This window comes from Paramisgurnus dabryanus, chromosome 15, assembly GCF_030506205.2.
Source record: "Paramisgurnus dabryanus chromosome 15, PD_genome_1.1, whole genome shotgun sequence".
NCBI classification, from domain to species: Eukaryota; Metazoa; Chordata; class Actinopteri; order Cypriniformes; family Cobitidae; genus Paramisgurnus; species Paramisgurnus dabryanus.
In genome coordinates, this window is record NC_133351.1 from 34,861,107 (window position 1) to 34,933,195 (window position 72,089).

At 36.1% G+C, this 72,089-nt stretch overlaps 1 protein-coding gene across 1 annotated transcript; it reads left to right on the forward strand.

Annotated features, from left to right (window-relative positions):
• The first annotated feature begins 8,020 nt into the window (after positions 1 to 8,020).
• Positions 8,021 to 38,990, forward strand: hat1 (histone acetyltransferase 1). Its single transcript, XM_065293235.1, has 11 exons — positions 8,021 to 8,096; positions 9,273 to 9,344; positions 9,525 to 9,600; positions 9,728 to 9,848; positions 16,252 to 16,431; positions 17,739 to 17,860; positions 18,817 to 18,921; positions 19,739 to 19,845; positions 25,853 to 26,004; positions 30,001 to 30,117; positions 38,442 to 38,990. Exons 1-11 carry the CDS (start codon positions 8,090 to 8,092, stop codon positions 38,607 to 38,609), a joined length of 1,227 nt encoding a protein of 408 aa, XP_065149307.1. The 5' UTR covers positions 8,021 to 8,089; the 3' UTR covers positions 38,610 to 38,990.
• Positions 38,991 to 72,089: the final 33,099 nt, after the last annotated feature.

The window sequence follows — 72,089 nt, forward strand, 5'->3', positions numbered from 1 at the left end:
ACAGCAATAGTATTTTATACCATTTACACCAATTCACGTCAATAGTATAAGCATTATTTGGAAAGGACACTGCCATTACCAGCGAAAGTTTCATCCCTGAATCACTCTGAAGGCTGAAATTGAAGCAAGGCTGTATTTTCAGTCATAGGTGGCACTAATACAGTAGCAAAGGCAAATGATAACATTTGGATAAACATGTGTAATAAACAAGGATAGACATTTGTTTGCTCGAAACTCTTCTGAGAAGAATCAGAAGCAATCATTTCTTTGTATCATTGTTCTCACAGCGATCAGAAGTCCGTCTTATTTCTCTGAGCTAAAGCTTATTTTCAAGATGTCTTTATTCTGCCTGTGAAAAGACCAAAGTCATTGATTCCGACGTCTCAGCAAATTCAGAATCGGATCGATAATTTTCCGCTCTTTTCATGGATTCCATTGATGGATGACAATAAAGTATACAGTACAGTTTGAGATTTCTGGAGTCACTCTACTGAATAGCGGCGTTTGATGGCTGCTCTTTATTCTCAACGCAGCACTTTTGAATTTTGATTGACTATAGAAGGATTGGAAAAGTCATTTGTGTTTTAGACTTAGATGGCCTTTTACCAAACTTTCTTGGTGCTTTGAGGAAAACACATTTTGAATGTCTGTGAAATACAGCCTTGATGGCACTATAAAACACAGAAAGACTTAGAAACAAACAAAAAAGAAATTCCCAAAGTTTATTTTGGTATTTATCCTGAAAGGAAAACATGTTACATGTAATTTTTGTTCATCAGTGACAAACTATCCATGAGGTATTTTACTATTTTATTGTATTCATTTGTTGTAATTGCAGTATTTAACATAACGTTCAGCTAAATCAATATTTGTAAATGATAAGAGCAGACAGAAAGAATATGCATTGTTTTAAATTTGGTATAACAACATGCATAATTATTCTTACCAAAAAAGTAAGAACATGTATTAAGAAAACAAATGTATGTTGATTTTTTGCAATGCTACAGTATATTTATTTAAATAGTAACTCCTGCTGTAGTGCTTTAAAAGATATTTTCAGTTAACATACACTAACAGAAATAAAGCAAAAATTCAGTGTCAAAGTTAGTAGATATGAGCCAATATAAAGCAGATTGGTGTGTGAGCAGGGGTGTCAAATAAAATGTTTAAAAAAATATTGCATACAAAATTGAATTTCTGATTTAACGAAATAATCTCAAAATGCCGTGATTATAGTAGTAAAAGTCTTTTACACATTAAATAAATACAAGCAGTTCCTGCATTTAAAGTGACAGTACACCCATTTGTATAAACCTGATGCTGTTTTTAATATTAATCAAACCATAGACAAAGAAAATCATAATTTCCTTGTCTTGACTAAATAACTTTTGTAACTTTTAATTAGAATTATTCCAATATACACAGTAAAGACTATGCAGTATTATCTGATTACTTTATTTAGTTTCTGTACTTTACCTGAAAATGACAGACCAGCCTGAAAACATGAACAGCACCGTTTATTTCATTTGTATGTTTGTTCTATTTATTTGTGCTATTGCTCATAATCAGATTTTTTATTTCTGACCATTTACTTGTCTTTTACAATATTTAAAATTTATATGAGTTAGCAGACATTTATAAAAGTTACATGTGTTAAAACAATAACCAGACATATTTTATTTTATATACATCATCGTCTTGTTTAAACCAAAGTAATATGGTTAATAGAGAAGTCAGGAGATTAATGATGTTGCCAGCATGTAGGATGTGGGCGCTATGAATAGTGTGAGTACCAAGCAACATCTCCAGGTGCTCCTTTGAGAACCAGGACAAAAAAGTTATGTGCACACCTGTGGATATACTATTAGCATAAATACAAAATAGTATTAATTGACCTAAACAAGATGCCAGACAGGCCATCATGGGAAAACTGATACACTCATGAACATCATTACAGCCTCTTCTGTTTCACATGATTTCCAGATTTAACCCGAGGGCCCTTTTTTATCTAAAACACAGCTATTTGCCTGATCTTCTCTATTTCGTGTGAAAATCGTTTGATTTTTGCAACCCAGTCTCATATAAAAATGTACCCTGTATACTTTGGTCCAAAGTGCAAAACATAGAGGGGTTACAATAATGGCCCTTGAATTGTATTTTTGGCTATTCTCTTGCAACTGATTTTTTTCTAGCGTTATGTTTATGTCCACTCTGTGAAGACCAACAGCATTAGTATTATTTGGGGTCTCTTCTGTAATAGACACAGCGTTTAATTCTCAATACAATCTCATAATTTATTGGATGGGTGGCAAGCCTGTGTTTAAGTGACATAAGGATATTAAAATAAAAAAAGGTAAGCTAAATACAGTTTGAAGTGAAAATGCACACTGAAATTGTATTTATACTAAATGATTTCTTTTCACTTCATTTACACCTGGCAATATAAACGTATCTTTGTCTGATTGCCTTCATTTGCTTTTCCTGCATCACATGCAAATCCAGAGCGATTAATCTTCTGCTGTCTTTCTGCAATCAAGCACTTCATATAATAGAAGAATTTAGGTAGGGGAGAGTGGGGCAAATTGTCACAAGGCCTACCTACAGTGTGTGCTTTATCTATTAGTAGTTTTATGTTAGTTTGAGTTCAAAATAATACAAACACTGTGATTACCAGAAAGATTAAATGTGTTTTCTGGTTTTGTCATCAAGTTGTTGCAGTACATTAATATCTTTTCTCATATCATATAATCTTTCTTCTTTGTGCTTTTTTTTATCATTTTTGCTTGCAAATTGTGTTTACAATGTACAAGAGATGTTTTGATATTTTTGTTATAAACATCAATTTCCCATTGTGAGAACATGTATAATTTGACAACATGCCCCAAGTCAATGTTTATTCAATGAACAGCATAATTTCTTTCCTTAGCAATGAAGATGCACATTTTTGTCTATAATAACCCCCCCCCCCCACACACACACACACACAAAAACATGTCCCATCTTTCTTACTTCTTCAGTGCTGTTTGCATCATTCAAGACAGCAGGAGCTTTTGTACGTCATTTTCAAATTCTGTTCATATTCATATTTAATCCTAAGACTTGGGTGATGATCAGTAAGACACGCGTCTATCACTTTACAGAACGCTCTAATTCCAAACAGTTTATTAAAAGCAATCAAGTTCAACCTTGGTACTGCATGCCGACAGTACTTCATCACTAAAGCAAGCACGTAGCCGCCAGCGGCGTGAAATTCAGCCAGCAGTGGCTCCTTTACACATTAAAGCAGTCTTAATTTCAGAGAGCTACTTAATTATTACATGTGACAAGGGGGGTATTAAAATCATAACTCAGTCAATTATAGATTCGATCACTTACAGGCGAGGTTAACTATGCGGTGATGTGTGTTGAGAGAGGGGCTTTTATAATGGAACTGGGTTCAGATGAAAGGCGCACTGTTGAGCGTAATGTACTGTGACAAGTGCCTTCAATGGCCACTGCTGCTGCCAACAATATAATTCAACAATACTTACTTAATACTTATTTTCTTCATAGACAACTAAAATAATATTAAATAAAGCATAATGTAGCCCTAGCTGTTAGGTATACTTAAACATATTGAGCATGGAGCTCAGTGTCCCATAGCACACATGTGTAATTCATTCTTCTATAGAATGCTTATAATGTATCTTATATTATATGTTATATGCATATACAGACAGCAGAAGACAGAGGTTTAAAAAAGACGTTCCAAACTGAACAAGACTAAGTGTGTAAATGATGTAAAGTAGGCCGACAAAAACTTTCAATTCATTTCAGTTGCTTTCTATTCATTTACTTTAAGAATATGATTTAGGATGGTGAATTGCTTTCTTATGAATAAATTATGAGGATGAAGATCTTTGAAAGATATTATGGAGATGTGCGACAGTTTACTTTTCAAGGAAAAGTGAGAAGAAGTGGGCTTTCCCAGGTGTCTAGCTTAGGGGTCACAGTCCAGTCAACATGTTTTACTCTTAGATAGATCAAAGGTCACAAAAGCGCTTTTGGTAAACCGATAATCCAGTCCTGTTAGTGAATCAGATGGGATATTACATGAGCAGTTTCAGGAGATTGTCCGGCACAGCTCAAAATCACAGTGGCAAGGATAATGACACTGAATTTCCCAGGGTCAGTCTGCACAGTTATTCCATCCTCTGATCTGTAAAGGTCATGTGTTTTATTGAGCTCCCACACTGTCATCCCCATTTGAAGGAATTTTTCCTGTGTATCTAATCTATGAGTGAACTGACATAATGGCCCACTTCATAAAGGTCCAATTTAGTGTTTGACAACATATTACATCTCACCAGTCTCTCTCTCTCTCTCTCTCTCTCAGAGAACAGTCTAGTATGTATTTTGTTAGATTAAAGAGACTTTTATATAATATATTAGCTTGTTTGATTTCATTTAAATGTATGTCTAATACATTTGAAGGATGTCAAGTTTAACAAAGTATGTCAAGTTTATCTTTAGGGATCACTTTTATATTTTAAAATAAAATTCACACCAATGTCAGTCAGTTATACAATTGCAACAAAATTTGTACTGTTTTGCAAAATACACTGAAAAAAAGATTACTTGTAAAATGAACTTAATAAAATCCTTGTAACAATTTGCACAAACTTTTTTTAAGTAAAATGTAAAATGCTTTAATTTCAGGCACAACTTACCTACTAAAATCAAATAAAATCTACTTAATAATACATGAAACATTTGTTAAATAGAATTAAGTAAATTTCACTTAATTATTTTTATTTAAAGGTGCCCTTCCTCTGTCGTTTTTTTTTTGCTTTATACTGTTGTCTGAGGTCTACTCATGACGTTTGCATGGTTTTTACATCCAAAAACATCAAAAGCAATAAGTAATAGGCCATTTTGTACCCTGATTTTGAGGCTGGTTAGAGAAATGATCCGTTTTAATGGGCGGGCTGCATTGACGACTTGGAAGTAAACGCCCACTGCTATGATTGGATAACAGTTTTTCGTTCAAACTAACTTTCAATTTAATCTCATGTGTAATCAGTTTAATGTTAAGTGAGTGTCTTAAGACACAGTTTTATGTGGAAGGGCCTCTTTAAGTAGTTAGATTTATTTTATTCGTTTAGGCAAAGTCTATTTCCTAAAAATATTAAATAAATCTTTTTACTATTGTAGGGTAGGTTGTATTTACTGTTTGATATTTTCTTTTACATAGTTGAGTGCACTGTAAACCCAGGCAAGTTTAATTCATTTATAAAATTGGAGGAAAGTTGTTGCATTAAAATAATTAAGAAATGTGGTTAACCGACTCTTAGTGTTATTAATAACATTATAACACAAAATTCATGACTGATTACAAGTCAGTCATTACATGATTACATTAACTTAATTTTTTCGACATATGATATGAATGATATAATGATAGTGAATATTTTTGAAGCTTGATTTTGAAGCTATTTTTTTTTTTACATTTTTAGGGCTATGTGCAGTGACTATAAAACAGTTAAATAATACAAAAAAATATATAATGCGACTTACTATTCCCACATTTTGTACATGAATTAATTGGGTACTTATTTATAATTTTACTTAGGAAAATCTAGTTCTCAATAAATGTTAATATTACTTTTTAGAAATTATGAGGGTTAATATAATATATTTTACTAAACCAAAAATATTGCTTTTTCAGTGTATGTTTTTTATTACAAAATTAATCAAAATAAAATAAAAACGTAATTAAATAAGATTATATAAAAAGAGAAAAGAAAACACTTTTTTTAAAAATCCGTAGAAATTACAGTATTAGTACTGGCAGCTGTTTGCCAGTAACAGAAACCTCATTCACACACCACTTTGGTCCCAGCTTCAGTGAGAGCACAAACACGATCATTCAATTTTCTGGGATCGCTCTGGAAAGAGGACCTAGTAACATTGCCATAAGATACCCGGAAAGCCCTCAGATGCTCATATGAGCTTATAATAATAAACAAAAATGCACGTTTAGCTCTTGCACATTAACATTCATGATGAGAGATCAAATCCACTCTGAAGCTGAGATCATTCAACAGTACCTCATGGGCTCCTTTATAATCTTATCATAAACAAAAATGCACGCGAGTGGTTTCTGAAGAGAGAAGTCACGGATAAATAGCAAAATTCACACACTGCAGAGAAAGAAAAACTACCAAGTGCCGGACTATAAACAGGGGCGTCATGCACCAATTTTTTTAAGGGGGCAAAGTGTCAACAGCCCACAGAAATTTGTGCATACACAGACATCAAACGAAATATTATAGAGCTTTCAGTCTTTTCCATGGCACTTACATTTCTAACAATCTGAAAACCCCTGCTTTCATGCAAAAACCTCCAAAATAAGAGTGATGACTAACTTTAATATCAAATACTATTCAATCGGAATAAGGACACATTTGCATCATATTTACATCTGAAACGGCATGTTTTATTTAAGTCTTAATGGCTTGTTTAATTGTGTCATTAATGCATTTTGCACAACAACATTATCATATAAAATTAATGTAATTTTAAATCCATAAAGTATATAAACAACGAAAATGACATAAGCTATAGCCACGTGATTGATTTTAATGTTCAATAATGATTTTAAAAAATATGTTTAGATAAAATTATTAGAGGAACGGATTTTTGCATTAAATTTTACCTCATGTGAGCATGTGAGATTCCGCACCCGCGTGAACTCTGGCGAACTTTGGCGTTGTGCCAAGAAGATGAATCTCTACTAATATAACGTTGAGACGGTCACATTTAAAACCATACATTTTCTACACAGAGGAGGTTAACTGCACATTACCGTACTGGGGTTTGGAAATGTTGTGAGCGTTTCTAACACGTTTTAATTCCTCAGATAGCCAAATGCAGCAGCAAGCCAGCAACAGCAGAGAGCTCGTGAGCGCGCCCAGAGACGCTAATGACGTCTGCGACTGCGCTCTGACTGGAGCGCCAGCTGCCGCCAGAATAAAAGTAATGTAACATGATCAAAACACTATCAAAACAGCGAAAATCTCTGAAAAGTGACAAGGATGCAGCACAGAATGTATAATAATGTGCATATTAAACAGATTAAAGGTCAAATAACAGATTAATGGACGCTTATTTGATTTTGAGGTTGGATGCAAAATCCATTGGCTCAAAAAAACCAAGGGGGCAGGTGCCCCCTCAGTTTGAATGGGCATGACGCCTCTGACTTTAAACATGTCACGTGTCTTCTGTGTACAGCACAGATTCCGGCAAATCAGTGTGAATGAACCAAAAATCAAACGATTCCTGACAAATCTTGGATGCATTTTTTGTGTATTTCCCGTATTACTGAAGATTTAAATGTATGTTATTTACTGGCAACAATCATCATTAAACATTAACAAGTCTTTATCTTTATAGAATAAAACTATAAAATAACAGACTCATGCAAAGCATTCTGGGAACCAAAATCTGAAGTAAAAAAACTGAAAAAGGTTGAAGGGGATTTTTGGTTCCCAGGATGCTTTGCATGAGGCTGTTATTTTATATTTTTATTCAGTAAAGATAAAGACTTGTTAATGCATGTTCATTTAACTTTGAACAAGCTGTTGCCAATAAATTAGATAAATATAAATCTACAGTAAGTAACTGGCAAACAGCTGTATAAAACAATGTTTTATAGTTAACTATTAGAACAATGCTTTGGGATTTCATTTACATTCTCATTAGAAGAACAAGAAAAAAAGACGCATGCTATCAAGCCTGGTTTATTTCAGTTGAATGATCTTTAAATTCGCAAGTCATCATCATTTTACAACAATCAACTAAGAATAATAATCAACTTTATAATTGTGAATATTCTAAAATACGACATTCTTAATGGCGTATGCAGCCTAAATATGCGATCTCCAGAGGATGCAGCCTTCCGTTTGAGAAACGGCCAGAGAATTTGAGGCCGCCGCGATGAGAAAAAAAACTTCAGATTTCCTCCAATGGCGTGAGCGAACGGAAGCACGTGGGGTAAACAGGAAGTAGTTTTGGCATTTGGCGGGTTGAGCCGTGAAGACGTGCAGAAATGGCGGGTGAGTGTGAAATGCCTTCTATAATCGCGTTTATGTGTCATTATTGTTATTTCGATAATGGATATGTGCTTATGGGATGTTACTATGAAGTGATACCGACCGCTGATATCTGAGAGAGAACGGTTTAGTAAAATACTGCGTATTAGCTGCGGCTAAATGCTAACCACCACAGATGCATTGTGCAGTACACATGTTTGTTTAAAATGTTTTGCGACTATTTTGTATTTAATACATTAACGTACACAAAGAATACTTTACGGTCGTATAGGTTATGGTGAACAGGCTAGTTAAACACACACGTGTGTTCAGACAACTGTCAATGTAAACACGTGCGGATGACATCGCGATAGATAGATAGATAGATAGATAGATAGATAGATAGATAGATAGATAGATAGATAGATAGATAGATAGATAGATAGATAGATAGATAGATACATAGATAGATAGATAGATAGATAGATAGTTTTATTGGTAGTGAATGTGTTAGTATGAATGAGAGTGAGATCATTTAAGCTAAGCATTCATACTGTATACTACACAAGATGTGCACTGAATGTTTATAAGATTGTAGTGCACACTAGCATGCACTGTTTATTGTATTGTTGGTATACTGTTGATTGTAGGGCATTGTCTATGAGTACTTTATATTATGTAAACATGGACTCAGGTATGTCCTCTACATGAACTAACTAGTTCATCTATGACTGTTGATTTATCTTAAGTAATTTCTTTGACATGTAAGTTATGATTCCTGTTTGTGGCAAACCTTGACAGTGTTGCCAGATTAGAAATGTCCAAGCATTGTAACAGCAACAGCCAAAATCACGTGAAATCTCACTGTCTCGTGTAGCCAGACCTTCAATAATGAAGGTTCAGCCAACAGTTTGTGGGCGTGACGTCTGAGAGACTACCCCAAACCTAACCCTAAACCCAATGTTTTACAGGGTTTAGACCATAGCTGTATCCCTTCTAGACAAAACCAAGAGATAGAAGACATACATTATAGGCATTTGTGTCTCGTCGCGATTTTGAGTGTAGACGTATAATCCACAGCTAGATCCATGAGTATAGAAGCCCTATGATAATTATCATATGTGTGGCAACACTGAACTCCGATGACAGAAATGTGTTTGCTGTGGAATGAGTAACTTTACCTCCGTTTCTTTCTTACAGCTATGAATGACATGGAGAAGAAATTTGCGGAGTATAAATGTGACACCAATGAAGCTTTATGTCTGAAATTAGGTAAATCATCACCAGAAAACTAAGCTTTGTCTGTGAGTGGATGTTTTGTGTTCAGGATGGATTTGCATGCATGCAAAAGAAGATCTGTTTCTGATTTTTTTCTAACCCCATTATTAGTGAAAGGCATTGTGTTATTTTGTTTAAGTGCTCTTTATGTAAATGTCTTATTATTTGATGCAGTGAGGTTTCCAGAGGATATCGATGATGAAAGCACAACATTTCACCCTGAGTACAGTCATCAGCTCTTTGGAGATGAGTATGTATCAGCTACTGTTGCTTGTCATATACTGAACTAGATTTATTCTGCATGCAGTTGGTAAAAGCATATCAGCTATGCTTACATTTACAGAAATGTCTCACTCTTGTGTTTTGTTTTTGTACAGTGAAGTGGCATTTGGCTACAAAGGTCTTCAAATCCAGCTGTTCCACAGCGCCGGGAACCTGAGCACTCTATTTAAAGTCAAATACAATTCCAGGGTCACAGACCAGTTTGACTGTGTGGAGGTACTGCTTTCAAAGTACAATACTTTATGAATCTACTTACTGTTAGACTTCTTTAGGTATCTAAAAGTAGGAACACATGAAACGGATGCCAACGATGTAATACGGTCTGTGGGGTTGGCTCACATTGGGCACGTGCCGGTGGCGTCTGTGTCCAAAGTTGTGTCGTGATGGTGCAAACTTTCCATACTAGCAGGTGGCAGTAGTCGGTATTCATTAATCAAAACAGGAAACGGACGAGCTAATGACTGGCCGGATACATAACATAAACAAAGCAGCGGTCACTTACCTGTCTCTAACACATCCCATTTACCACAGATATATCTGTATTGTCTTATAAGCTTTATCTTTTAAAATATTCACATATTGGAATGAGAGATAAAAAAAGTATAATAAATTAGACAAGCGCTCTGTTGGTTCCCTCCTGAATCTTTTCAAATAAAAATGATTCAACATGCATTCAACATGCTGAATCATCCAAAAAGGTGACAGTGCCAGAGTGACTTGTAGTATCATAAATGCAAATAAAAAATTACCATTATATACTTCCACTACCAACAGTTTGCAGGAAGTGTTGAGACCAAAAGATGATCCAACATAGAATCTAAATATGTTGTTCTACTTTTCTCACAGCTGTCTTATTCTTGTAGCTTTTTCATTTTTTTCTAAATCAGAAATTATGAAAATCGTTTATTCAAGTTAGTTTTTAGAGTCATAAAAGTGTGTTTTAGTTAAGTCTGTTATGTCAATCTAAACTTTAATATAATTTTTTGTTAAAGTGACACTTCACTGATTTGCATTAAGCTTTGTATAGTTAGAACCCCAGTCATGTTTTTGAATGGTCGTGCATCATTTTCTCAGTTGTCGCTGAGACAGGAGAAATACAGATTTCAGTGTTGCACTTCCTTCTTTCAATGATGTAAAAATCATCATTTTGCATCATTGAAAGCAGGAAGTCCTATATCTTTGTTTAGGGGGTGAGACTACAAACACCCCTTTTCTTGGTCATATAGGCCCCAAATTCTAAATGTATGTTACATTTCAACTACAAATATGACACACTTTCATTAAAGATTAATGTTTTTACGGATGAAATGCTCCTTTAAAGGATTACTCCACTTTCATAAAAAATCAAGAAAATGTACTCACTCTTTCATCCAAGAGGCTGTTTACACTTGGCATTAACATGCGTTTTCATCGATCGGATCACAAGTGGACGACTTTAATGCCAGGTGTAAACGGTGTTCAAAACGTTTTGAGCTCGTCCACTTTCAACCACATTCAGAGGTAGTCGAAACCACTTTCGATCGGATTGCTTGGGTAGTGTAAACGCAAATGTGTTTGAACAGCCCCACGCGACCGCCTTCTCTCCGCCCATTTATCTAATCTGATGTACTGAACACAATGTTTTACATCTTTTCTGACTTCTGGCGCGAACACACGGTGAACAGTGCTATTTTTGCTTTTCTTTGATAAAGGCAAAAGCGGCTGATCTCCGCAGTTTCATTTTGAAAGCGCGTGAAAGTTGCGCAATCTTATTTCATCAACTGCGCGGAAATATCAGAGAAAGCTCTAACATATACACGTACAAAAAACTGTGCAGCATGTTTACTTGCTAAACAAGCAGCGGACTCCGACATAATATTAGTTTGTGTCCATATAAACTCATCATTACTCCTGCTCGCTTTTGAATGACAGCAAAGAGACTCGCCCCCCGTCTCACAGATCACCCCCTCACAGTATTCAGGACAGAAGCGGTCGAAAATGGACAAAAGAGACAGATTTAAATACCAGGTGTAAACGTAATGTGTCTCTCTCGTCCACTTGTGATCCGATCGATGAAAACGCATCTTAATACCAAGTGTAAACCAAGATGTTTATGTCTTTATTTGTTAAATTAAAAAGAAATCAAGTTTTTTGAGGAAAACATTCCAGGATTTTCTCCATATAGTGAACTTAAGTGGACCTCAACAGTTTACAGTTTTAATGCAGCTTCAAAGAGCTCTAAACAATTCCAACCGAGGCATAATCTGGCAAAACGATCATCATTTTTGCAATAAAAAACACGTAACTTCTCGTCTTGCACTAGCCGTGTGATGCGCCAGTGCGACCTTAAGTTTTACATAATCGCGTCGAAAGATCACGCGTTTCATTTGTGAAAAGCACACGTGCGGACCATTTTAAAGGGCCCATGTCACAGGACTTTTTTAAGATGTCAAATACATCTTTGGTGTCCCCAGAGCACATGTGTGAAGTTTTAGCTCAAAATACCATATAAATAATTTATTATAGCATGTTAAAATTGCCACTTTGTAGGTGTGTGCAAAAATGTGCCGTTTTGGGTGTGTCCTCTAAAATGCACATGTGCAGATCAAGTGCAAACACTGATCACAATGATGGTGGTTTGTTGAAATTGAAACTCAATTGTTCTGTGAATTATTTTCTCTCTGCACTAAATGGCAGTGCTGTGGTTGGATTAAGGGGTTGGATTATTATAATAAGAGCTCCTTATGACATCATAAGGAGAGCCAAATTTCAATGACCTATTTTTTCATGTGCTTGTAGAGAATGGTTTACCAAAACTAAGTTACTGGGTTGATCTTTTTCAAATTTTCTAGGTTGATAGCATCACTAGGGACCCAATCATAGCACTTAAACATGGAAAAAGATTTTCATGTCATGGCCCCTTTAAACAATAAACTGACACAAAGACATTAATTAGCATCATTCAACATACAACAACATCAGAACACTCCTCTTTCTCCACACTTGTCAACACTGGAGCGTAGTTTTGCATACTTCATGTGTGACCTTTCGATGTGATTATGTAATATGTTAGGTCACGCTGGTGCATCACATGGCTAGTGCAAGACAAAAAGTTGTGTTTTTTTTTTTGTGTGGGACAATGCTGATTGTTTCGCTAGATAAGACCCTTACGCCTCGTTTAAGATCATTTAGTCCTGCATCAAACTGCATTAAACCACTAAAGTCCACTATATGGAGAAAAATCTTGGAATATTTTCCTAAAAAAATGTAATTTCTTCAAAATCTCGGAAGACACGGGTGAGTTAGTTATCAGATTTTTTTTATGAAAGTGGAGTAATCCTTTAACAAAATGGAGTTTGAGAATGAGAATGAGAATGAACTTTTTTTATGGCAGTGTGGCATAACAAAGGACACCTGCTAGTTTATAGCTATTTAAGATGAAGGCTGCTGTTTCATGTTAATTTTAAAAGATAAGAGTTAAAAGTTTAAAATATAGCACTGTTTATCTCAGTGTGACAGAGACTTTACTGTAGTGATTGTAATACTTATGCAGATCTCATAATTTAATCGGGACAGTTTTTGGATTTTTCTTTGCTTCAGGATAAGAATTCTGCTGTTGCCCACCCTCCATGTTGGTTATCTGATATGACTGACACTAACTTTTTAAGACCAAACCTGTGATTCAGATTAATTTTTGAAGTCATGTAGCAACATTATGATGCTAATATGGTTTTTCTGTATAGTTTCTTAAGCTATGAATCATACCTAACGAAATGATTGTCATTTTCGCCTAAAAAAGTACTTTTTAACCGCAACTTCTTGTCTTGCACTAACGCCATCATATATTTTACGTAATCACGTGGATTATCAGAAATTTTTATAAAAGTGGAAAGGTCCTTTGAGATGTTTATGGTAGAGCTGCGTTAAATAATAGTGGATTTTATGATGTCTTTTGCAGGGCTTAACCGTTGCTCATATTGAGTTCTTTTTTCCGCTTCTTTTCTTGTAGATAAAGATGTCTTTGATTAGGAGGTGGTTTTTTTTCAGTGTAATTGAATTCTGCGTCATTGTTGAACCTTATCTCATAAAGAAGATGTATTCCTTAAATGAACCTCGAGTCTCTGAAGAGTCTTGGATCCTTAAGCGGTGTTAGTTAATATGGGAACTCCACAATGCTGCGCTTTTATTCGTGTGATTGAGCAATTTGTCGGAGAACAGCAGAACCGTCTACCATTTCTACCGTTTTCCGTCCGTGCCATTCTCGACGTCCTTCTCTCTTGGCCCCCGTAATGTAGTGGGACAATAGTGAGTGTTACTGAGCTGCAGGTGCAGCGATCCCCTTCGGATATTAGCTGATGTCTGAATGAGCAGGAATTAGCGGCGTGTTGCATTAGCCTTTTGTCGTGTGTTTTGTGGCCGTCGTGAATGAAGAGTCCCGCGACACAAGCGGAGCCCATCACACGGCCGAACGCGACCAAAGGGCCCTGCTTAGCAGCTTAATACAAAGTGTTCTCATGTCAGCCCTGCTCGAAATGGATACAATGCAAACATGGGTGCGCATTCTGCTGGGTAAAAAAATCCCAGAGAGGGCGGAGGAGGGGGACGGCGCTATTGTCCGCCCGGGAGCCCGTGAATGGAGAGGGCAAACTCGTTTGATTGAGTTCGCTTGCCAGCTTCTGAACACAGGAGCCTATTATACATGCCTGGGGATTTTTTTGTTAAGTCGAGATCAATTCATTAAATTTTATTGCCCGGTGAGAAGCAGGGACGCATTATTGTGGGGGTAACTTCATCTCATATTCATGGTTTAAGATAAGTAGTAAATGTATTCAATTAAGTGGTCTTTCAGTGGAGGTGGAGGAAAGGGGGGCCTGGAAACTCCTCAGCTGACATTGCTAATTGCCTAATGGGTCTCCTTTCTGTGCCACAAAAATATGTATTTTTTCCATTTAATTCCTTTTTACACTGTGCCAATCATGGCTGAAGTATACCTTAATGACAGAACAATAGGGAATTACTTTGTTAGAGCTCTTTTGTGATTATATGTGAGGCCAAGCGCCAAGGGAATAGACGCATAACTCATAAATGTGCCACTTCAGTTTATGTGATTAAATTCAGCTGCTCTCACTGTATACTAGACACAGCTGAGTTAACCGCTTGCCGTCTGTATGATTTCCATTTAGAGAAATGTGTTTTCTTTCTACGAAGGGGAAACGGATTCGGTCTTGCGGTCTTTACCCTTAAAGGAGTCGTTTTACCCATCGTTTACTCTGTATTCACTCTCTTTCAAGCTTGTAGACTGTCAGAAAAAAAGGTACAAACCTAAGGTTCCATTTTGTACCTTTACAGGTATACTAAACATGTATTGTGTCGTTTTCATTATATGCACTTACATGACGATTTCCAACGTAACACAGATATTTAAAGCAGTTTTACTTACCGCCTGTGACTCATGACGCGGTTTGGACCGCCCCATTTCAACAAAATCCACCTTTAAACAAACACACACGCAAAACTCCCTTGCTACCGTGGAGAAACAAACTTACGGCTTAGTTGGAAAGCTGAATAAGGCTTTCTTCTCCTTACCCCCCCAAAACACACTTCTTTTTTCGTGCCATTTTTGAGTCTTGATATAAAACAAAGCTGTCGAGTGCAGTGATACATGTGATTTCTACTCGAAGAAAAAATGCTATTGCTAATAAGCGTCCTCGTTCTCACTCTGATTAACGTGTGGGTGTGCTTTTACAGGGGAAGTGCCCATAAAAGGAATATGGGGTCACTGATACTTAACAGGTACCCATGTTAGAAAAAACTTTCAAAGACTTGAGACCTGAGTTTGGTCCAGAAATACTTTTGTCACAAGCTCATCTGATTTTTTGTCACGCATTTGTTTAGCATGAGGATTACAAATCTTAAGGGGGTCGCACACCGGACTCGCAGCTCAGTACCGCGCCATTCTAATAAATAACAAACACATTGTTTTCTGAGTGTACGCACACCCAGCTATGACTCAAATCCCTGTCGCGCCACTCACATAGTTTAACGTTAAATAACATCATATTTGTCCCAAATCATTAACGATTAACATTGGCTGCTAACGTATATTTTGAAGTAGACGCTGTCTGACTAAGCTTGCGCTATTTAATGTCCACTTCCGGTTCTATCATACCTCTGAGTTTTCCTAGACGCGACTCGACGTGGTGCTGAGCTTGCGCGTCCGTTGTGCGACCCCCTTTAAACCGTGTTAATAAGTCAGAATGCATGAAATAGCATTACCCACCCCAACGTGTATAATAGGTCCTTAGGGTATAATATTGTACCCCAAAAGGTGTTGCGTACCCAGCGACAAAAAAGGTTTTTGTACCTTTTTCTGAGAGTGTATGACTTTCTTTCTTGCTTCGAACACCAAAGGGTGTAAATTTGTATGCTGTTGGAACGTATATTGAATCAAGTTTTACATTAGGTGTGAATTTTGATTGACACAGTTCTTTAGTTAGATTTAACTTGATTAGGTTTATGTTTACATGATTGGTGTCTCTTGTAATCCTGATATTATCTCTCTCAAAAATGCTGTTTGCCATTTAATCCCGCTCTCTTTTTCTTACTCGCGCTCTCTCTCTCTCTCTCTCTTTGTCTTCAGCCAGATGATGTGGAGGGGAAGATTAGAGAGATCATTCCTGCGGGTTTCTGCTGTAACACAGATGACTTCATCTCTCTCCTAGAGAAAGAGGCCAACTTCAAACCCTTTGGCAGCCTGCAACACACCTATAAAATACACAACGTGGAGGCAGGAGAGGATCTGACCTACCAGATACACAAGGTACAGGAAGAGCCCAATTTCCACACACACAGAGTCGCTGCTTTGAGTGTTGTCAGCATTATTCAGCTCAATTAAAAAGAGCAATTCCATGCAAATGCTTTAACCAAAAAAGTTTTGCCCAAACTGATAGCTCAGATGTCAATTTCTGGTGGCTTAAATACTAGGGATGCACCGATACCACTTTTTTGCAATACGAGTACTAGTACTTGCATTTTAGTACTTGCCGATATCGATACCGAGTACTTATTAAAAAACATGATTTAAATTTACAGGTAACAGCTTTAGTCATATAATTTAACAAAACAATAAGGGACTAGTTTTCCAGTTTGTTGTAAACTCTGCCTCTTTGGACAACACGAGGCATTAACCCCTTACATGCCGCTCAAACATAGACGTTTCTCAGACCGTGGTATCGATCCCTGGTATCGGGGGACTTTTAACGAGTACGAGTACTTTAGACTTCAGTATCGGTATCGGTGCATCCCTATTAAATACCCATGTGAGGTCTCCGTTTAAGTTTTTAAAACGGTTTTAAAATGTATTTTTGTGGTTAGGTAAGCACGCTTTTCAGAATTGTCACATCCTTGACCCTGTTTTTCCTCAGAAGTGCACACACGAAAATAAAATAAATATGTTCTTGAAAGAGCCGTCCCTTCTCCAGTTAGGTATTTTTGCTTCTTGTTTGTGCTTTTTTTATTCACAGAATTCATGCAAAGTATGTTGTCTCCCATAAACGTGTGTTAGTCACACCCATAACACATGTATATTTTCCTTATCTAAAACGTGTGTAGACTGATATATTTCTGATGTCTGGACTCTATCATTAATGGTTCAATAAAAACAAATTAAAGGGATTGTTCACCAAAAATGAAATTTCGTTTATCATTTTCTCATCCTGGTGGTGTTGTAAACCTGTATGAACTTATTTTTCTGATGATCACAAAAGAAGATATTTTAATGAATGATGGCAAGCACCCAGCTGATTGTAACCAATGACTTCCATAGTAGGAAAACAAATACGATTTAATTTAATGGACACCATCAACTGTGTGCTTACCATCATTCCATAATGTTTGTTTTCCTACTGTGTAAGTCAGTGGTTAAAATCAGCTGTGTGCTTACCATCATTTATTAAAGACTTGTTTTGTAAAAAAACCTCATACAGCCAACATTAAGGGTGAGTGAATGACAACAGAATTTTCTTTTTTTTCACAATTTAAATTTAGTAGACGTTTACGCTTATAACAGGTGGACACATCACGGTGGACACATCACGATTTATTTGATATACTTATTTGTGGTTTCAGGTGGATATCCTATGTCCAGGTTTCAGAGAATATCATGAGCGCTTGCAGACATTTCTAATGTGGTTCATCGAGACAGCCAGTTTCATTGACGTGGATGACGATCGCTGGGATTTCTTCCTAGTGTGAGTGTCTCAATATAAAAACTGACCCCTATTAAAGGAATGTTCATTACTGGTTGAGCTGATATTGAATAAACAGCTTATTTTCTTATCAAACAATATATAAACAGCTTAAAATTATTTGTTGGATTGAACCTGGCAGCACAGGTAATGTTTAACTTGTATAGAACTTGATTTTTGCAAAAACCCCTGGAAGAGACCCTCTCAGATATTTCTTATTGTACTCATGACTTTACACTACTAGTACAGCCTGTGTTGATAACTTCAGCAGTCCAGAATAACCAATCAAGAGCTCGCACAAAGCCAGCGACTGTCAATAAGAACATAGTCAGTCAATGGCGAAGATCGTAATGACAGTAACTTTTTTGAACAATGTCTGCCACACACAAACACACACAAAACTTCCAAACGGGTCTAGTTACGTCTCTCTGGCCTTTGTGGACCCCGTGGGGCCAATTATCAGGCCGCTTTAATTATATTTTCTCCTGCATTAAGGCAAATTGTTGATCTGGCAAGAGTTTCCTTTGTGCTGTTTGTCTCTTTTCTTTGCTCTTGTGTTTCTTTCATTCTTGAGTCAGGCCAAGAGGCTCAATTGAACGTTGTTGTCTTTTGAAACAGTGAATGAAGTCTCCAGTGCTAGTGAAGGGGACTCTGCCTGTGTTTTCTTTGCTTTGGCACCTATTAAAACAGACAATAGGCAAATGGACTGGAGTGATGTGGAGAGGCTAGATGCCTGCCTCTCTGCACTAAGTTGCAGTGCACCAATTAAGTGCATAATGCATTCAGTGTCTCCAGCAGGTGCAGGGACGTCCACTGGCCCTCTGCAGCGTGCCCGCGCTGTCGATTGGGTGTGTGTGTGTGTGGGGGGGGTGTCCGGTGCATGGGAGCGTGCCTATGATTGACCTGCCTGCCTTTGTCATCTCACTCTCTCTGTCTGTATCTCTCTTTTTTTCTCGCAGATTTGAGAAGTACAATAAGGATGGAGAGACCCTCTACGCAACGGTTGGCTACATGACAGTGTATAATTACTACGTATACCCAGACAAAACCAGACCACGTGTCAGGTAATTACTAAGGAAGCACGTGCCCGCTATCAGCTTTATTCTTACAAAAAAGGAAAAGAAAATTACACATCTTTCTCTGCCTCGTCCCTAAATCTCCTAAATTACCGTCTCGTGTCTCTGGCGTGCCAGCCTCTCTTTGGGTATTATGAGAAACATGAATCCAGCATCGCCCACCCGAAATCCCGTTTTGAAAATGAATCTAATGTATTGATTGGCACGACGTGCTAACATTTCATTACGTTGGGCACTACTGAGTGAACAGATACAACCTTTCAAACCGAAACTGATTATTGTTCTTCTTCTTATAGGGAAAATAATAAAATGCTGCTAAATAATTGTGTATTGTTAGGATATTTTAGTGAACAGAATTATTAAATTTTTCTACAATATTTTTATTGCAAATTCTTTTGTCACTTGGTATCTTGGCTGGTACTAATATTATTTGGCCCCTTTTGTTTATGCATGTATTGTATTGTCAATTTCTGTCACATCATGTTGTTGGGCCAATATTGTGCCATATAGTAAATATTACAAAGAATTTTGGAAGTATTATGTTTGGGTCACTTTGTGTTTTGTGTAAAATAAAGGTCCTAAAGAAACCCATTGGAGAAGATCTGGTCATTAGTATCAGTGTCAGTATATTCTGTAAAGTCAGTAGTGTAGTGTGCATCTGAAGGGTGCTGGAAGTGTAACGGTGCTTACGGTTTTCAAACCAGTTTTTCAAAGGCTCAAGAGTTCTAACTTTAATTTGGTATTGTGGTAAAGCCGTGTGCACTTGTGAGCAGGACCACTAAAGCTTTTGTGTGTTTGTGTGCAGCCAGATGCTGATCTTACCTCCGTTCCAGGGAGAAGGCCATGGTGCTCAGCTCTTAGAGACGGTCCACAAATACTACTGCAGTTCCCCTAAAGTTCAGGACATCACAGGTAAACACTGAGGTGTAGACTGATCATTTATACGGACTATTTTTTTTAATTATTCTGTCTTTTTTGTCATTAGCATAAGTAAGGTTTTTGGAAAGATAAGGATTTAAGCAAAACCTCTAACTGTATTAAACCGTGTAATCTGTCTCTCTTTCAAACATCAGGCATCTTTTACTGTAGATATCAGCATTCATAGAAAGTTAACAGCTGTTTGGTTAATGTATGTGTTCCAAGCCAGTTGATTGTTTATATCATATTGTTTATTAATTATATATGAGGGAAATATTATTTAGGTTTTCTTCTGATTACACCACATAGATTGTTGATAATCTCTGCAGTCTTCCTCGATAAAAATGAATGGATGAAAATCAAGTTTTTATTGTTGTTTATGTGTCTATGTGCTGTTTTTAACTCTTTCCCTGCCAGTGTTTTCAAAAAAGTTGCCAGCCAGCACCACATTTTTTGCCTTTCAGAAAATGTTCTTCTTTAAATATATAAACATACAATATATCCAAAGAAAGAAGAGACCCTGTGCTTTAAAACAAACAAAGAAAAAATGTTCATCCTATCTTCATTTGTTCTCTTTTTATCACCTCTCAAATATGAGTAGGTTTTTTTAAAAATACAAAAGTTTGAACAAAAAGTTGAGATAATTGCATTTTTGTAAAGGACTTTTGTTGGAGATCAGATTCAGAACGATGATCAAAACTTACACACAGTTTTAATTGTTTTTAGCTCAGTAACTAAATGCTATAGTGGGGAAGTGGGGAACCCTGGGTCCTGGAGGGCCACTGTCCTGCAGAGTTTAGTTCCAACCCTAATCAAACACACCTGAATTTCATTTCCAAGTAATCCTGGAGACTTTAATTGGATTTTTCAGGTGTGTTTAAATAGGGTTGGAACTAAACTTTGCCGGACAGTGGCCCTCAAGGACCAGGGTTCCCCACCAGCCTTTTTTTTTTTAAAGTTGCCCGTCAGCATATTTTGTGTTTTCCACAAAATGCCCTCCAGGAAAATTTTCTTCTAAAAATATATAAACCTACAAATATATCAAATTAAAGAGCAGACCCTTTGCTTTCAAACAAACAATAAATATACAAAACAGGGGGAAAAACTTTCATCATATCTTTATTTTTTTCCTCTGTTTATAAACTCTTAAATATGGGTATTTTTCTTCAAATTTTGGGCAAAAAGCTGAAATAATTGTATATTTGTGAAGGATTTTAGTTAGAGATCAGATTCAGAATGGTTATTAAAACATACATGGAGTGTAAAATTAACAAAAAAAATGTTTTTTATAAAAAGTGGTGGATAATCTAGTGGATAATTGCGGTATTACAGATTAACATAGAAACTCATCAGGAACAAGGTTTTTTTAGGCAAATGTTTTCTCTTAATTGACGATGGTAAATTAATGGGAAAGCGTTAATATGCTTTTAGACAAACCTTGTGCAAATTAAATTTTCTCCATAAAATTAGAGTTTCCCAAATACGTCTTATTCCCGTGGTTTAAAATCACCTTGCTTTGCTATATCACAAGCATGTAACCAATCACGTCATCAGAGTTGAACAAGGATTCAGTAGTTTCGAGACATAGATATTATGAATGGATGCCGCAAAGTCTGTAGTAGGCAAAGCGATGTTTACATTTATGCATTATGCATTTATGCTTTTGTGTATGACCTACACTGTAGCCTGTATGCCATAGGCTACGCAGCCGTTTTCATTTATACTTCTGCGTCATTGTTCGCCTCTATGTGCATTTACACATGCAGATTGCTAGTATGCAGTGTCCAAGGACATGTTACAGTATCAAGGCAAAAGCCAAAGAAGAAGTGGATTGTGTATAGGCTTCGCCGTAGGCTACTGCATAGGGTTCGCTTCTCTGCATAGGCTTATGCAGAAGAAAAAAGTCAACTTAACGCAGTGCCCTAAAAACTGAGCTGCAGAAACACCATGTTAGTGTTGATTAGTGTTGGTTTATCTTTATGAGCCAGTTCACAAGGTCTGTTTTTATAAATGTATTTGAAACCTGTTCATTTACATGGATTTTTTTAGCAGACGTTTCTTTCTGAAGGGACTTGCATATGACGGAGTATTTAGCATTTTGTTTTTAAAGCTAACACTGAGAGTAGTGTACAAATATATGTTTACAAGTGAAAGTTGTATTCACTGATTGTGATTTTAGTGAATCGATTGTATTACCAATCTAGAGTGATATTTTACATGATTTGAATTTTTTATTATTTAGTAAGAATTTATGTGGGTATATATTCCTGTTTATTTCTTTGCAGGTGTATTCTTATATTGGAGCAGTGAATATAATTGCATATATTCATTTGTAAATAAGCCTTGACTATTTTACTAGACCTGTATGATGACACGTCCACTAATGATATTCTGTGTGTGTGTGTGTGTGAGAGAGAGAGAGAGAGGGCAAAGTGTTGTGAATTTCCTTTAAGGCAGTTGTTGCTTTTGAGTTGCTCTATGTTCAGTGTTGGGGAGGTGAAGGGATGTGATGTTAATTGCAGGCAGTTTGCTGCTGAAATGTGCTGGCCACATGCTGCCACTCACTCACCCCTTTAACAAAGACACAGTTATTCACACAGAGAGAGCAGTCCATACCATTTAGTCTGGTACTCACGTTTGCAGTAGGTAAATTTGGGAAACAGGAGTATCACATTGTAAGCTGTTTATATTGTGTATTTTAGCATGATTTTTAATGATCAAATAAAATCAAAATAACCCGAGTCATATGTGGTAAAAAAGTGCATGTAAATTATGCTAACAATGTCTTTTTTATGGAAGTTGGTAAATCATATAAGCTTAGGTTTGGAAGTACATGTGACTCTTTTGTAAAGGATTGATCTATTCCTGCTCAGTCTCACGAAATTGTATTCTTTTTTCGTGATATCATGAATTTCCGTGTTTTTTCGTGATCGTATAACAAATATCTATTTTCGTGTGATTATCACGTATTGGTTTCTCAACTGTTTTGTCCTATTTTCTTACCATTGTCGCTTCGGTTTAGGGTTAGATTTACAAAAAAATGACATCGCTACCCAACTCTAACCCTAACGCCATGCGAAATATAAATGATAAATCAGAAAAAATAGTATAACCCAATATATAAAGTGACATTCTAATGAAAGCACCAAATCAAACCCCAAACCGAAGCGACAATGGTTTAAAAATTGGAAAAAGCAGTTGAGTAACCAATACGTGATAATCACACGAAAATAGGAATTCGTTATACGATCATGAAAAAATGCGGAAATTTGTGTTAATATCACGAAAAAAGAATAAAAAAGTTATGTGACTATTAGGGGTGTCCTCGACTAAGGATTTACATATTCGAATCAGAATTGTCGAATCTTTCCATAGTCGACCGATAGTCGAATCATCTATGTTTGTGTGCATGGGTTGGGAGGGGGCCAGACCAGGTACAAATTGGTAACTTTTGTTTTCTTTCACAAGCAGCACACATAAACAACTTTCTGATAAAGTGACCAAAACTGTCTTTCAAGTAATAAACGAAGACAAAACTGACGATGCATTTATATATATTTTTTAAGGTAAAATTTAAGGCAACATTTGTTTAATTATTCCTCATATCATTTTAAAGTCACGATCTACAGAACATCACACAAAAATACATTTTGATAACTAAACCTAAAAAAATAACAAAGGTGATCCTGCCTTGGAAACTCCGGCTACAATTAAGTGTTTTTATTTAATTTGGAGATATAGCGCGTCAAAGCAGTCATGACCAAAAAAAAAACCCGACAAATGAGAAATGACAAATAATTTGTGATTGTGACTGTAAATGATAAAAACTAATCTTTATATACAATTCATTAAACTTAAATTTATAACAAGAAAAACACTGAAATTAATGATTTTATACGCATTATTATTTAGCACAGAAATACCTGCTTGCTTGCTTTGACTTTGATCATCTCTGTATTAACTTTAGATACAGAAAGACCGGATGATATTATTTATTTCAGGAATCTCTTTGCTATCATTTGAAAGTGAACACCGACCATAATATTAAATCGCAAGAAAGACATTCGTGTCAGGCAGAAATAGGTTCGGTGCAGACACTAGTTTCCGTTTCATCACCGAAATAAAATAAAAACGGCTTACCTGTTTTGACAAGATAACCACTATGTTTTAAATACATTTTAAAAACTAATACTCGTCGAAAAACATCCGTTTTTTAATGTTTAGTTTGATGAACTCCTAAATATGAGACGCAGAGCACCTAGCCCGTTCGGCTAAATTGCATGCGCAAGCATGGCCAGCACGCAATAGCGCAACATCGATACAACGAAAAGCTATCCAAAATTTACATACTTAAATTAGATCACAATTTACGTTTATAATACAAATTTTTTTTTTAAATAAAATAAGGTCAGAAGTTACAAAGTGCAGAACAAATATGCAAAATGCCTCAAGTGCACGGAAACAAAACACAAGCCAAATAGTTAAATTAGATAACCCGGAGTGATTTATCAATAAAATAAAATATAGAAATTATTAAAAGAACGAAATGCATAATATCATTTGCCAGCTTTGTCTTTTAAATGTAGAAACAAAGAGGCAATGGTTTATTAACATATAAACCTCTTATGGACGTGTAGCCCGGTCACAGGGGTTGTTGGATTTATTAACGCATTTTTAAAATATTTATTGAAAGCTGCTACTTCACATATTATTTGCAGCATTATCATAATATGCAGTATATTAATATATTGTGAGAAAGCTGTTATATGTGAAATCAGATAATGTGTGCACCCATGTACGGCCAAAATTGAATGATCCTCATTTCATAACACATCTGCAACGATTCGACTGTGAGATTGGTAGTCGAATCAGGCTTCTCCTATCGATGCATCGAATCTTCGACTATTCGGGGTCACCCCTAGTGACTATATCACAAAACTTTGTGAGACTGGGTAGTCTATTCCCAATATTAAGGTCATTTTATGCTTATCTGAACTATGCAGCATCACGGCAGTTTATACCACATGCAAGAGCAGCGCATGTTTTTCAGCGTCCATGTTAACAAATTAGAGCATGCACACCGCACACGTCAGCAGCATGTAGCTGGAGCGCCTCTAAGGAAGCAATGCCGCAATCGTTTTGATGTCGGCTCTATTTTTGCTGCGCTGCTCGCGTCATTAAAGTATGGTTTATGGTTTAAATGGTCATGGATTGACGCCAATAAGTGTCATTTTACCATAAAATCATGAATGTGATGCCAAGTGTGTTTTAAACAGTCATGACTTTGAGCAATTTCGTTCACTCTCTGCCCAGCTCTAAATGAATCCTCACCTTTCTTAATAATCTTCAGAGAAACAGATAACGTTACATCTATAAATCTTATGGTTCTACTGTTTGAGAGGAACATGATCGATTATATCATGCTGTCAATCACTGACTGAACTCTTTTCTTTTATTGTAAACATCAGAGAAACAGATTTGATAATGTGGCATGGGCTTTTTATGTCTATAATTGTGTATTGTGTAAGTATGTCTATATCTGTCACTACACGGACCAAAACCGCAAGGAAACAATGTGGATTAAACAAATAACAGTTATATAAATTACACTGACAGCCAGAAAGCGTCTTGAAGTGTTTTTTTCTCATAAATGTATGTAAAATAAATGAATGTGAACTTGAACTTGAGTTTTTTTTTAACTATTGGTACCCTGCACAGTATGCGAATGCTGCCGTTGTGAAATCACAATGGCCACGCGCTGCCCACTGCGGTGTGAAACTGGCATCAGTGTTGTAGTCAACACCTGAGATCAAGTCTGAGTCCAGACCGAGTCCACATCCAGCTTTATCTGGACTGACACTGATCTCTGGTCTTGGTCTTGACTCAGACTCGAATTGGACTCAACTACAACACTGCTCAGCACCTTAAAAATCTTGTATTTTAATATAATAACATTATAAAAATCTACTTTGTTTGACTGTTTATAAATGTCTGTTTGCAGCGGAAGATCCATCTGAGAACTACGTGAAGCTGAGAGATTTTGTTCTGGTGAAGCTGTGTTTGACTCTCCAGTCCTTCTCCGATGAGAAACTCTTGCAGGGCTTCAGTGATGAGATGGTGTCTGAGGCCAGAGAGAAACTCAAAATCAACAAGGTGACATTTCTTACAGCGTTTACTGACTGCATTATGTTTTGTTTGGCCACTTTTTAATAGACAAAATGGAGAGTGGGATAAAAAATATGGGATCAGGGAATGTCGCAGGCCTGGTTTTTGTACAGGCCAAATGAAACAATTAAATAATGTGGAAAATAATCCTTAAATATTTTAATTTTCTGCATTTTAGATTTTGACAATTGTAGTTATTTTTTCAAAGCAAGTGCATGCATTTTGATATATATAAATTAAACATTAAAGACAGATTGAATATATAATGAAGAGTTTGGTTCCAAAACGCCATAAACGCCATTTTAAAAAAAAGGTACTGCCAAAATCAGTATTGTATCAGGTCACTATTGAAAAGTTAATTCTTAATTTCACGCAAAATATAATATCCGCCATGTTATTCATCTTTTCTCCCTTTTTTCCCAAAACGCGATAAACGCCACTCCTCCTTTTCTGCAGATCCGCTCAACCAATCACAGCACACCATTCCATGCATTGTAAACAACAATTGTGGCGCGGGATATACACGGAATCCTAGTATTCCTCATCTTGTACTTCATGATCAACAAACAAACAAAAACAAAATAATTCTTTGATGGCATTGATAAACCTGTGGTGGTTTTCTGTGACAGGAAAGAAACGTAAGCCATCAACATCTAATAATTTACACGAGAGGCACTCCGGAGACGGAAAAATGCCGGTTGCTTGTTCTCCCGACAGCATCAAGTTTCTGTCATGCTAACACATTGACCCCAGGTGAAATTCACCTCTTATGAAAAACTGTCCATTATTTTACTCAGTCAACGAAAATCGAGCAGGACCAAAACATTTTACTGCTGATCACTCTACAAAGTTCAGCAACGACGTCCCAAGTATAACAGCAGCAATGACAGTGTTCTTATATGATAAAGTTTTGAATAATGCCATTAATGTTTCATCTAGGGATGCACCGAAATGAAAATTCTTGGCCGAAACCGAAAACCAAAAATGAGGAAACCAAGGCCAAAAACCGAAACACTGAAATAAATTATTATGCCAATTATTAGTACAAATGCATTTATGGCTATCACTGTGTACTAACTTTACTAGGGGTGTGTGACGGATCATAAAACTCACGGTTCAGATCACATTACAGTTTTTGAGGCACGGATCGGATTATTTTTCAGATCAGCAAAAAGGGGGTAGGGAAAATCTAATAACAAATAAAGAAATTACAAACATTTATAAAAAAAGAACAAAGCTGCACATTAATAAGGGCTAACATTAGCATTAGGTACAGAAATCGAATTAAATGAGTCATAACACTGTCTTTATTGTATAAATTAAATATATTATTATTTTTAGAGCTATTTGTCTCTTTGTTAGACTTAAGTAGGTTAATTGAGGTTACTGTCTCTTTAAATAAGCAGGCTTCACGGGATCGGCGGGCTGCCGTGCATGACTGTAATCTATACATACACTTAAGACATAAACAAATGTTTTTATTAGAAAAAGAATACTTTGGAGATAATTTTGTTTATATGTGCCCTGTCAATAACAGAAAGATTTTACGTTCGCTTGTTTGCGTCTCACTCGTGTGTGCACTATTGAGGGCACCTAAACGTGCACGCACACAGAGAACGAAGGCGAATCCCAAACAGCGCAGCATAAAAACGTTACGTTGTTTTTCATTGCTTTATTCGGCACATGTATGTTAATGGACTATACAGTATGAGACACATTTGCGCGACTCTCTCTAAAGTTTACACATCAAGAGTTCTGATCTTTGAAGGGTGTACTCACTGTGATGATCACATCTGGACCGGACACAACCGCATGTGCCTCTGTGCGTACTTTAGCGCCTTTTTGCGGTTAAATACATCCACGCCGCATACATGTTGCTTCAGACAAGCACATGCAGGTCGCGGTTTCTGTTTGCCTCATCACAACATTTCGGCCGTATTGTTTCGGTGATGATAAGTCTTTCGGCCGAAAGTCGAAAATGCTCTTTTGTGCCATTTTCGGCCGAAAATTTTCAGTGACCGAATATTAGGTGCATCCCTAGTTTCATCAGTGTATACTACTAGTTAACTACATGAATATAACATGGCAAAGATGAATGCACATTTATATATTGATTTATAGCATTTTGAAAAAAAGTCTGTTTTTATAATAAATCTTTGAAAATCCAATTATGGATTTGAATTTTGTATGTTTTTATAACCTAAAGATGCTATGTGAAAGTTTGTAACAGAAAATAGTGGTTTTCATCTTGTCACTTTCTTGGTATAGAAAACTTTTTTACTGAAATTAGTCAAAATGGATTTATTGCATTTTGGAACCAAATAGGGATGTTCACATTGACCGTTTAACCGTTAACCGAAGGTAAGAAATTATGACCGATTAACATTATCAGTTAAAATAAAAAATATTTGTTAATACATGGTGTGTGTCGTCATGAGCCGACAGACATTTCGCCACTTTTCTATCTTTAATTTGTGAATGTCCTGTAAATGACACAAATGATTGCTGCCCTGACGGTCTGAAAAAGTAATCATTTGTATGAGAAATCATTTGTATGCGTGTTTGGAAGCTGAACGGAGACGCGCGCGTGTCCGCGCAAGATGACGCGGTCCGTCTGCGCACATCCGGACAGACGTTCGCTGATGGCCTCTGACCCTAACCATAAACATCTAGCTCTTTTTGGACAAACGGAGAAAGACAACGCAAAACCAAAACTTTCTGAAAAGCGTCCTGCTTTAGAAATGACCACTGTGGTAGATGAAACTGAGACAATCTGCCATTTGGATATTAATCTACTGGACCGATCGCGTGCTTTTTAATAAGGTAATGTTGCGTGAATATCTGATAATGTATGAATCCTGGTTCTGTTGTTGATCTGTGGCTGCTGTTTGCACGTTCAAATTAAATGTTTTGTTTTTACTAGTTCACAGACAACCGTCAACTGTATTTTTACTCAATGACAATTTCAAATTAAAATCATATAAGTTAACGGTTAATGTTCGGTTTAGAAGCTACGGTTGTCGGTCGGGAAAATTCACTGATATGAGCATCCCTAGAACCAAACTCTTCATACGTAAATGCATACATACATACATACATACATACATATATTTATATTTATATACAATATTTATTTGCTTTTTTGTGCTTTATTATTTACTTGTGCTTTTATATTTTAAATATAAAGCCAAGGAATTGTATGATTAACTCTCTTAGAGCAAAAGCATTTATATACAAAGGTAATGGCATTGACCTGAAATCCCCTTGAAGGTAGGAGTAAGCATCCGTTTCCTCTAAAGGCCGTTGGCCATTAGCAGTTAGCGAGTGGGCCTAATAGTGACCCCTGTGGGACTTCTCTCTCTCTTTACTCCGGTCACACTTTAACTACTCCAATTATAACCGGCATCCCTTTTTATTCCCCACAATCCCCTCTGTTCGTGTTGTTTGTGAGTGATTATCTCAGGGTGGCGCCTATGGCATGGCCAGGCAAAATGCTTGGCTCTCCATACTACCCTGGTGGGAGCTGCTTGAGGTATGGAGGACCCCTCAGAGGCATGGTTGCAAAAGAAATCATGGTTACAGCCTTACGGTTTTATCAGCACTGGAATCTCAGAGTAAAGTAGGATTTAGGTCCAGAGATTTGGGCAGGGTTAAACCTTTAATCTGTGATTGGTTGGTACAGTGTTTTTTTTTTTTTTCAATTTAGGATAGCACACATTTTTCTTATTTTGTGGTAATTTTCTGCATTTTTTTTAAAAGAACTTGTTAATTAATCCACACACATTTATAGTACAAAATAAAAATGTGTTACTGCCTGTAAAAACCTAGCTGGTCAAAAAAATGTTTTGTGGTTAAATGTGTGGGTTTTTTTTACATAAAATCATCTTATACACTGTAAAGAACATACTGTGAAAATAAAACATATAGATAGAAAAACTTTTTATGCCCTTATAATTTAGTTTTATGTTGTGTATTGTCTTTCAGAAACATGCACGACGTGTTTATGAAATCCTGCGTCTTAGAAACACGGACATGAGCGATGAAGAGAAGGCCAAAGAGTTTCGTCTGGAGGTGAAGAGAAGACTTTATGGACCCTACAGAGTAAGTGTGTATTTAAAGATCTGCCCTAGGTCTGTCTGACACTGTTTTGAGGCAGCAGGATGTCTACAATCTTGTACACTGTGTACGTAACATCAGGTGGATAACTCTCATGCATTGAGTAGTCAGTCATAAACCAGTAACAACATAATGTACTGAACATACGTAGATTACAATGAAACGACAGTTCTGCCAAAATAAACACAAACATTTTACGGCCTGTTTGTGTAAAATGCTGTTAACCGCATAGTTTTAACTACAGCCCGTGAAATTAAGCTTTATCCCCAATGCCATAGAACTGATCTTCTAAGCGCACTTATATTAGTACGCTCTATTAAAATGAACAAAAACTGAAAACTTTCAATGCTCCCGTTCGAATATTGTGCCGTCTTTGTCTAGTTTAATTTATTCATTGAGTGGTGTGAATAGTTCTTGCGCTTTCCTGTGTGATCCTCTCACGCGGTGTTAAGAGCGTGAGGGACCCGAGGCCATCGGTCTGGGTTTGTTTGAGGGTATAATGGCTCACACCGGGCGGCAGCCGCAGTCTCCACATCCACACCACGAGCTCCATTCACAACAAGTGTCATTATTACAGATTTGCATCTGATTTAAGCGGAGCCATTTAGCAGGGAGAATGTAGCACCCAGTCACCTGCACTAGTCTCTCTCTCTCTCTCTCTCTCTCTCTCTCTCTCTCTCTCTCTCTCTCTCTCTCTCTCTCTCTCTCTCTCTCTCTCTCTCTCTCTCTCTCTCTCTCTCTCTCTTTCTGAGCATCAGTGCTACATTGCTAGATTCTTTATACATCATGAACAGTTTATTTTATCCTGTAGACTGGTGTATGTGTCATATATATATTCTGTGATATGTACTACAGCATTCTATTTTTTTGGTGATCCTACTCCCAAAGTATAACTCTACTGTGGCAGATAAGCTTACGTATACATTCAATTGTAATAGGCTGTCAAAGTATATTCCGATTGACTGTTTTGTATACACACACACTGGTGGTCGAGTGCACTATAGTTTGCCACCGTGTGGACTCACTAATTCAGCGCAGGCAATCTCAGACTCATGCGTGCATACAGAGGGAAATATTGGTGTTTGCATACCCTATATACATTATGGCTTGGGTCTTCAACAGGGGGTACATGGTGGTACTACTGAGGGTCCTCCAAATATTGTTTAAATGTTTTATGAAATTAGGCATTCAACAAAAATGAGGTAAACGTCTAATAATAGAAATGATAAAAAAAAACTAGGGCTGCAAAATGATTAATCGCGACTAATTGTTTGCAGAATAATTATGTATACACACAGATGTAATTTGAAGGAAAAAAGTATATATTAAGTATTTATAATGATGTATAATATAAATGATATATAAATATTAAAATGCATATACACATGTAACTATTTCTTAAATATATACTTGCATCTATGTGTATTTATAAATGAAGAGTTTTGTTGCAAAACGAGATAACTCAGTTTTTTTAATTTTTCAGAAATCTCGTTTTTTGGTTTTGATTTCCAATTAATATCAATTCAACTGCAGTTGGTTTGTTTTGATCTAAACCTTCATAACTTAAAAAATACAGCTAAGTAGCACCTTAAAGCAAAATAATAACATGATGACATAATAATAAACATGTTTTTACAAAAATGTTTTGCAACGAAACTTTTCATATAGACTACATAATTATTATACACAGTACAAACACATATATGAAGAACAAAAACTTTTATTCTGCAAACGATTAGTCGTGATTAATCATTTTGCAGCTCTACAAAACTTGATATAAAACTTTTTTTTTGCTAAAATTATGGTTCCCTAATTTTAATCTAGTTCGTAAATTTAAAATGTTATATAGTAGGTAAGTAAGTATTTGTGAATGCAAAAATTATAATTTTAATATCTTTGTATGGTAACCATCATAAAAGAGTATATAAATTCATAATTTGATTTGATATATGTACTGGGGGTCCCGGCTCCTTTTCTTGATTTATTAAAGGGTTCTTGGTAGGGCCGGGACTTTAACGCGTTAATTAAGATTAATTAATTACACAAAAAATAACGCGTTAAACATTTTAACGCATTTTAATCGCACTTATTAACGGAGTCATTCGTAAATGCTGCAGACCCTGTTTTAGTTCGAGAACTCCGGAGTTGTGCTGCAGTTTAAATAAAAGTAGACGGAACCTAAACGAACAGCTGATTTTAACGGGACAACGGATCAGTTTCAAAGTAAAAATTATTTATTCTGGTAAATGGAGGTTTGCAACGGAGGTTTTGCCCAATAAACATCTACCAACAAACTACAGATTATTTTAACATGTATCCTAATGTCTGTTATATGTTAATGTTTGAGTATTGCTGGGTTTAAATATTGTTGTAATGTTGTTTTGTTTCAATTTAATTAGCTTATTGCGAGTTTAATTTAAGTTTTGTTTGCTACTTTAAAATGAATTTCGTTTCAAATAATTTGTCTACTAATTATAAACAATGTTTTGTTGTTAGGTTTTGTGAATATAAATTAAAAAGAACATTAAAAGCAACACCGTGCATCTCATTGATGCATATGCTACCGAATGCCAAAACATGCAATGAGTAGCCTATATCACTTAAAAATCAGCTTGGCAGTCCCCAGAAATTACATTTACACGCGCATTTAGAGCATATAGCAGCACGTTTGATTTGCGGTGTGCTTAAGACTTTCAAAAATCAACTTCATATTAATTTTAATAGGCTACTTTGACGGAGGACACGCACAGAGAATAGCGACGGCAGGTAAAGGAAAAAAGTTAAATGGTGTTTTTCTGACGAATAGAGTCAGTTTGTAAGAACATTTTTAAATGGACTATAAGATCATCAATATGAACTCTGAACAATGAACTATTATAAACATAACAGCAAGAAAACCTGAAGAGGATCTTGCAACATTAAAGAAACAAGCATTTATGTAGGCTAAAGCTATATATCACCTCTTATTTTTTAATTTTGTTAAGTTTCAATGGTAAGACTAAAAGCGCGTACATTACGCAGCGCTTTTCACATCTGAATCCCACTTAAGAAAACTATAAACGATGTGCAACTTAAAAATGTGCATAATATATTTTTTATATTTTAATTTTAATATAGGCTATATAGTATATTATGTTTTGTTGTTTTTATACGTGAGGTGGGGGATCCGCGCAAATAGGTACCGGAACACAGACAGTCAAAACAACACATTAGTGTTGATTCTGGAACAACAAACTGCGTCATCCTGGAATCCACCCATCTCTGTGTTATTATTGAAACAACACATTTTGTGTTACTTTTAACACAACATGTTTTATACTTGAACACAAAATCAACACAAAATGACACATAATGTCTTAAAATTACACATAATGTGTTAAAAGCTTACCGCACAATGATGTGTATAAAATTAACACATCATTTCTAAGAGTGTATACTAAAAATCCATGTAAAAAAATTACTTCTTAATGTTCTCAGGTCAAATATTTATATGTGATTAAAATGCGATTAATTTAGATTAATTAATTACAAAGCCTCTAATTAATTAGATTAATTTTTTTAATCGAGTCCCGGCCCTAGTTCTTGGCTCTTATAAAGGTTGAAGACTTCTGCATTATGGCTTTACAACACTTAAAGTGTAGCATATAAGTCGTATGTTTTTTTCTGTAACACAGAAGTTTATGTCTTTTATTTTGAAACTTGACAACTTCTTATCATTCCACTGCATGTATAAGACTGGAATTGATATTCTATAAATGTTGGGATCACGTTTTTTGTAATTAATAATCAAACAGGGAAAGTTTGAGAATAATGAACATGCCAATTCTGTTCATTGCAGACATTTCCATGGAATTCTTTAGTCTTAAGAAGTTATCCGATTTATCCTTGATCTTTTCATCCTATGATTATAACCACTATGGATGTTTCTTTGTTCTGTATGGAAATTGTGATGATATTAGTGGATATGTAGCAGATAATGTTAGTCGATATGACATCCTTCAGCAGTATCAATGGTTCTGATCCAGCACATTCCCATCATGACATTGTCCAGGACTGAAAATCCTGACGGCAGAATAACCGCACACATCAGACCAAAGAGCCACAGAGAAAAACATAAGATTGGACAGGAAGTAGAGCAGGATCTGCACACCATATGTGTCTCTCTCTCCCTCTCTCTCCCTCTCTCTTTCTCTCTCTCTCTCTCTCTCTCTCTCTCTCTCTCTCTCTCTCTCTCTCTCTCTCTCTTTCTTTCTCTCTCTCTCTCTCTCCCTCTCTCTTTCTCTCTCTCTCTCTCTTTCGCTCGCTCGCTCACTCGTCTGGAGGTCTCTTCACTCTGAATGTCTTGCAGATGTTCGCACAGGCTTTTTTAGTGTATGTGAGTTTAAGGGCTTAAAACTGTGTGTGTATACAGGTTTGGCTATATGTTTAAAATCCTTGTAGTGAAATTGTAGTGATTTCATTTTCATTTTAGGTGGTCCTTACTAATAAAAGGGCTCGTGAATTAGTCGATTCATGTTTTCTATAAATGTACAAATGTCAGCAGGTGTCTAAGGTTTAGATGAAAGGATCATTAGTCTCATTTGAAAAGAGTGAAGTTCTACAAGACGTCCTTACTAATGTAGTTATACAAACCAGTGGGAGATTTGCTAAATCATTGTGTGAGCATTTATTTGAAATAATTCACACATGCTGTCTGCAGGGTTTTACTGCCAGACTGACTAAAATGCTTTGGCATATCAGGTACATTTATGCATTTGGCAGTTTTATCCGAAGCGGTTACAGTGCATTCAAACTACACAGTATTTTTCTGTATTTGTGTTGTAGGGTTGCAATTTTTGGGAAATTTTCAAGTCTGTAATCTTTCCATGGGAATAAACTGGGAATTTAAAAAATGCATTGTTGCCTATAACAGGGAACAAGATTTTATGCAATTTTAGTTAAATTTCTACTGCACATTCTTCAGTCACATGCATAGAGACAGAGCGCAACGCATCATAACCTGAAAACCACGCCCACCGGGGAGGAAAACAATCCATTCGTTTCCATTGACTTTTGCAAGAGGCTGCCTCCTTGTCATTTCTGGCTAATAACAAAAACAGAATAATGCCTAAAAGCTTCTGTGTGACAATATTTACAGCTTACAAGCCAAAAAAACCCAGAAATAAGTTTTTATAAGCTGTCGACCCCAAAAAACGAGCGTTAAAGACACAAAAGTGGAAAACAGGCAACTTTTCATAGTAGAACTGCGCCCACTAGAGGGAAACGTAGTTGGCGATCTACTTTTTTCTCTTTAAAGGCTGAGTTTTACGGCTCGACAGCTTATAAATGGGTATTATATGGGTTTTTTGGCACACAGCAGCTTTTAGGCATTATTCTGTTTTTGTTATAAGCCAGAAATGACAAGGAGGCGCCCTATCGCAATAAAAAGTACCACACCCCCCCCTGCATGTACTTGCATTCTTTCATAACATGCACAGATCATTTCTTAAATCCGGCACAAAAAATAATAATGTAGATTAGGGCTGTCAAAATTGCTCAAAAATGACGTTCGAATATTCTCCCTAAAGAACCCACGAATATTCGAACTATTCGAATATCTGGTTGCCCATTTTTTTCAACGACGTTAACGACGTTTAACGACGCATTACTTCAATAACAGGACAAATTAATATAAAGAGACATAACTACTTCTATAGGTAGTCTATTTAAGTTTAAACATATTTGACAACGTATATTACATACACAAAACAAGTAAATTAAGAGACATCAAAATGATATGGTACCTCGGTTACATTGCTTGACAAAACTCCCTGATGCCTGCTCCATCCACGACACTGATCGGTCTCATGTCCTTACAAATGAACGAAATTAATTTCTCCGTTATGACCTCTTGTTGTGTTGCAGACAAATAGCTTGTGGCGGGCGATGCAAAGTAAATGTTGACGTGACTGTTTAACTGGAGTTTCACAATTGTGGTCTCGTACACACTGCAAACTTTCAGGAGTGACAACCGCATTTAAATGTGAAAATATGATGATTGACACGGAGATAACCATAGCAACGGTCTGTCGTCTCACATGCTTATCACTCACAGCTTTGATGAAAATAAATTAACAGCATTATGTTTTGCAATAAACCTCCGTCGTGTCGTTGTGTATTGTTCGCATTTGTGAGGCTGCGCGCGCTCTTGCAGTGTTGCCAGGTCCTCGTCTTTTTTGTACTCCCATACCATTTTAGCGCCTAACCGTTTATGGCTTTTTGGCTCATGAAGCGATCAAGTTTTTGGTGTTGTTAAAATGTGAAGGTGCCTGTCCCAATATTTTGATCTTTGAGGTAAAGCGTTTGGATTTATTTTGGTTTATTATTGGATTTTTCTTGTTCGCTGTTTTTTTAGTGCAAGATCTGGCAACACTAGTCAGCAAACGCTTGTGCCTCTGTCATTCTTTGTACCGCGCATACAGAAGACTTTTCCCCCTTGTAATAATTTATTTCTTCAGAAGAGAGACCTGTCATGTCCATGATGCACGTTTAAACACTTTATTAACTAGTTGTTCATTTCGGTTATGTACTTTTTACACACTATGCAACTTTTTACACACTATGCAAAGTTTCTGTAAACGCGGTTGTCACTGCAGTTTGCGGGAGTTAATGCGGTTGTAGAATGCGATTGTCCCGTAAATTACTTTCAATTTCTGCCATCTTCCATGCAAGACACGTCAACTTTTAACAGTGACAGACAGTGTGACTACTGTGACCTGTTCCTGAACCAGGCGCATTAGTGCGCCCACTTACAAAGCAGACAGCCACGCCTCTACTACCGCGGGCTTAAAAAAAACAAAAAATTATTCGAATATTAATTTTCATATTCGAAATTCGTTTTTTCTTTACTATTCGAATATATATTCGAATTTAGAATATTCGTTGACAGCCCTAATGTAGATGTAATATCTAAATGTAAGCAAACACTATTATAGTAACTATAATAATGTAAAAAAATCTATTACAGTTCGACATACAATTAAATCAGTCAAGACCTTATTTTTAAAATTTGTATTACTTTGCATGCATGTTGCTTATGACCAATCTTAATGTTTATTTATGTTTGTATATGATATAGTTTATATAAATTTCCAAATAATTCCCGTTAAAGTTTCCAATTTAGAATATTTCCAAAATTCCCAAGGTTAAGTTTCCATGGAATGTTTCTGGAAATTTATCAGGAATTTACAGGAAACTTTCGGCAACCCTGTGTGTTCTCTGGAATCGAACTCGTGACATTTGCGTTGCTAATGCAATGATCCATCAACTGAGCTACAGGAACAAAATACAGTAACAGTAAAATTACTTCAGTATGCATTGGGCATTCGGCCGTCTTGTAGGTCGGTTTGGAGCGTTCAGTTATGGAGGATGCAGCAGACGTCTGTGATCTGGCAAACTTTAGTGGGACTGTACAGCATCGCTTCACCACTGCGCTCCAGACACCTGAATCATCTCTTTAAAATGCTGAATGCATGCTGGAGCGCTCTGAACATCTGGATGTATGCCTGCTTACAGTGCTCTGATGATCATATGATGAATTACCACTGCCATGACCAATAGAAAATGTGCACAAACATCTCTTTTAAACAAAATTCTTTAACCGTGGACACAACGTTAATTGTTCCACGCGCAGACGGTGCTGACTTCTGTTTGCGCGTATCTTGTTTGAAAAGGTTTATTCGTGAAGTATGGGCAGAACAAGTTTCTGTTATCGTTCTTTGTAAATTGTTGAGTCGCATTAGATTAAATAATAATGGATCCTTGAGCTGTTTCAAACTGAAGAATAGATTTGTGAACTTCTCTGAACAGAAATTCATTTAGTTTGTGTTTAATAAATAAAGCCCACTGACTTGCGTGCATGCCATAGCACAAATCCTGCACAAAAATAACCCAGTCTATGAGAGAATAAGATTAATGAATGGGGGTTTCCCTGAAACAAAGCAGGCAAAAGTTCGGTGACTACTTCATGATTTGACATTTATTTTGTGTATGTAAATCACACACACTTTGTATTACATTGAATGCGGTGTTTTGTTAGTCTTGGTGCAGTTCCAGCATCCCATATACCTTGGTTTTGCCCACTACTCTTTTATTTCTTTTCTTTATTATTCTCACTTTGTTTTGATATGTGATGAAGTTTAGCTGTGATGTAATCAAATTTGCCCTGGGATTTAGATGGGATCGGGTGTTCTGGTTTGCATCTTATTTCTCCTGTGCTTTACTGACACCTGTGGATTTCTTACCCAATGCTTTTTCCATGTGTGTTGTAGAAGAACCAACGTGAGCTGGCCAAGATGAGGAAATGTTTGAGACCAGAGGAGTTGGCATCCCAGGTCAACCAGATGGACACAAGACTGCAGCATGAGGAACTTGAGAAGAGCTACCAGGATGTGCTGGTGGAATATCGTAGAGTCCTGGAGCGACTGGCTCAGGTGTAAACAAACAAACAAACAGAAAGAGAGAGAGTTTCTGCACAGTCCTGGAAAGACTGACTGAGACATCTACGCCACACACAAATAGTCCTGGATTGACTTCTGTTCTGTTTTCCCAGTGTTATAAACATGATGCAGCTGCATTTGTTATGGGTAATCATTCATTTAATCTGAGTGCATCTGTCTACTTTGGAGCTGAGCTAAAGATTTTTTGAGCTAATGTTGTCAAGGTTTTTTCCATGAAATGTTTTCCTTACAATGTAAAAATGTAGATTTTCAAGCACTTGGAAAAAATAAAATGTTTTGTATATTGCTCAAATGTACGGCTTGTGACGTATGTCATCTCTTTGGTGATTTTACAAAATAAAAGAGCCTCATTTTTTACTACCTCATTTTAGAAATGTTCATATGCCAAAATAAATAATCTATATTTTCAGTGATATTAATAATGAACAGTGTTGGGGAAAGTTACTTTTAAAAGTAATGCATTACAATATTAAGTTACTCCCCAAAAAGTAACTAATTGTGTTACTTAGTTACTTTTCATGGAAAATTAAGTTACTTTTGCGTTACTTTCTTACTTGGCTGAGGCTTGCTCTCTTTCAGGCCTTGCAGGTGTTTTTTATGATCACAAAAATGTCGAGCTCTGGCCTGCCATCTCCGTTTCTGACTCAAACTGTTTCCGCTTAGGCGCACAGAGTGCGTAATTTTACGTTATACCATGGTCTGTTTAAATACTTGATTCTGATTGGCTGGAAGGTGTGCATTAAAACAGTTTAATGCACAGGTAGTTCCAGTCAGTTTAATTACAGTTAGAAATAATCTGCTACTATAAACATTGGTAACCATAGTAACACAGTTACACTTGCAGAGAGAGCGAGCAAGCGAGACATAAGTGCATCTCTCTTTAAAGTGCGCAGGTTTTATTTCAGCACTACTTTATTTAAAGCGGATGGAGTCCGAGCCTTAACTTAAAAATGACTGTCATTTTTACCCGTCTGTTAAAAAAATTACACTGTAAACATTAATTACAGCTTTAACTTGGCAAATAACCAAGGTATAAGCGGGATAATCCACGGCTAGCCATGCATTAAAGGGTTTTAATGCACTTCGCAGAGACAACCACCCTCCGCTACGCGTCGGGTGGTTCTTCGCCTCTACGTCGTGCATTAAAACCCTTTAATGCATGGCTAGCCGTGGATTATCCCTTACTTAATAGGTTTAGTTTAATTGAATTAATCAAACTGAAAAGTAACTCGCATTACTTTGCTTTAAAAGTAACTCTCTATTAATGTGTAAATTTATAAAGTAATGCGTTACTTTACTCGTTACTTCAAAAAAGTAATTTTATTACGTAATGCACGTTACTTGTAATGCGTTACCCCCAACACTTGTAATGAAATCCTGGCAACAGTCATCCATCTTAAAACACCACATTTAAAAAAAAAACCTTTTCATTATGTAAGTCATATTTTGACAAAAATTTAAAGTAGCTGATGATCTTTTGCATCACAAGAAAGTCATGAAAAATTGAAATAATAATAATAGTATAGATGATATGTACTGTTTCTGGTGTAGGCATCTCTTATACATGACTCAGAAGTGTTATATTAAGTTCCTTGGTTTAATTTCAGTACAGATTATTGTCTGAATCTGCCACACTGGCAGAATGGGGCAGTTAATATTTGTTCCTACAAGAACCTGCAAATGCTGATACTTATTTCTAATTTCAGGTGAGCTAAACTAAATAAATTGTTTACATAGATGTGTGTTTACATAATCCTCATGTGTTCGAGATATAAATGCTTTTAAATTTAAATAATTTGTTAAATAAGCATTTTTTACTTTCTCATTAAATTGAGTGTAAATTTTGTAACATTTTGCATTTACTTTGATACTAGGTACCCGAATGGTTTTTATTAGTGGCCACAAAGAGCAAAGGTCAGATTTTTAACTGTTAGATGAAATAGTAGGCCTACTGTGTATAAAATAGTGCCAATTCCCTTAAGGGGAAGTCATGCCACTAGGCGGCCATCTTTGTAACACCTACGGGCATTTATTTTTGTCATGCAAAAAGTTTACTAAAATCTACTTAAATAGAGAATGACATATATTAAATCGCGTGCTTAAATCACAATTAAACAATATATTTCCGACCAACAATTATACCTGTTATATACTATTGTTTCTTAAGCTCAAATTGTGCAAAAAATATATTTATTTGCAGTCGTTGTAGCTGCTGCATGCGCACAGGTCAGCAACCACCTGAGGCGGACGATACTTAAGTATTTTAAGTAAATTTTCTAAGCATCTGTGCTTTATCAGAGTGTTTGTCTTAGGAAAACATTTACTTTTCTAAAAAAATGTTCACTACATTCTAAAGCATATACTGTGTATTCCTTTTATATTGCGTATTAAAATTGGTTTAATACCTAATTACATAAAAATTGTGTACTTTTACTTTTCTTGAGTACTTAATTAACTTAAACTTAAGTAAAAGTAAAAAAATACAAGATGTTTAATGTAATTAAATATAAACCAAAAACTTGAAATTATGAAATGTAGTGGAGTAAAAATTATGATAATATGTTTTGGAATGTATGTTTTCCAAAGAAAAACACTGATAAAATATGAATACTTAAAAATATACTTTTATGTAGAAAGTAAAAATACTTGAGCAGTGTCCGGCTCTGGCAACCACCTCATGGTTTTTTTAACTTCTGTTGCCAATGCAGCCCCTTTTGCTTTTTGCCACTGGCTGCATTTATAGTAATGGCAGTGATATCTTGTTATATCCAATATCTTTGATAGTACACAGTTCTATGTGATGTTATTATAGAATGATACAGGATTCAAATCACTTCATAAATCTTCACCCTCCCTCTTGCAGTTAATGCATCTTCTGATTGCGTTTGGCGTTGAGTGTTTCTCTAATGACCGTAATGTTCAAGCCCTTCCTGTCACCACACCGACCACTCACACTGATGAATTAATATCCATTCTCCTGAACTCATCGTGGTTAAAAATTAAGGTCTAGAGGTTAATTTCCTTTTCTAGTCCTCTTCAAATGTGAGAAGTTAAGCCTTGACCATGTCAGAAATTAATTGGCCGCTCTTATGTTCCTCTAGTTTCTGAGTTCATATCAAGACCTCACATCTAGGGAATTATTCATGGATCTAATGTGTTAACGAAAGATTGTTTCTAATATAATGGTTGAAGATGATAATAGTAAATGTTTGTGGTAGAACTCAATTTTTTGGCTTATGATAGTTTAGACTGGGATGACTCTAGTAGATTTCATCTGTGCTTTGAAGACGTGTTGTTTTGGTCTTTTCTCAAGGCTGCGGAAGCATGACGGTTTGTATTTGTTAATTCCACAATGTTCCTTTTGTAGATTTTTTATTTATATTTACAAAACTTATCAACAAAACATTGATTAAAATTATAAAACAAATTATATAAAACGAAATTCGTTTTAAAGAAGCAAACATAACTTATGAAGTGGTCAAACATGATGTCTGATCCACTGCATTTTACTCGGCATATTGCCCTTCAATCCATTACCATGCCCTATATGTGATATTTACAACATCTTTTATAATATTTAATTTTTTTAAATTGAAACAAATCAAATTACATTTAACAATATTCAAACATAATATTTAAACATATAAACAGTTTTCTTAAATGGTCAATGCATTGGTATTGTTGTCTTAACTGTGTTACAATGAGTTTAGTTTGAATGATAGCTATTATGACCGACTTGAAATGGGGGAGAAGAGTTTATATCAAATGAAATGTCTGAATGGAAAAGTGTTTAGACTTGAAACAATGTTCAGGCTAAAATGAAATGGCAAGGAGCGTCACATTTCCAGCTGATGTCAGATGTATTCAGGCCAATCAGAACGTACCGGTAAGCTTTTTAATCAGAGGACACTGCACTTTTCAGAACGATGAGCTTTGTACAAAATCGATGCGTTTCAGGGAGGAGCAACAATGTGTTTTTTGAACCATAAACCATGCAAACACATTGTATTACACTAAATAAATAAAATATTTTTTTAGCAAAGTAATTCCCCTTTAAAATTTCCACGTGACAGCCTGTCATGCCAAGTCTTGTATCTCTGGCACAAATTAGGTGGAACTATATCTCATACCCCAACCAAAACCTGTCTACCCAACTAAGCTAGGTTATGTGGTGAAGTGTCCAGTTAAGCTGACTAGTATCTTTTAAGCTGCTTCACCCTGCCTGGTCACCCTTTAGACTAGCTTAAACTAGTCTAAGCTTAACCAACTTGTGCTGTCACCTGTCAAGTACCACAGAAACAAAACCAGCCTTATTGCCGTTCTTATTTACCCAGTGCTCTGTACAGTATAACTACAGGCATTTACTTCTGCTATTTTATTTATATTTGATGTATGTGTTCTAAAACACACCACTATTAACCATACCAACACACACACACACACACACACACACACACACACACACACACACACACACAGGTGAAATGTCTTAAAGCAGCTGACTCTGTGTGTGTTTGGGGAAAATAACTGTGTTTTTGGAGGCATCACTCTGAGTGCTGTGCAAAGCGTAATATGTGCTTGTATTGCAGGGTTTCCCCAAAGGCAGTCACTCAAAGTGTTGAGCTGCTGGGAGCCGAGCACAGACAGCGGAGAGAAACCCGTTTAGATAAATCACACTACAGACTGAGCCTTTTGTGTTTTATCTCAGAGGATCCATCATCATGGTCAGAATCACTGTCAGTCAGTCATCGGAGTTCAGCAGAGAGGTTAGATTACAGAAATACATCTCTGACTCTTCTCTGCTATTTACTATTTAATGTCACCGTAAAATGTACAGTGAAAAACAGTTAAAGGACATTCCCACAATTCCCTGTGTGACTTTTCACATTTGATGATGTTTCATTGAAATAATTACACTCTCTCTCTTATACTTTTTACTAGTTACATTCAGTAGGGTGTTTTAATAATATTAAAATATTTTGATGCTGTTTAAGTAAGCGATAATGTATAGGCAGCAGGTTGTCATAGCAGAAATAAGCCCAGACAGTGTGATCGTTCTTGTATTATACTGAAGGGGATTATTTCGCGATAACAACCTGCTGCCTGTACATTATCCTATATTTTACAACTATTTACCTCGTAAGAAAGATTAAATATTTAATAGTGCTGGGAAACGATTAATCGCGATGAATCGCATAAAAAATAAAAGTGATTATTTTTTTGCATGATATATGAGTGTGCGCTGTGTGTAATTATTATGTATATATAAATACACACATATTCATGTATGTATTTAAGAAACATTTATATGTGTATATACATTCATTTATATTTGTAAATATTCTATACTATATATTAACAATAAAAATAGATATATAAATAAAAATAAAAATGTTCTGAAATGTATATATGTATTTGTGTGTTTAAATTTACATAATAATTACACACAGTACAGAAACATATATTAGGCAAAAATGCACTTTTATTTTGTATGCGATTAATCGCAATTAATCTTTGCCCAGCAATAATTTTAAATATTACCAGAATCAGGCATTTTAGAGTGCTGTGTATTAATGATTGTTTATAACATTATTATCAAAACTTTGCCATGAAAATTTCCATATACAAAACTTTACTGTAATAAAAAAATGCTACTGTATTTTATACAGTTTTAAATGCAAAGTTGTTAACATTTTTCCTGTATTTTTGTATGGACGTTTTCTGGCAACCACAGTTTTTTACAGTAAAAACTACAGATTTTTTTTTACCATGCATAAATCACTGCACTGCAGATTTTCTTTGCCATTTTCCTTGCTTTTCCAATGGCTTCTTAGTATATGACTTTAGATTTGAGCAGTGGAGCATCATACAACACAAGATTTCGGCTTAAAATTTGAAACGTTTCATCTGACTAGGTGGAATCATAGTTTCAGGGTAAATATTTACCTTTATGCATTTGACAGACGCTTTTATGTTTAAGTGACTAACAGTGCATTCAAGGGTATTCATTTTCATCAGCATGTGTGTTTTTGGGGTATCAAACCCACACCTGTTTGCACTGCCAATGCAGTTCACTACCAATTGATCTCCAGAAACATGATCTGTGCTCATCATACAGTATTCAGTTTTTATGAGATGTCATCTCTGGCTGCTCAAAATCTGCAGAATTGCCCGGAGGGAAAGTCATGTAAAGTAATCCAGACTGTAGGAAGGTGTGCTGTTTAGAGTTCTGGATTTAGGCCTGTGTGTTACTGTATATGTCGAGTAGGATATTCCAGTGACAGACAGTGTTTTCCTCTCTTATAATGACTGATTGAAACTTTCAGTCCAGAGTTTTGAATCTCCAGTTACATTATTTGGCACGGCAAACCCGCGCCTCTCGTTACCTGGTGGCGCCTCCGTATGCCCAACCTGAGACAGCGCGAAGCGACTGGAACTCATCCCAGCCGTCCGCAGAAGCCGCACAAACTTGATACCTTTCCATTGGAATCCCACCGTCTCAGTCCCAGAATTCCCAGGGGGTGGGAGAGACAGACGTGTGCTGTATTCCCCCCTGTTCTTATCGTGTTCCCAGACTATTGTCTCTGTGAACGGCCTCTCATGCCTGAGGGACAGCGGTCTTCCTCAAACTCACTTCTCCAGACCTCTCTTTTTCTCCTTTAATTGAGACCTTCTTTAGATACCCTTTGACATACTGACAAGCTGAACCCAAACACGGTTAAAGAAACCAGGTTTGACATCTTTTAATTGTGTGTGCCAGCAAAAGACTGATTACGAGATCAGGTGGATAGGTTGTGCCGTAAACCTGAGACCTGTGTGTGTGTGTGTGTGTGTGTGTGTGTGTGTGTGTGTGTGTGTGTGTGTGTCTGGGGACTTGGTAAAGTGTCACGCTATGTAAACACACACAAACACAGACCTCACTTTATCTGTTCTAGGTGTTTCTCCTGTCAAAGGTTCAGTTTAGATTTAAACATCAGTGGTTTGTGTTACAGGTGAGATTTCTAAGGCTGTGCATTTTTGAGGTAAAACATCCACACGTCACGTAGAGATAAATCAATAGGTACTGAAAGTTAGGGTGACCATACGGTCAATAAATTTGACTTACGTAAGACGCACCAAAATCCTGGACGGGATGCGTCCGGGAAGAATGGCACGTATGGTCACCCTAAGTATTAAAATATTAAATATTTTGAATTACCTCCAGGTATATCACTAGTGTAATGCAAACATGTACTGTACATCTTTTTAGATTATGCACAGGCAAGCATTACTAGTAGGGTTGAGCGGGGCTACTTTACATATTTCTACAGGGCCAAGCAATCTGTGCTTTTGATCTTTTTCTCTTAATTTCAGATGATCTCCTGTGAAATTGTGAAGTTTTGATGTGTTTTGGTTAAGATATTGAACAAAGAGTGTTTTGGAGGCATGAATGTAAATTTCTTCATCTTATGTTTTTTTATTTTTATTTTTGAGTTGGTTGTGTAAGTCATCAAATCCAAGCTTATATTATTTTAATCACGGTCTTGTTACCTAAAACATAACAGCATTTTGAAACATGTCAGCATCTCTTAGTAACTGATAGCTGGGATTAAAAACATTTTTACACAGCGAGGATAGTTGTCACACAGTGTTACAGTGAAGCCTCAGGTATACAATGATAATGAAATGATAACAATATAAATACTATTCATCAAAATGATAACTATTAATACAATATCAGTGGAAATAACTCACAATATGATTTTTTTGTCTTATGTGCAGCCCTTTCAAAGAAATCTATTTCTATGCATTGATACATAATACAATTAGATGAAGGATGATGGATGGATGAATGTGTGGATATATATCTATTATAGGCAGATCTATAAACAATATCCACCTTTAGTATATAGACAGAATTTGATTGAATAATTTGTGTTTAAACTACATTTTCTAGCAGGTGTTACAACAAACCCCCTGATTGTTACAATGAACCCCACCTATGGGGAAGTTGTCACGTTTGCACTCCTGCCACTTTTGGGGCCCTATTTTAACGATCTGAAATGCAAGTGCGAAGCACAACGCGCAAGTGAGTTTGTGGGCGGATCTTGGGCGCTGTTGCTATTTTTGCAATGATGTCAGGAGACGGGGGAATCCCAAGCTTGCCAGCATAAATCGGGCACGCCGTGTAACGGGAGGTGGATCTGCCTCTACAGAGACACCAGCAGAGGACATCGCTGCGTCCACCCTCACCGCTGAAAGGGTTGAAGGCGGTTTGGGGGCTTTGAGATCGGACCCAAGAAACGCAAGCATATTCATATACATTAAGGTTTCTTATGAAAACATTTTAATTATTATTTACATAAAATAAACGTAATACAGCCACACAACAAACTTATGAAAATATTTTAATTGTTATTTGCATGAGAATTTTTTAACGCAGCCACACAATAAATAAAAACTATCACCACAATGCTCACCACTATGATTCCCCTTATCTCGTGTTTTAATATTTTTAAGTGTAACAATTTATGATTTGCAAAAATAACTGTTGCATCTGTGTAGATTAGATAAGCAAAGTGTGTGCGCGTTGTGCACGCTATACATTATGGTCAAGCATGCGCCCTTAAAATAGCATAATGAACAACGCGCCACTGACTTTAAACTTTTTTTCTGGTCAGTGGCGCAATTGTTTTTTGAAACTGCAAAATAGCATCAGGGATAGTTTGCGCCGGAACACGCCTCTTTTTTGCGCTGAACCGCCCAGGGAGCGCAAGTTCATTCCCTAGTTTGCCGACGTGCGTCTGTGACGGGAAAAACCCGCTGTGCAAAATACGAAATGATACATGCGTCACTGACAAAGTCAATTGCGCTGGGTGCAAGATAGAGCCCTTGGTGTCATTGTACGATATTGGTAGGTCCCACAAACAAACTTTTTTTTAGAAGAGATGTGTGTGTTATTTGTGTAAAAATTGTATCTAACTTAAATATTATTTGAATGACAAAGCCAAAATCGTTACTTTGTGCCTCGCTCTCTCCTACTACTATTGCTAATGCTTTGAGGTAGTAATTTAAACATGCCCCTTTCCTTGAATAATAAACATCAGTGGGTAACTTTACCATTTGTGACACCTCAAAATAAGCTTTTTTGGGATCAGTCAAATCTAATGTTAAAGGGGACATTTCACAATACTTTTTTAATATATATATCAAATAAATCTTTGATGTCCCCAGAGAACATATTTGAAGTTCTAGCTCAAAATCTTATATAGATCATTTATTTTAGCATGTTAAAATTGCCATTTTGTAGGTGTGAGCAAAAATTTGCCATTTTGGGTGTGTCCTTTAAAATGCAAATGAGCTGATCTCTGCACTAAATGACAGTGCTGTGGTTGGATAGTGCAGATAAAGGGGGCGGTATTATCCCATTCTGACATCATAAGGACAGACAAATTTCAATAACCTAATTTGTCACGTCCTTGCAGAGAATGGTTTACCAAAACTAAGTTACTGGGTTGATCTTTTTCACATTTTTTAGGTTGATAAACGCAGTGGGGATCCAATTATAGCACTTAAACATGGAAAATGTCAGATTTTCATGATATGTCCCCTTTAAGGTATTGTTTTTACCATGTTGCATGAAGGCATGAGAGCAATTCTGCATGTTATTCCTTTAAACATTTAAAATGATTTATTGCAATAAGGTTAAACATTAGTAAATGCATTACCTAACATGACATGAACTAACCTAAATAAGTTAATGTATTAACTTCATAGTTCAATATAGTTTTCAGCATAATGTTGTTAATTTAAGTCAATGGTTCTCAAACTGGGGTCGAGAGATGTTGCCGGGGCCCCCAGTTTTATGACATTAATACATTAATTTGTCATAAATTCTGTATTATTTTTAAACATCAGAAAAGTAAGGCTACTAATCAATAGCTCATTATGTCATATTATATGTTTTGTTGAATTCTGATTTCAAGTTTGATATCATTTTATGTCATGAATTTTATTTGGGGATGCAAAGGGATGCACGTTTGAGAACCACTGATGTAATGTCAGTACAATTGTTCATGTTAATTCATTGTGCATCAACTAATGTAAACACGTACAACTTTTGATTGTATAAATGTATTAGTAAATGCTGAAATGAACATGAACTATGATGAATAAATGCTGTAGAAGTATATTGATCATTGTTAGTTCATGTCCACTAATGTAGTTTAGTATTAGGATTTGCCCCAATACTTAATCTTATAGCTGAGATGAAATCAGATTTTTGAGCATGCTGCACTGTAAGGTCAAAATGAAAATTGCATAAAAATCTGCATTAATACTGTAAGAAAGCACTTGTTCACTGTGTTTTTGGTTGTAATGATTGACATTGATTGAACTGTCGCAGTCCTCTGCTTGTTATTTTTTGTCACTCATGATGTATGTAGGTAGTACTGAGATTACAAACAATCACGTCCTGAATCGTGGCTTTATAACGCTCAGGTTACCAACTCTAAACCTCTTTCCTGCCAGTAAGGCGTGGTGAAACGTTTAAACTACATGTCATCCCCATCTGATGGGCTTATTTATTACATTGCTTTCTCGTTTGTTCACTTGTTTAACGTGTTTTTCTTTTAATTGACTTGAACAAATGCTAATGGCTCCATGTGGTTGGGCTGAATGAGCCGCGTTGAGTGACCTTCACTCACAGCGACAGTCACATGTTCTCAGTTCAGATTATCAGAAAGTGCTGTAAGAGATTTCTGTTTGATACTTCTGCTTGAGAGGAGGCGGTCTCATTACACACAGTCCAATTCAAACAGTCTCACTATACTTTTTTACACCAATTAAGTGGTGGAGCCAATTTTTCACTATAAAAATCATAGCAAAGATTTGCATAATTTTTAAACAAGTACATTTCTTTCTGAAGGGAAAACAAAACACTTGATGGAAATCAGAGCAGCTCAGCACGATTGTTTGCAACTGGTGCAGAAATACATCAGATCGAGCTGTGGAGACATTAATCTTCTGAATCTACGGAGGTCTGGTGGTCTGCAGTCTTAGATCAGAAACTGAACAAACACAGACACAAGGCGAGGGGTTGCACAGATGTGTATGGTCATATAGAGAGAGAGAGAGAGATAGCATCAGGGCAGGCAGTCAGGATGTCGGTGATGTTGTGAGGTGATGGATCTGTGAGCCCTCTGGTAATTCAGTTTAAACCCTCCACATACATCTGAATTATTCTTTTACAGTCCTGTGTTTACTGACAGACCCCCATTTAACTCATCTTGTCATCATTCACTGGCAGTACAGTACAGGTCACTTAAAAATGTTGTTTTTGTGTAATTTCTACACTGTAAAAAGTTTGCTGTAGTTATGCAGCTGTTTGCCAGTAACTAAATGTAGATTTAAAGGAAAACACCACCGTTTTTCAATATTTTACTATGTTCTTACCTCAACTTAGACTAATGAATACACACCGATCTTTTATCAATGCGTGCACTTTTAATCTTTGTACAGCACCTTGTGAATGTGTTAGCATTTAGCCTAGCCCCATTCATTTCTTAGGATCCAAACAGGACTTGTTAATGTTTAATTAAGCAATATCGCTCGAGTAGGAGTGTGATATAGCTTTATATCATCACGGCTGTGATTAGGCCAGAGGCACGAGGCCGAGTGCCGGAGGCAATCACAGCCGTGATGATATAGAGCTATATCACACGACTCCGAGAGCGATATTGCTTTTATATAACAGTTCGACGGCACATGTTTGAAAAACGAAAACTAGAAAACAACAACGGAGTTATTTTAAAAGCCTCTTTGTTTGAGAACTACTTCTTCCGCCACGGATTTGAGGGCGGCCAGAATGACAGGTAAAACTTCCGGCTGCTTTGAATCTTATAATAACTCAATGGACGGAAAAGCCGTTACTTTATATTACCGTTTCTTGGTCACAAAGTGTAGTTTTAAGATTAGTTCAGTCGAGAATGTATATGTATTATATTTAAATCTGCAGTCGATTAGTAAAGATAGCGCCTGTTTGAACGAGTGCTTACTGAGATTCGGTACGAATGAGAACCAAAGCATGAGCGGACGTGAGTGTTCACTCGCCCCGCTGACCACCGCCCTCTCTAGGCTACATCTCTGACTGGGATTCCCTGGCTCTCATGTTGGCCTTGTTTGTTTATGATCGTCAAAATGAGACCAAATCAGCAGTATTTGGTGTCATGATTAAACGATTACTTGTTTTTTATTCATATTTAGTGTCTTTTGTGTTGTTATTGTTTTGGCGCGAGGTAAAATTTAATAAAACTATACTTGTATAACGTTACTATTGCTTTCTCATTTATTCTTAACGCGATACGAGCACTCGATTATTATTATTAAACTTTGTTCTTGTCAGTACTATACAAAACGTTTTTTTATAAGTGTCAGAGAGATGTTTTTGCATGCTGCTTATAAATATACCAGTGGCGATATCTCATAACATGTTTTAATAGTCACGTCACGATAAAGTAAATGATCAATGTCCACATTTTAAAGCTGCGGTGCTTACCTGCAGTTCCACGGTGTTTTCGCGTTCTGATAAAAGATATAGCTCCAGAAAAAAACGAGTGTTTATATTCCTCTTTCCAAGTGTTAATCGTCCACACGATGTGACAAGACATTTTTCCCATTAACTTTAACGTAACATCCAAGAGCGCTGATCTTTGACAGGATAATTACTTCCGATTGGGGATTCACAGACTGATTTATGAGCTAGTAAACTAATGAGACACACGGAGAGTGATTCAAAACAGCGCGTCTGTGTTTTTCCATTCAGAGATGAGCCTGCTTAGGACCTCCATTCACTAGGTGGCGGAATGATATAAAGGTGATGCGGTTACAGTGCCGTTATCAGCACAATATCGCATAGCTCTTAGCCAATCAGATTCGAGAACCAGAAAGAACTGTTGTATAATGTTCATTTATCTTTGAACAAATTGTTGCCAGTAAATAACATCAATTTAAATCTACAGTAAGTTACTGCAAAAAGCTGCCACTAATACTGTCATTTCAGTTTATATTTACATTTGAATATCTATTTTATTTTAATTTACAGCAACAAATGCAAACATTTAAATTATTTTAAAGTTTTTCAAAGCTGTTTATCAGTTTACAATAGTAATAATACATAACTTTCAAAAACACAAAACATAAATCCTATACTTTTAATTAGATGCTAAAGCCTACAATGTAGACCTATTAGCAACATTTACAACTTATCAAATACAGTCCCTAAACCTACCCAAAACTGTTTATTAAAATCATGTACTGTTAGAAATAAAACGCATAACACACAGACAAGTATAATCACAATATCTTATTGAGAAATATCAAAAGCAGTTCAGAGAAATATTAAAGTTATTCATCCACCAGAACGTTAATCTGGCTTATCTGTCAAGGCGCGCATTTTTAATCGACTGAAAGACGGCAATGTCGCAAATCTGTGATGTAGCACACAAGAGTCAATAAATGTAAAAAAAATCCGTAGAAATTGCAGCTGGGTTGCCGGTAATTTACCGTAGATTTAAATTTATGTTATTTACTGGCAAAAGTTTGTTCAAAGTTAAATAAATTTTAAATATTAACAAGTCTTTATCTTTACAGAATAAAACTATACAATAACAGCCTCATGCAAAGCATTCTGGGAATCAGAAATCATCATCAACCTTTTTCAGTTTTTTGCTTCAGATTTTGTTTCCCAGAATGTTTTGCTTGCTGCTGTCTTTCTAGTTTTACTCTGTAAAGACAAAGACTTGTAAATGTTTAATGTTCATTTAACTTTGAACAAAATGTTGTCAGTAAATAACATATATTTAAATCTACGGTAAGTTACCGGCAACCCAGCTGCAATTTCTACAGAATTTTTTTACAGTGTTTTATATCACTGCCATAAACTTTTGTGTTGTAAAGCGAATTCGAGATTAGTCATTTATGGTCGCTGATGAGAATCATAGTAGGAAAAACAAATACATTTATCAAAATATCTTCTTTTGTGTTTATCAGAAAAAAGAAACTCATACAGATATAGAACAACATGAGGATAAGAAAATGATGACAGATTTTTCATTTTTGGGTGAACTATACCTTTAAAGCAGTTTTTTTGTCAATACGTCGATATTATACATTTCAGTGTGTAAATGTACATGTGGTACAACCACCATTAAAATACACACATATTTTCACGAGATCACGTTGATCTTATTTAGCCTAGTTGACCATTGCGTGTAATACTGAATATCAGCACAGATATAATTTGACTGTAAGTTAAGTAGACTTTAAAAAAAAATCAGCTTCTCAATGCCAGTAAAACCACAAAGCTCTGCTCTCATAAAATATCAGCGCTCCAACTTGTAAATGAAATGCTCCAGGCAATATCTGTATGCATTCTCTAGCACTTGCGTGCTCTGTTCTTGACAAACACAAATACAAGCCGAGCGATGAGAACTGTGAAATACTCACCAAATCAGATCAGATCAAACTCTTGTGTAAGATGTTATTGTTTTTTATAGCTTTTTACCTACGGCAGAATAGTTACAATGGCACAAAACACTGGCGAAAAGGTGGAGCGGTGCGATTTGGACACGACCTCATGTGGATTTGAACCCATGACCTCTTCCTACATCTAGCATAGCCATGGGTTACAGTTCCTTACAAAAGCCTCCTGACTATTGAAGCACTTAGTCTCTGATAAAGATTGGTTCATTTCCGTTACCATGTTCATAAACCTCATACTTATATTGTAAATTAATTATTTAAATCAACAGAGCTGGATTTAGCTTTAGGACATGTCTAGTTGTATAAATAAACACACTTAATCTATTTGGCTATGTGAGTTACAGTACGAACACATAGTTCACTCCGCTGGGTTATTTTAACCGATGACTGGGTCAAATATGGACAAACTGAAATATCCCAATTTAGAGATTTGTTAGTAAAATAATCCAGGATCAGGCTTTAGTATAACACCTTTAGTGTGCCTGAAGTTTTCTTGGTTATCTTGACAGATTACAGATCTCTTCATCTCCATCAGGGGCATGACCCTTAGTACAGATTGATTTCTTAGATAGGAACCAGCATACAGTATGTGTGTCTTATCATAGTCAAGTGGATAATGGTTAAAAAGAGTTAGCTTATGTCACATTTTCCAAAATGATCCAACATAAGACTTTGTATATAATTTACAAATAATTTGTTTGAATTGAAACAAATTAAATCGTACAAAATGTACGATTGTTAGACAAAAAAAAAACGTCAGTGCGCAAAACGTACAAAAACGTAGGAATGTGGACTTAAGAATGAATGCGAATTAGCCTCCTCCTAAAAAATATGTACGAATTACATTAGATTGTTTTGCATTTTGTGTGCTTATTATAAAGAAAAAATTTCTGAATTATGCGAATTGGATTTAATTTCAAATTGAGTTACACAAAGTTGAGTTAGAAAAAAACTAAAGCCAAGGCAGGGAGGAATGGGAGGGGCAACGCCAGCCGATGGCCTAAGGAAAGCAGTGAACATATGCATTTAAGTGGGTAAATATATGGCAAAGGTATGTTGATGTGCTACACCTCCTGTTGGCAGCAGGTGGCGCAATTACTAAAACTGAAATGCAGCACATAAATGCCATAATTCTTGGACTGTTATCAAACATTAATTAGGGCACAGATTGAACACTTTTTTTCGGGTTTAAACTAATCCAGAACTAAGCCTTAGTTATTTTAGGAAATTAAAGTAATTTTTACAAGCATAACTACAAAAACATTACAGGTTTGCATCTTGAGACAAAACAATGTTTAAGTTAATGTAAAGCATGCTATTCATGTTGCCAGCAGGTGGTGCTTTGACTGTAACTGAATATTGTAAGTAAACTGAATATTGTATTGAAAGTTGTCCGGGTTGTTAAGAACTATACCCATACCAAGTTTCATGCAAGATCTACGCACCAAGTTTTTTGTTGCATTACAGGAGGCGCTACAGAGCCAACCTTCGCCTGGGCCTAATTGCCGACGACTCTGACTTTGTGCCAAGCTTCAAGAGTTTTTGAGCATGTTAGGTGCCCCAAATGCCCAAAAGTAAAAAAAATGAAAGAAAGAAATGAAAGTAGATTTTAATTCTGTTAAAATGCATGGACATTATTAATATATATTGTATTTTATTGTATTGTTATGATTTTGAGTGTGATTATAACATTGCTTTGGAGTTTGCAGTAATTTTTCTTCTGGATTTCCACAGAATGTGTATTTATATCATCACCCAGCAGAACATTGTGAAAACCAGTAATCACACCATGTAACATAATCTGTGTTTTTCGTTGGAGTTTTCTTAATATTTTCAATAAATTATATATTTCTGGATTTGTAATTAAAGCTTTTTTTTAGTTTTTCAGAGAGAATTTTGGGGGTTTTCATGCAGTGCGATCTCTTAGTAAGGGAATAGGAATGTTGCCAGTGCCGCGAGGAGACAAGCTGACGTTTCCCAGATGCTGAGAGCTAATTAGCCCGGAGTATTCCCATGATGCCGAGTGTGTGAGAAACCAGAGGAGTGTGTGGCCCTAAGAGATCACTATACTCCTGCACCTCAACCTTACTGAACTGATCCTGTTTACATACTGCAAACACCTCTTTGGTATTTGCTTTACAACCCTACAGGGAGTTATTTCAGAGAGTGAGAAACTGTCATCCTATAATAGGGTTATTTCAGAAAGATGGTTTGTGAAAGGAAAATGAATTCTATGGGAACCTGTTTTCTCTGTGTTATTCTGAGGGAGTTTGATGCTTTATTTAATTGACTTTTTTTCTGTTGCTCTATTATAAGACCTCTCTTTCTCCACTATCCGCCCTCTCTGAACCTGTGGCCACTGGCTGTTTTTCGTAGGCTTTGTACTTTAATTACACATCTATCCGTTCTGACACATACTGTACGGTCTCGCTCCCACACACCTCTGCTTCTGTCCCTGCTGGGCTTTTGTGTTCACAAACACTACAGTATGAACAGAACTTTATTTGTCAGACATTTGTAGATGAGTCGCATCTCTCTGAAATCAGATCTGAACTCTACTCATCACACGCCATATTACTCATTCTGTTTGTGCACTTTATACAGTAGGCTGTTTTGGCATGTGTGACTCATTATTTGAAATAATTACTTGAGCAATTACATTTTACACTTTAATATCTATCAAACTTCTGTTCTGATTGGACCATTCAAATCTGTTGTAAAGTGATGTTAAAGGAACCAAACAGGTTACACTGCAAAAAATGACTTTCTTACTTAGTATTTTTGTCTTGTTTTCAGTAGAAATATCTAAAAATTCTTAAATCAAGATGTATTTTCTTGAGGAGCAAAATGACCTAAGAAAATAATACTAGTTTTTAGACAAAAAATATACGGTTACACTTTATTTTGATAGTCCACTTTAGACATTCTACTAACTATAAATAACTTTGCAACTACATGTCAACTAACTTTCAATAATTTGCAACTATACGTCAACTAACTGTCATTAGTGTATTAGTAGACTGTAAGGGTTGGGGTTAGGGAAGAGGTTTGGGTTAGTGGAATAAGTTGACATGCACCTGCAAAGACACTAATAGACAGTTGAATGTCTGTTGAGATATCATCACAATAAAGTGTTAGTAGATATTAAGCAGACAGTCTAAAGATTGGTAGTTGATAAGTAGTTGCAAAGTTACTTATAATTAGTAAAATGTCTAAAGTGGACTATCGAAATAAAGTGTTACCAGATATACAATTTAAGTGAATTTGTGCTTAAAACAAGCAAAAATATCTGCCAATGGGGTGAGAAAATTTAACTTGAATTACTTGAATTTAGTGTTTAAGAAAAAACAAATCTTACTTCATATTTTTTTTCTCACCCCATTGGCAGTTAATTTTGCTTGTTTTAAGGACAATTTCACTTAAATTGTATATTATTTGTCTTAAAACTAGACTTATTTATTAAGGTCAATTTGCTCATCAAGAAAAAGCATCTTAATTTAGGAATTTTATGATATTTCTACTGAAAACAAGACAAAAATACTAAGTAAGAAAGTAATTTTTTGCAGTGTACTTATTATTTATCCTACTATGAAAGTCAATGGTGCCCCAGAACTGCTTTGTTACAAACATTCTTCAAAATATCTTCTTTTGTATTCAGCAGAACAAAGAATTTTGTATAGGTTTGTTATAACATGAAAGGGAGTCAATGATGACAGAATAACATTTACGGTGAACTATCCCTTTAAGTACATATTTTGCACCAGATTACAAACTATAAAAAAAATGTATTCATTGATTTTGATAAATTGAACTAAAATAAAATTTTTCTCACCTTTGTTATGCGCTTAAGATGTAAAACTGTAGTGACAAACATATTTTTGGAGATAACTTAAACCCCCACTCAGTGAATTAAAGATATAGTAGTGAATGACATTTGCCAACACTTCCTAATGTTTGAAATGTTTATCATATATACAGCATCATTGTTTTCTTTTCTAAACATAGCTGTTGTCCATATTGATCAGTAACAGATCACAGCGAATGAATCAGGCTGATGTGATGTCTTCAGAGACACTTTGTGTTGGGAGGGTTGGGAAACTTGTCTTTGTCAAGGTCTCCTAGCAACAGTCTAACCAGTACAGAGATGTGATGTGTATCAAACAGTGTTCGAATTATGTCAAAGATTATGGGGGTCCCCAGCTAGGCCCAACCCCCAAGCCAAACCCTCCATAGGGTCACCGTGATTTCACGAAAGTAAGATGTGATCCTGGATCAACATTTTTTTTGTTGGTCCTGGATCAATGTTTTAATCAAAGAAATGCCAAATTACCCTTAACTCAAACCCTAACCATTTTTACCCCTCAAATTACTGTAAAATAATAGTTTGAGAAGAATTTACAAGAAAAATTCGCCCTTAACCCTAAAGATTACTACAGATAATAACTAAAGATTCTTACCGTCAATGAGGTAAAAATAATCCACATGCAAAAACACTGACTCGACATTGACTCATCAGAAAACAGCGTAAGGCGCACTTGATAGTCAGATAGAAGTCTTTTAGATGAGTTTATTGGGAAATTTGGACAAATAATGGACAATATTGCTTTGTTGTAGCACAGCATGAGAATTTTAATTCAGTGTAGTATGTAGTTGATGTAGTATTTTAATTTGAATTAAAACCAGGAGACCCCTCTACTGTGCTTTATAGGGGGTCCGGGACCACCCCAGCCCCCCTCAATTTGAACACTGGTATCAAAGATACTCAATAAAACAAGATTGAGCACTACTATTACTATGAATATGGAACAATGAGAACTTTCAATATGGCCGCTCTAGGGACAGAAGTCCCGCCTTCCTCTTAAAAAAACTATCATCAATCTATAAAGTCATACTATGTCAATTCAAGCAAGTTTAAGTTATTAACAAGGATGTACACTGTAAAAATTCCTTGTTGCACTTGAATCAACTTAAATTTACAATTTATAGCAACTTCTCACTAGTCAAAAATCTTTATATATTTTTTTTTATTTTATACTATTTTTATAGTCTAGATGACATTACTTATAAACAAGTTGCAATTATTTAACTTAAGGTTTAGTTTTACTTTTACTCAAATTATGTTGATAGGACTTTTTAGAGTGTGGGGAAGAGTCGCGGGGCACTTTTTAGGTATGCAGTAGCTGAAATGACAGCGAATAAAGGTGTTTTATCATGTAATTTTAGCGAAAGAAACAAAAGAAATGGAACAGTTGATGTAAGGTTTAATTTTTGATCAGAAATATGTTGTTTAATTGTAATTTTTACTGAAAAAACTGCCTGGATGTGTTGCAAACTTTTAGACTTTGTGTGTACTTTTCTTCATCCCATGACACAATATCAACATTCATTCATTAAAGAAGCTCTAAAATCCCCCCTTACCTAGAAAATTTACTTTTCAATTAGTTTCTTTGCAACAGTCACACAAAACAGGCTGTTGGGGATTCCCTATCAATGTGATGTCACATTGATTACGCCCTACCCATGACCGCTCACAGACTCTGCCTTATGAGCATGTAGTTCAATCTTCTGCCAGAGACACATGTTTTGATGTAGTCCAAAGCACATGTGTAAGCACTCTACCCCATACTTTGTATACAGGGAGGGGAACAGAAGCTTTCGTTGCATTTAAAGAGACACACACAAAAACAACAAGTTTTTTATTGCAGCCACAAATATCCGTGTTGAACATCGTATGATGAAAGATCTGTGGTGTATTTTGAGCTGAAACTTTACAGACACACTCTGGGGATACCAGAGACATTTTTATATTGCTGAAAACAACTATGTTAGGTGCCCTTTTAAAAATGTAGCCTATCAAATGTTTTTGAATCTACAATGCACCTTTTGCAGAAATACACCTTGTTTAAAACAACAGGAAGTGTTCAGAAACTCAGTGAACCTGTGGCAACATTTTCTCTCTCTTTTTCAGGGCTCTGTCTCGTTTCCAGATCTCAGCGCTCTGATGGCAGGTCATGGCAGTGGTGACCTGCTCTCTGTATGCTGAATGTTGTTATTATTGGTGTTCTGTGGCCTCAGGGCAGCCTGTCATCTCAGGGTGGGGAGGAAACACAGAGATCTCGGTGCTGGCTCACAGCTGTGCAGGTCTGGTGGTCCATTTAGACCTCCACTCTCCTCTGCACCTCCCTGGAGGGAGATCTGCTCCAACCAAATCAGAGGAAAAACTGCCTAATCCTTAAAACATCTCATTCTGCTTTGGGCACAAACTAAATTCACCACATGTTGCAACTTCGTCCAGCGACTACTATAATCGTCACATTCAGATTTTTCATGCACAAATAAACCTTTGCAAATGAGACTTTTTTTATCACTTTTAAAAACCAAAATCCAGGCGGCCTCATGCCCCCTCACCTCAGACAGGTGCTGAAAGGATATTTCCCAGCAGGAGAAGGCTGTTTAGATGCCCTCGTATGGATTCATTTGGGAGAACATGTGCTGAGACACCTGCGAGTCGTGTGTGTTTGTCAAATCGAGTACAGTTGCAAGAGCTCTGTAGCTGAACTCATTTGAGCTCCTACTGTGGCAACATATTCAGATAATGACGTAAGATCTGGTCCTCCAGTTGATGCATTTTACAAAATAATTTCCATGTTTTCCAACCGCTACTATTTTTTTCTCACTTTTGCTTACAAAACAGCTCTAAAACTGGAGATATATTCATTTTGAAAGCATCTGTATCGTTGGATCTTGATCTGTTCTATTCCTGGCCGGGTGGGAGGGCTTTCTCTGCTGTGTAAATAGGTTTGCAAATTGTGCATGCCCTTTGACAGGGTCTGTAATTGCATGCGTCTTGGAGTATTTTGCTTGGCAGGCTGGTGGGTTAGCCCTTGAACCAACCCTGCTTCAAAGGTCCTTCAAAACTCTTCTTCATCTCTATTCCATTGGGTTTTGTCCTGGAATGGGGATTGAAGATTTTGTCAGTGACACAATATACATGTCTAGTCAATGAAAGTGGCCAACCTGATAACTCGATCTTGATATCATCCAGACATGTAAACCTTCCATAATATTTTGCACATACAGCAACCTTTGACCTTCTCAGCGAGCTCTATTTTTATTGCAATGCCCGTCTTAATCCTCTAGTCTGGGTAATTTAACATGATCAGACCTGATTTACATTCAGAGCCTAATGATTAGGATCTTTAAGCGGAGATATTTTCAGAAAGTTTGGGAATATTGTTTACTTTTGATCTTTGAGACTTCCCATATGATTCTGCACTATGCTAGATTTAAAATATTTGGCTAAGTGGGTGTATAATCGGTCCATTCTCAGGATATTGTGACATTTTTTGTTTTTAAATTTTAACCCTGTTACAGTAAATTTGAAAATCTTTTTGAATGTATTCATTCTGTTAGTATCAGTTTCTATGGTCCTAATAGAAAGTCAGATACTGTAATGGATTAAAGGATAATCTATGACATTTCTTTTTGAAAAGTATTTTGTAGAACAACCCTTCAAACCTGTTACAATGTTGCTCTGTTTTTTTACCTCTTCAGACCTGATTTTTCCAGTGTACCTTATTTTGATTGGTTGATCAGCATTTTTATTGGTTTGAACCACAAAACATGTGATGTCCATTCCAGTGGATGCAGGGTCTGAAGGGGTTAAACATGGATAGTAAAATGATACAAACACAATTCATGTTTTTTTATTAATTAATTATTTTAAATTCTTCTGGTAAAAGTCACACATTTTAATCCCAATATCTTTTTTAAATAACATGTCTAACATTTTGGGATGGTTTCCACACTGAAAAAAACAACTTGTAAACTTTACTTAAAAAAATCCTCGTAACAATTTGCACGAACTTTTTTTAAGTAAAATTTACTGCTTTTTTATAAGTAAAACTTACCTACTAAAATCAAATAAAATTTACTTAAAATTGCATGATAAAACATATGTTAAATAATTAATTAAATGTTACTTAATTATTTTATTTAGAAGTTAGATTTATTTTAATCGTTTAGGTAAAGTCTATTAGGTTTTTTTTGAAAATTGAAGCATTGCTGTCCTAATAATATTAAATAAATCGTATTTTCTGTTTGTTATTTTCTTTACACATTTCTATGGACCTAGTTATTTTTAGTGTTATAAATGGCATTATAACACAAAATTCATGACTGACAACAAGTCAGTCATTGAATAAACTTAATTCTGAACAGAAACGCACACAAACTGTGTTTCTGACATGCATTATCAGCACTGTGGAGAGAATTACAATACAATGTTCTGAACAGGGTTCATGTAAAGAAACACTGATCACCTAAACGGTGACTTCACAAAAATTATAATTTACAACAAAACAATATCAATAATATAAGAGCTTAAACCTTTATGACATTTTGCTAACAAATATTTAAGTAGTTAAAGTTCTTATCAGTTCTTATTCTGTGATAAAGCTTAAAAAAATAAAAATATTCATGCGCAAAGCATTGTGGGTATTCCTTACAACATGTGCAAATAAATGTAAGTAAATTTGTACTTAGATTTTTTAGTTAAATGGATTTAAAATTTACTTAATTATTTTATGACTATGTGCAGTGACTATAAAACAGTTAAATAATACACGAAAATATCTAATAAGACTTACTATTCCCACACAGTTCATTTTTTACATGAATTAATTGTGTATTTATCATCATTTTACTTAGGAAAATCTAGTTCTCAATAAATGTTAATATTACTATGTAGAAATTATGAGAGCTAATTTAATAAATATTACTACACCAAAAAGTTCGTTTTTTCAGTGCAGACAGGGCTTATCCTAGTAATCCCAGACTAAAATGCATGACTAGTCTATATTACTAGTCTAATCCCTGTCCGGGAAACCGCCCCAGAATGTTTAGAATTGTACACTGTAAAAATTATTGTGCTGCCTTAAAATGCTTTTGTTTAATCAACTCAAATTTACAAGTTATTTCAATTCACTATTATTTATCTTGACTAGAGATGAGTATTATTTAACTTAAAAATACACAAATTTACAAGTTGTAACAAGATAAATAATAAGTCTGAGTTGATAAAACAAAAAAATAAGGCACCCTGTAAAAAGTGTTTCTGTGCCTTAGCAGATTTAACAAAATAAAATGAGTAAACTGTTACAATTTTTTAATTCTTATTTTTTAAAATAACATAATAATTTGAGTAATTCTAAATGAACACATCATTGAGTAAATTCAACTTAATTCATCAAAACATCATGCATAATTCGCTTAAATTTGTAAGAAGGAAATGAATTTAATCATTTTGTGTTGAAACGTGATTTTATTATTAAACAACTAACTAGGCAGTGGACTTGTAGTTCCCAGCATGCTTTGCATGGGACTGCATTTGGAGAGTATAAGTAAGGAATAATTGATGACGGGCCATTGAATTATAAGAAAATAATGCACACCCAAGGTGCAATGATTACACCGTGGGTGTGCATTATTTTCAAATAATTCAAAGGACCTGAGTCAATTATTCCTCTTATACCACGGTTACCACAAACATTGCTCTGGTGCCTATTTTTAAGAGATTTAACAAGTTAGGTGTGCGGTTATCAGAAACTAATGCATACCCACGGAACATTTCTCAGCCAATCAGATTACAGCATTCAACAGACCCGTGGTATATTTGAATTTAAACTCTATTTCATGTGTTTTTAACTAAAAAGAAAGACTTGCTAGTGTTTAATGTTCATTTATCTTCAAGATTTGGAAGAGTTTATGTTTCTTCTTTTGAGTTTTGTAGTTATGATTGTTTAGAAGAACAATCTTCTTGTGCATAGATAGACTGCATACTGAAGTATATTGCACTTTAAAGCTGCCCAAACGAAACTAAGTGGGTGCGTTGATTGAATAAATGTTTCGTGCCCTCGTCTCACGGAATAAAAGAACAACAACAAACCATAAACAATATAATAATAATAAAATAAATTAAGAAATCAGAAGACATTAAATACTATTTTTTCATTTAAATGTTACCTATTTTAATTAAGTCTGTGTATAATATGCTGATATTTTTTACATTGGTTGTACTTAATTTATTTGCTTTTTTGCTCTGAAATCCATATTACAAAAAGTAATTGGAAAATGTTGCCTTTATTTTATTGAGTTAGATCTAAGTAACTGTTTTTTACAGTGCAGCAAAGATTTAACAGTGACACTGTAAAAACTTGGATTAACTTAAAAATTATTTTAATTGGTAACATAAATTTTTTTGTTGGTGTTTAAATGAAAATACTTAAAAGTTAAATTGAGAAAACTTACATTTTTAGGTGTTACCAACTGACTTTTTTTTATGTTGATTCTTTTTACAGTGTATTTTCTTTACTAACCTTATAGATTTAAATCAGCAAAAGATTTAAAAAATATTTTTTCTTGTTGTATAGTCAGTCTTTAACAACACTGTCCAAATTATTGTTAGCTACCCTGTAAAAAAATAATATCAACATACATTTTGTTTTACTTTAACTTAACAAATTAATTTAATTTAAACTTGTTTATAAGTTATGTCAACTATATACTAGTCAAAAGCTTAAAATATATTTTTCAAATGACTTTTTGATTTTGCAGTGTACTGTATGTTCTATAAACATTACAGAGGTTTCTGTTGTGACAATGCAATTTTTACTACCATCCCATGAGAATACAGCAAAGTTAGTATCAATATCTAAGTCACTTTAAAATCAAACAGCACGTGAATTGAGTCTGTATGGGTGTGACTGATGGAGAGCTCGGCCGCTGATCTACAGATAGGTCCGCTCCACCCTGACTAATGGTGTAGCTCTATGAAATGGTCTGTGAACATGATGCTTGTTCTGGAGTTAGGGCAAAAAAACAGGAACATAAATAAACAGAAAAGAAGAAAGAGTAACATGTGGTTTTATTTCTACCCTAACCTCTCAATTGGCTGCACACAGGAGGGGAATCAAGATTTCAACCCAGTCCTTTGTATATGGTGAGAGAGATTTATTGTGCAAGTGTCCATCTTTTCTAAAGCTTATTTCAGAATAAAAGCTTACTTAGTTCTTCATATCAAGTGAGGTAACAGAATAAACACCGTCAGACCGGAAAACAAATCATTCAAGCCATATCTATGAGTAACACTCTGCATCCTCTATTACAGTAAAAGTTAACCACAGACCACTTTTCATCTGGATTTCTATCTGAAAATGTATATACACAAATGCACACCAATTTCCCAAGGCTTAGGATCAACTGCTTACTGCACTTCCTAAGTTCCTAATAGGAAACATGATTTGTGTATAATAAATCTTTTGCTTATCTGGAAGCTTGATGCCAAGCGACTGATTTACTGAAGTTTTTTAGAGAACAGAGTTGATTGCAAAAAAGTGACCGGCTAGAGCTCCTAAATGACAAAAACTTAAGGTACCAAAATCATTGGACCCTACATCTTAAGCCATAGAGATGTAGATCTGTGTGAGGACCTTCATCAGGCATTTAAAACTTTTACATTTACAATTTTATCCACAGTGACTTTTTTGCATAAATGTGAACTTGCGTTGGGTTTTATGTTGAGCTGTTATATCATTCATGTTATAAGTTATACATTAAAGCACTCAACATTGCACAATCAGCAAAGCACAAGATAAAAGAAAGTAAAACTACAAGAATGTAATAAAAAAGGTAAAAACTGAGACGGCTGATTTTTGTAGCTCCTCTTAGATATTTGTCTAGTGAATGAGGCAGCTGGACAGATGTGGGTCGTGGCCCTTGTCAGCAGTGTAGTAACAGCTGCACAATCATGGTTTCAGTCTTTCCTCCACCTGGACGGAAGAACTTCATCACGTCTTTCTGGATATTGATGAGCTGGTTCCACGCGCTGCTGTTACGAAGTGACGTGATTGGTTGAGATGGTGGGCCGTGCAGGTGCTGGTAATCACAGAGGTTTTAAAAGACACACTCCTCACTGTCTGGAGGACTGCACACACATGCACACTAAATCTGATGTACATGAGCCCTATACGCACTTTATATGTTCTGCTAATCAGTGAAGATTGACCAAATGCAGAAAAAAACATTTTGACCTTCAGCTTTGATTCTGTGCTGCCCAGAGGAAAATGCATTTCTTTTAAGGTTTCAAGAAACACAGCTGAACTTTTGGTTATGTTAAGTGTCATTGTTGTGTTTGTCCTACAACAGAAATATATAACTAAACTTGATTTTCTTAATGAAAGGGGAGTTGTGTTTGCTTGTGCAAAAACAGCCAAGATCCTATGTGCAGTTGCTAAGGTGTTTCTAGCACATCTACTATGTGAAAATGTTCCTATAGGTCAGTCGTAAAGCATTGCGTTAGCACCACAAACAGTTGTGTGCTCGATCCCAGGAAAAAAAATGTAATGACCTTGTAATGCACTGGAAGTTGTTTGAATGAAAGCGAATTAATGCATAAATGTACGTTGTTAATTTTACCATATATTATATATATTGTTTACTATTACTTTTCTGAATCAGATTTACAATCTTCACCTGCTTGATTTTAAAAACAAAATCTACAGACCTACAGCAATTGAATTCATTATTAAGGTCTGGAAAGTCATTTAATGCTTTTAAGTTGGTGCAGCAATCCTCCACTTAACAACACCTTAGAAACCACTCCCATTACCGATATTCCCCTAATATTGTAATTTAAGTTACAAGACAGTGACAAAAATAATGTAAGGTTGAGAAGCAGTCAGGCTTCAAATGCAACCACTCCACCTAAAAAGAGCTGTTAGCGGTCACAGAAGCATTACGATTAGCTAAGGCAGAATCAATGGTTCTGATTTTACTAGACCTATCAGCAGCCTTTGACACAGTCAATCATCAGATCTTACTTGCCACCCTATCATCACTAGAGATCACGGGTACTCTCCTCCAATGGTTCAAATCATATCTCTGAGAGATCATTCAGGGTGTCGTGGAAGGGTACACAGTCCACAGCTCACAAGATGGTCACTGGGGTCCCTCAGGGATCAGTGCTTGGTCCACTCCTTTTTTCATCAACACAACATCCGTAGGACCTATCATACAGGCACATGGCTTCACCTACCACTGTTATACTGATGACACACATATCTTCTTTTCATTTCACCTAGATGATCCCACCATAGCAGCACGCATTACAGCCTGCTTAGAAGACATCTCAGCTTGGATGAAGAAACACCGCCTCCAGCTGAACCTCAATAAGACAGAGTTGCTTGTTTTTCCGGGACAACCCATGCTACAGCCCAACCTATCCATTCAATTTGGCAACACAACCATTTCTCCTTCCAAAACGGCAAGAATCCTTGGTGTAGTCTTTAATGACGAACTGTTCTTCTCTTATAACATTGCATGATCATGCCGTTTTGTGTTATACAATATCAGGAAGATGCCATCATATCTTACAGAGCATGCTGCATGACTTCTGATTCCAGGCTGGACTACTGCAATGCTCTTCTTGCTGGCCTTCCTGCATGGTCTATTAAATCGCTCCAGTTAGTTCAGAGCATACAGCTTGGCTTATCTTCAGAAGCCCAAAGGGTTCATGTAACGCCACTCTTCATCTCTCTCCACTGGCTACCGATTGAAGCGCGTATCAGGTAGAAGTCGCTACCACTCACTTACAGAACTTAACTGAGACCACACCAGCATACTTTCACACCTTCATTTACTTTAATGCCTCATCCATAATACTCTTTCAGTCCTTCGGATGAGACATTAAAATCCCAGGATGTCATTTGAAAAAGAGTAGGGGTGTGCCCTGGCATCCTGGCCAAACTTGCCCATTGGCGTACTAATCATCCCCTCATACTTATTGGCTATATCACTTTGTCTCCTCTCCATTAATAATAAGCTGGTGTGTGGTGGCCGTTCTGGTGCAATATGGCTGCCGTCACATCATCCAGGTGGATGCTGCACATTGGAGGTGGTTGAGAGGAACCCCCCATTCATATGTAAAGCGCTTTGAGTGTTACAAAAAAGTGCTGCATCAATGTAACAAATTATTTGTCCAGTATCTTATCACAAATTAGTAAGAGATCATTTTCTGACTGAGAGAGAGAGCTGTGTTACAATGCACCCACTTTTGTATCCCACCCACCCCTACTGTTAGTGCTGGCGATGGGTGGCAAGCAGCACCAATTAAAATTTTCTCACAAAATTTAAAAATGTCATTTATAACTCTGCAATCTGACATTTTTGTCAAGGAGCAACAAATGAGACACTAAAAGTGGTTATTTTTCTTGCTTGCAAGTGTGGCTGGTTTGAAAAAATGACCTCTGGAATTTGTGTGTGTGTCAGAGCCATGATAACTGCAGTATGTATCTGTAAGAGTGAAATAAAAAGTGTGTGTTCAGGTACAGCATCCGGCTCTGAATGAAGGCTTTGCTCTGAAGAGAGCTGTGTGAATTGCTGTGTGTGTGAGTGAGTCAAAAAAGAAAGAGGGCTCTCTATTGGAAACCCTGCTGGGTCTTGTGGAAGAATACGTTGTGTTCGTGAGTGATTGTATATTCAGTAGCCCACTGATGGCTTTTGAAATGTATGTGAGTGTGTTTTCCGACCCATGCTGTTCTCTGCCAGGAGCTGTCTGTATAGTCGAGCGTTTGTGTGTGTGTGTGTCATCCCTGCTGAGCGCAGTTTGTTCAGAGTGGCTGTAGTGCTGCTGTTTTTTGATTGGTGGGTGATGAAGATGATGAAGAGATGGACAATGTTGAACCCAACAGCGTCGATCTGATCTCCATGGCCCCTCTGGCCTCTTCGCTCGGGGTCTGATCCGCCCATGAGATTATGGCCTCCTTCTACACTGGAGATTCATCTGTACCCATAAACCCATGATCAGTACTGGAGCAGTAAAACAGGTCAACAGCGTGTCCAGGTACAGTTTGTTTGAACAAGCTGCATAGTTTTATATATATAGTTTGTTTTTATGCTAGCACAAACGAACGGTCAAACACAGCACAGCAAATGCAAAGCATTGTTTCTTTGACTCGTATGTGTACGCAGACGTTCAACGCATGCGTATTAAGACAAAAATCAATGCATCTCCTGTGGCTACATACTACATCCTTCGGTACGCGCATGCACAACCTACTCGTTCAAAGTATGTGCAGTAAAAGAAAATTGGCGGTACATAGACTATTCTGATGATGATATTTGCATCAAGGCCGAAGTGTAGTCCATTTTAATATGTATGTAAGTGTCCGCGTAGGCTACAGTGTGCGTAACGCAGTTTTCATCTTCAGAAAAGTGCACGCCTGTACGTGCGCTGCTGGATTTTTAAACCTGTATGCATAGGTTGGGCATGCGCCTGCAGGAAAATGTAGTATGTAGACCAGGAAATGCATTGCATTTTGTCGCAATGTGCATGAGTGGAACATCTGTGTACACGTACAAATCAATTAAACTATAATCTGCAAGGCTGTTGATTTCGACCATGCGCGTACGTTCAAGTACACGTAAAAACAGACTATACAGTTTGGAGGAAATGTTCATTTCATGGAGGAAGTGCTCTGTTCATTCTGCAATATGTTTGATATATTACCATACAGGTTTATAAAAGAATGAGAGTGAATGGCAAAAGATGTACATTAACTTATATACCAATGTGTTTATAACGTATCGTTCTGTAACAATGAGTGCTTTCGAGGTATAAATAGTACTGTCTGGATTTGCCAAACTTTGCCAGGTTAGTGGAATAAAACTACTGTGATATTATACACTAACAGTATCAGTACGATCAGCATATACACCCCAAGTCAAGGAAGACAAAGATTAGGGTTGCATTTGTGGTATGCATCAGATGGTCAGTACACAGACTAAGGGAGACCCGTGTGTGTGCCATCTGAGACTGAGACTTATGTCTGTGTTTATTTTGGGCCAACTCAGTTCCCCTCAAGCCTCTCTTTGGAGGATTGAAAAGCCGACCGTGTGATTCATGTGTGGAGTGGGGACATCAGCGGTCTGTCTGTCCCCAGGGTGGAGATCCGTTCCTGGGGCTGAGGCTTGGAGACAGAGGGACTGACGGCCTGTGAGCCTGGAAGGCTCAGCGCTCTAAATGAGAGTATTGTAAGAGTCAACCTGCTCTCATCTTCATGTACAATCTCTTTTTTTCTTTCTCTCTCAGCACATTACTAGCCCAGACTATGTGACGACAGCCATTGTGTCCGTGTCGACACACATACATACACATTTGTTGAGTATAGAGGCAGCAGTGAGAGTCCCGAGACCTGGGAATCCCCTGATGTACACGCACACACATACCTCATGCTTCTTCCTCTGTGTCTCATTGTATGAAATCAAATGTTGGTGATGAATTTTGAAAACTAAAAAAGCATTTAAAATCAATTTTACATTATTTTATGTGGGGCCTACACTTTAAAAAATATGTACCCTCTTAAAAATATGTAGGCTGACTGATCTCACGGAAAGTCGTAAAATGTGATTAATTGATTTGTGTCCATGGCATGAAATTCAGCTTTTTTGTGCCTTTAGCACGAATGTCTTTTTCGTGTCACTCGCCTGAATTTCTATAAATAGTTTTCCATGTCCGTGGCATGACTTTCTTTTTTTGTCATTTTATGTACATTCATAAAATCAGTAAAAAATGGACAAAGTACTGTGTAAATATGAAGGAATTTTCCGTATTTATGTTTTACAGGCGTTTTACCTGTTTTTTTTTTAAATAACATGTTGCATTATGGGTGCAATAACACCAGCTGCAATCTTTCACTTTTGCCTCTCTATCACCATCTCTGTTTGAAACCTAAAATTACAACTTGCTTGCAGAGTTATTTTCTAACATGGATGATGTTTAACTTCTAAAAAAATGCTGTCAGAACAAGATACAAGTGTTCAACTATTCCAGCATCGACACATGTGATTTAGTAGACAAATCTTCTTTCTGACGTGACGTGTAAGTCAAATGGATATTTACCACAACATTTATCACATTAAATCTACAGTTTGTGTTTGTTTTAGATTCCTTTGAAGTCACCACTATGGTGATTAGTGTTTCCTTTAGTTAGGCTTTTGTCCCTTGACCTTCACAGAACTGACTCTGCTCTTTTAACGTTGCAGTGTTTTTTGCTTTTAGCAATTGCAACTTGTTTATTGCTTGAGGAGAGGTGTTTATCATATCGTTTAAGCTTGATCGTATTTATGTTATGCTGCCTAACATTTAAATATGAAATGATAAAATAATAATAAAGAACTGAAATGTATAATAGTGACACTCTATGCTAATCTAAAAACACACTGTATTGAATAAGATTGCTGCAAATGTGTCAGCTGTGGTTTTTGCTTCAGAGAGACATCAACACTTTGGATACAAATCTCAACAATGGTGAGATTAAATGGTAAGAAAGAGTTTTCTACAATCCTGGTACCCAGCATGCATTGCGGCATGAAGCTTTGTTGTTGATTCTCACCATTTTTTCTTTTCATAGGCAGATTGAAATGTCCCTAAAGGCTACGGACAATGTTCTGTAAATCTACGGACAGTGTTCTATAAATCTACAGAATGTTCAGATTTTGAATAAACGGAAATGTCTGTAAGCATAACGGAAAATGTACCGGTAATTTTCTGCCAAGACATTATCCGTTTTTTTACGGATTGTTTTTTAGAGTGTATTTTTTATTGTTTTTTCCTATTTTCTTACCATTGTTGCTTGGGGTTGGGGTTAGAATAACTTTCTCTTACATTTTTGAAACATCCTAACCCCAACCCCAGGCAAGAATAGTTTTAAAAGCAGAAGAAAAACATGTAGAAACCGATACATAAAATAACATTCTAACCCAAACCGCAAATCTAACCCCAGATCAAGGGGAGAATATTTTTAAAAGCAGAAGAAAAACATGTAGAAATCAATACATAAAAGTACATCCTAACCCCAAATCTAACCCCAATCGACAATGATTTTAAAAGTAGAAAAAAAATTAGTAAAACAATACATAAAATTACACGAAAAAGAAATCATGCCATGGACATGAAAAACTATTTATAGAAATTTGTGCGAGTGACATGAAAAAGACATTCGTGCTCAAGGCACAAAAAGCTGAATTTTGTGCCATGGACACAAATAAATTAATCACATTTTTCGTGACTATAACACATATTTCCGTAAGATCATGTTGCAAGATACAGATATGTATATATTTGGTATCAATATGAGATACTAAAATGAAGTCTTTAGGTGCAAAACTGTCTTTTTTAAAAGGGTACCACCCCAGTGACAGCCGTGGGACATATTTTAACTAGGGCTGTCAATTGATTAAAATATTTAATCTAGATTAATAGCATGATTGTCATAAGTTAACTCGTGATTAATCGCAACTTAATCACACATTTTATCTGTTCTAAATTTAATTTACCTTAGTTTAACACTTAACACAGTTTTTAATACGCTAATCAACATGGGCTTGGACAAATATGGATGCTTTATGCAAATATATCTTTTAGTTTTTAGTGAAAGAGTCAGCAAAATTATTTTGAAAAAAATAAAATCCAGTTAAAGGTCACTGCATCCATGCCTTAACATCACTGGTAAAACTAATAGATATAGCACACAGAAAATTGTCAAAAACAATATCAAATATTATTTCACATTTTTACTTGTTTTTATTGTTTATTGAAATTGAGACAAACAGCTTTAATATCTACTGTAATGCAAGGATCTAATAAAATTGTACACATCAGATATTTTTCCTCAACAATTAATCAGACCTTGACTTAAGACATAACAGATTATATATGCATGAATTATTGTCAAACATATATCAAGGTTGCTTACCTTTGTGCATGCTTCAGATCTGTCAGTTACCGTGAGGAAGCTCGTTTTCGAGTCTTTTTAACAACTATTTTAACATTAAGCAAGTCCTGCACTTTATTATCTAATTCCTGCATGTTTTAAAACCGAA

Excerpts from the sequence above, each read along its gene's own strand:
- hat1 (XM_065293235.1), top strand. Across the intron at positions 9,849-16,251 it reads ACCAGTTTGACTGTGTGGAG|CCAGATGATGTGGAGGGGAA; the intron begins GTACTGCTTTCA and ends CTTTGTCTTCAG. Across the intron at positions 16,432-17,738 it reads TGACCTACCAGATACACAAG|GTGGATATCCTATGTCCAGG; the intron begins GTACAGGAAGAG and ends TTGTGGTTTCAG.